The sequence below is a fragment of the Pseudophryne corroboree genome, chromosome 2 (assembly GCF_028390025.1).
Source record: "Pseudophryne corroboree isolate aPseCor3 chromosome 2, aPseCor3.hap2, whole genome shotgun sequence".
Lineage (NCBI taxonomy): Eukaryota > Metazoa > Chordata > Amphibia > Anura > Myobatrachidae > Pseudophryne > Pseudophryne corroboree.
Genome location: NC_086445.1, coordinates 926,194,959 through 926,267,047, shown reverse-complemented (window position 1 = coordinate 926,267,047; position 72,089 = coordinate 926,194,959). Strand labels below are relative to the sequence as shown.

General features: G+C 47.5%; 1 protein-coding gene across 1 annotated transcript; it reads right to left on the bottom strand.

The window, feature by feature from the left end:
* Positions 1-64,667: 64,667 nt before the first annotated feature.
* On the bottom strand, positions 64,668-68,867 carry LOC135050067 (claudin-3-like). Its single transcript, XM_063956188.1, has one exon. The coding sequence runs from the start codon at positions 68,303-68,305 to the stop codon at positions 67,661-67,663; it is 645 nt and encodes a 214-aa protein (XP_063812258.1). The 5' UTR covers positions 68,306-68,867; the 3' UTR covers positions 64,668-67,660.
* Positions 68,868-72,089: the final 3,222 nt, after the last annotated feature.

The following is a 72,089-nucleotide window of genomic DNA, read 5'->3' as shown; positions in this document are numbered from 1 at the left end:
CCTGTTAACTATGGCCCTCATTCCGAGTTGATCGCTCGCTAGCTGCTTTTAGCAGCAGTGCAAACGCTAGGCCGCCGCCCTCTGGGAGTGTATCTTAGCTTAGCAGAAGTGCAAACGAAAGGTTAGCAGAACTGCTACTAAAAAGTTTCATGCAGTTTCAGAGTGGCTCGATACTTACTCCTAGCTTGCGATGACTGCAGTCTGTTTAGTTCCTGGTTTGATGTCACAAACACGCCCTGAGTTCGGCCAGCCACTCCTCCGTTTCCCCAGCCACTCCTGCGTTTTTACTTGGCACGCCTGCGTTTTTTTAGCACACTCCCTGAAAACGCTGAGTTGCCGCCCAGAAACACCCACTTCCTGTCAATCAAACAACGAACCATCGAGCGACTGAAAAGCGTAGCTCTAGCTTGTGTAAAACTACAAAGTTTTGTGTGAAAGTACTTAGCGCATGCGCATAAATGCCGTTTTTTCACCTGATCGCTGTGCTGCGAAAATCGGCAGCGAGCGATCAACTCGGAATGAGGGCCTATGTGACCAGTGTAGGGTTAATGCGCTGGCTCAGGACGCCCCTGAAGCGCCTACATGTATATGTTGCTGAACCTTCCAGGAGCGCAGCCTGTCAGATCTGCGCTCCAACCCTTGTGCCGCCATACCCGCCGGCGACCCGCTAACCGGGACGCCGGCTCTGTACTCACCACTCTTCTATCTTCTGGCTCTGTTAGGGGGTGGCGGCCGTGGTGCGGGAGTGAGCGGTTGCCTTGTGGGCTTGCGATCAGTTCCCTCAGGAGCTCAGTGTCTTGTCAGCGGAGTAGAGAACCATTAACTCTCCATTAAGTTGGTTGCTACTCCCCCCTAAGTCCCATGAAGCAGGGAGGCTGTTGCCAGCAGCCTTCTTGTAAAATAACAAACTCTAGAAAACAATAAAACTAAGAAAACTCCTAGGAGCTCCCCTAGCTGTGACCGGCTCCTCTGGGCACATTTTCTAAACTGAATCTGGTAGGATGGGCATAGAGGGAGGAGCCAGCCCACACTATTAAACTCTTAAAGTGCCAGTGGCTCCCAGAGTACCCATCTATACCCCATGGTACTAAATTGGCCCCCTGCATCCTCTAGGACGTAAGAGAAAATGGAAGTGATCAGCATAGAAATTTATTTTGAATTTCCACAAATGTATATGGCGTTTGCATAAAGTTGAGTTAGTTAATAATATTATATTTTGTTAATGATTTCACTGCAAGAGATCAGCTACAGTAAACTATTTTTCTCCACAAATTTGAATTCAGTTTCAGTATAAAACTGTTCTTTTAAAATGTTAAAAACTTGCATGTTAACGTTCCAACAACAAACTGATTTAAAATTAACAGATTCTTGTTATAAATTACACTTTGGGAATGGGCTGATACAAGGCTAACTTATGACAATTAATATGGGAATGTAAGTACTGTATCCAGGGGAGGTTAGGGTTAAGCTGCGGGGTGGGGGGGGGGGGTTGGGGAGTTAGGTTTAGGCTGCAGGGGGAGGGTTAGGTGTAAGCTGCCGAGGGGAGGGTTAGGGCTAGGCTGCGGGGAGGGTTAAGGTTAGGCTGTGGGAGGGTAGGTTAGGGTCAGGCTGCGGGAACCAAGGGATAGGGTCAGGGGCGGATTGGCCCACCAGGACACCATGACAGATTCCGATGGGCTGGCCCCATATCACCCTCAGCCAGGCCGATTCACACTCAGGCGGGGCTGGCTCGCACTGCTTCCAGTACTTGGAACGCAATCCGGAAGTTAGGCTAGCGAGCACTTCCAGGTGCCGCTAGCCGTGAAAAAAGTGGTGAGGCTGTTCTACCAACTGGGGGACCTGGAGAAAGATAACCAGCCCAGCAGCATCCTTCTCTGGCCAAAGGTCTCTTCATAGAGCCCGGCCCGGGAGCAGCAGCATAGCGATCGTCGGAGCCGTGTTCGCCACCCGCCACCACCCTAGCTCCTGCACTCTCACTGAACTGGCCAGAGTGGCGACTGAGCACTGAAGGGGACCTGGCAGAGAGGTTATTTTTAATTACATGATTTACATTATCATGATGGTGTAAGGGTTAGGGCGTCCCCGGTCACAGTGTATGGTTTGGGGACTGGACAGGAGCAGGATGTACCTTGTTCTCAGGATGCCAGTTGATCAGGCTGCACTTACAGCCAGCCCTGGGAATCTCTAATGCAAAGTCCTTCAGCCCTATAGCTGGCCAATGTCTGTTCATGATGATGGGCCTATTTATGTAATGCGGTGGCTACGTATGTAATGTGGTGGTTATGTATGTAATGTGGTGCTATTTGTGTAATGTGGTGCTATTTGTGTAATGAGGTGTTATACGTTTAATGTGGTGCTAGTTGTATAATGCGATGATATACCTGTAATGTGGTGCTAATCGTGTTATGTGGTGCTATTTGTGTAGTGTGATGCTATACATGTAATGTGGTGCTATACGTGTAATGTGGTGCTATTCATGTAATAATGTGGTGGCTATGTATGTAATCAGGGGCGGATTGGCCACTGGGACAGATTCCGCTGCACTTGTCCCCAGTGTCTGTGTTTCACTACTTGTATGTTCTCCCTCTATGTACTGTGCTGTATGTAGTGTGTGCTCCCTCCCTGTACTGTACTGTACTGTATGTAGTGTGTGCTCCCCCTCCCTGTACTGTGCTGTATGTAGTGTGTGCTCCCTCCATGTACTGTGCTGTATGTAGAGTGTGCTCCCTCCCTGTACTGTGCTGTATGTAGTGTGTGCTCCCTCCCTGTACTGTGCTGTATGTAGTGTGTGCTCCCTCCCTGTACTGTGCTGTGCTGTATGTAGTGTGTGCTCCCTCTCTGTACTGTGCTATATATAGTGTGTGCTCCCCCCTCCCTGTACTGTCCTGTATGTAGTGTGTGCTCCCTCCATCCATGTACTGTGCTATATGTAGTGTGTGCTCCCTCCCTGTACTGTGCTATATGTAGTGTGTGCTCCCCCTCCATGTACTGTGCTGTATGTAGTGTGTGCTCCCTCTCCCTGTACTGTGCTATATGTAGTGTGTGCTCCCCCTCCCTGTACTGTGCTGTATGTAGCGTGTGCTCCCTCTCCCTGTACTGTGCTGTATGTAGTGTGTGCTCCCTCCCTGTACTGTGCTGTATGTAGTGTGTGATCCCTCCCTGTACTGTGCTGTATGTAGTGTGTGCTCCCTCCCTGTACTGTGCTGTATGTAGTGTGTGCTCCCTCTCCCTGTACTGTGCTGTATGTAGTGTGTGCTCCCCCTCCCTGTACTGTGCTGTATGTAGTGTGTGCTCCCTCTCCCAGTACTGTGCTGTATGTAGTGTGTGCTCCCCCTCCCTGTACTGTGCTGTTTGTAATGTGTGCTCCCCCTCCCTGTAATGTGCTGTATGTAGTGTGTGCTCCCTCTCCCTGTACTGTGCTGTATGTAGTGTGTGCTCCCCCTCCCTGTACTGTGCTGTATGTAGTGTGTGCTCCCTCTCCCTGTACTGTGCTGTATGTAGTGTGTGCTCCCTCCCTGTACTGTGCTGTATGTAGTGTGTGCTCCCTCTCCCTGTACTGTGCTATATGTAGTGTGTGCTCCCTCTCCCTGTACTGTGCTATATGTAGTGTGTGCTCCCCCTCCCTGTACTGTGCTGTATGTAGTGTGTGCTCCCTCTCCCTGTACTGTGCTATATGTAGTGTGCGCTCCCCCTCCCTGTACTGTGCTATATGTAGTGTGTGCTCCCTCTCCCTGTACTGTGCTGTATGTAGTGTGTGCTCCTTCTCCCTGTACTGTACTGTATGTAGTGTGTGCTCCCTCCCTGTACTGTGCTGTATGTAGTGTGTGCTCCCTCCCTGTACTGTGCTGTATGTAGTGTGTGCTCCCTCCCTGTACTGTGCTGTATGTAGTGTGTGCTCCCTCCATGTACTGTTCTGTATGTAGTGTGTGCTCCCTCCCTGTACTGTGCTGTATGTAGTGTGTACTCCCTCCCTGTACTGTGCTGTATGTAGTGTGTGCTCCCTCCCTGTACTGTGCTGTATGTAGTGTGTGCTCCCTCTCCCTGTACTGTGCTGTATGTAGTGTGTGCTCCCTCCCTGTACTGTGCTGTATGTAGTGTGTGCTCTCTCCCTGTACTGTGCTGTATGTAGTGTGTGCTCCCTCCATGTACTGTGCTGTATGTAGTGTGTGCTCCCTCCCTGTACTGTGCTGTATGTAGTGTGTGCTCCCTCCCTGTACTGTGCTGTATGTAGTGTGTGCTCCCTCCATGTACTGTGCTGTATGTAGTGTGTTCTCCCCCTCCCTGTACTGTGCAGTATGTAGTGTGTGCTCCCTCCCTGTACTGTGCTGTATGTAGTGTGTGCTCTCTCCCTGTACTGTGCTGTATGTAGTGTGTGCTCCCTCCCTGTACTGTGCTGTATGTAGTGTGTGCTCTCTCCCTGTACTGTGCTGTATGTAGTGTGTGCTCCCTCCCTGTACTGTGCTGAATGTAGTGTGTGCTCTCTCCCTGTACTGTGCTGTATGTAGTGTGTGCTCCCTCCATGTACTGTGCTGTATGTAGTATGTGCTCCCTCCCTGTACTGTGCATGTGCTGTATGTAGTGTGTGCTCCCTCCCTGTACTGTGCTATATGTAGTGTATGCTCCCCCTCCCTGTACTGTGCTGTATGTAGTGTGTGCTCCCCCTCCCTGTACTGTGCTGTATGTAGTGTGTGCTCCCTCTCCCTGTACTGTGCTGTATGTAGTGTGTGCTCCCCCTCCCTGTACTGTGCTGTATGTAGTGTGTGCTCCCTCCCTGTGCTGTATGTAGTGTGTGCTCCCTCCCTGTACTGTGCTGTATGTAGTGTGTGCTCCCTCCATGTACTGTGCTGTATGTAGTGTGTGCTCCCTCCCTGTACTGTGCTGTATGTAGTGTGTGCTCCCCCTCCCTGTACTGTGCTGTATGTAGTGTGTGCTGCTCACTCCCTGTACTGTGCTGCATGTAGTGTGTGCTCACTCCCTGTACTGTGCTGTATGTAGTGTGTGCTCCCCCTCCCTGTACTGTGCTGTATGTAGTGTGTGCTCACTCCCTGTACTGTGCTGTATGTAGTGTGTGCTCACTCCCTGTACTGTGCTGTATGTAGTGTGTGCTCCCCCTCCCTGTACTGTGCTGTATGTAGTGTGTGCTCCCTCCCTGTACTGTGCTGTATGTAGTGTGTGCTCCCCCTCCCTGTACTGTGCTGTGTGTAGTGTGTGCTCCCTCCCTGTACTGTGCTATATGTAGTGTGTGCTCCCTCCCTGTACTGTGCTGTATGTAGTGTGTGCTCTCTCCCTGTACTGTGCTGTATGTAGTGTGTGCTCTCTCCCTGTACTGTGCTGTATGTAGTGTGTGCTCCCTCCCTGTGCTGTATGTAGTGTGTGCTCCCTCCCTGTGCTGTATGTAGTGTGTGCTCCCTCCCTGTGCTGTGCTGTATGTAGTGTGTGCTCCCCCTCCCTGTACTGTGCTGTATGTAGTGTGTGCTCCCCCTCCCTGTACTGTGCTGTATGTAGTGTGTGCTCCCCCTCCCTGTACTGTGCTGTATGTAGTGTGTGCTCCCTCTCCCTGTACTGTGCTGTATGTAGTGTGTGCTCCCTCCCTGTGCTGTATGTAGTGTGTGCTCTCTCCCTGTACTGTGCTGTATGTAGTGTGCGCTCCCTCCCTGTACTGTGCTGTATGTAGTGTGCGCTCCCTCCCTGTACTGTGCTGTATGTAGTGTGTGCTCCCTCCCTGTACTGTGCTGTATGTAGTGTGTGCTCTCTCCCTGTACTGTGCTATATGTAGTGTGTGCTCCCTCTCCCTGTACTGTGCTGTATGTAGTGTGTGCTCCCTCCCTGTACTGTGCTGTATGTAGTGTGTGCTCCCTCACTGTACTGTATGTAGTGTGTGCTCCCCCTCCCTGTGCTGTGCTGTATGTAGTGTGTGCTCCCTCCCTGTACTGTGCTGTATGTAGTGTGTGCTCCCTCCCTGTACTGTGCTGTATGTAGTGTGTGCTCCCCCTCCCTGTACTGTGCTGTATGTAGTGTGTGCTCTCTCCCTGTACTGTGCTGTATGTAGTATGTGCTCCCTCCCTGTACTGTGCTGTATGTAGTGTGTGCTCCCTGTACTGTGCTGTATGTAGTGTGTGCTTCCTCCCTGTACTGTGCTGTATGTAGTGTGTGCTCCCTTCCTGTACTGTGCTGTATGTAGTGTGCGCTCCCTCCCTGTACTGTGCTGTATGTAGTGTGTGCTCCCTCTCCCTGTACTGTGCTGTATGTAGCGTGTGCACTCTCCCTGTACTGTGCTGTATGTAGTGTGTGCTCCCTCCCTGTACTGTGCTATATGTAGTGTGTGCTCTCTCCCTGTACTTTGCTGTATGTAGTGTGTGCTCCCCCTCCCTGTACTGTATGTAGTGTGTGCTCCCTCTCCCTGTACTGTGCTGTATGTAGTATGTGCTCCCCCTCCCTGTACTGTGCTGTATGTAGTGTGTGCTCCCTCCCTGTACTGTGCTGTATGTAGTGTGTGCTCCCTCCCTGTACTGTATGTAGTGTATGCTCCCCCTCCCTGTACTATATGTAGTGTGTGCTCCCTCCCTGTACTGTGCTGTATGTAGTGTGTGCTCCCCCTCCCTGTACTGTATGTAGTGTGTGCTCCCCCTCCCTGTACTGTGCTGTATGTAGTGTGTGCTCCCTCCCTGTACTGTGCTGTATGTAGTGTGTGCTCCCTCCCTGTACTGTGCTGTATGTAGTGTGTGCTCCCTCCCTGTACTGTGCTGTATGTAGTGTGTGCTCCCCCTCCCTGTACTGTATGTAGTCTGTGCTCCCTCCCTGTACTGTGCTTTATGTAGTGTGTGCTCCCCCTCCCTGTACTGTATGTAGTGTGTGCTCCCCCTCCCTGTACTGTGCTGTATGTAGTGTGTGCTCCCCCTCCCTGTACTGTGCTGTATGTAGTGTGTGCTCCCTCCCTGTGCTGTGCTGTATGTAGTGTGTGCTTCCTCCCTGTACTGTATGTAGTATGTGCTCCCCCTCCCTGTACTGTGCTGTATGTAGTGTGTGCTCCCTCCCTGTACTGTGCTGTATGTAGTTTGTGCTCTCTCCCTGTACTGTGCTGTATGTAGTGTGTGCTCCCTCCATGTACTGTGCTGTATGTAGTGTGTGCTCCCCCTCCCTGTACTGTGCTGTATGTAGTATGTGCTCCCCCTCCCTGTACTGTGCTGTATGTAGTGTGTGCTCCCTCCCTGTACTGTGCTGTATGTAGTGTGTGCTCCCTCCCTGTACTGTGCTGTATGTAGTGTGTGCTCCCTCCCTGTACTGTGCTGTATATAGTGTGTGCTCCCTCCCTGTACTGTGCTGTATGTAGTGTGTGCTCCCTCCCTGTACTGTGCTGTATGTAGTGTGTGCTCCCCCTGCTTGTACTTTGAAACCTATAAGGTTAAAATAGGGGGTTTGTAGAATGAAAAATCAATTAAATCAGAATTAGATCAAAGGCATGACAGCAGTGTCAGTAGACACTGAAAGTGGGCATATCAGTCCTTGTATATTCAGATGTACAGATGTACATCAGGGAAGGGTATTGTAGCAGCATATGCATAAAGTTGCAGGTAAACATTAGCATAACGTAAAGCAAAGGAGGCCCCAACTGTGTCCATCTCAGAATCAGGACCTCTGAGGAGTGACCAAACCCTCTTGACAGACCCCCCCCCCCCCCTCAACAGACTCCGTCCCCATTAGGGCTGCTTCCATAAATTTCCCAGGCTGGTGTTCGATCCCAATCCGCCCCTGGATCGGGTTAGAATGCTGGTAGGGTTAGGGTTAGGCTGTGGGAGGGGTGGTTTGGAGTTAGGCTGCGGGAACCAAGGAATAGGTTTAGGCTGCAGTAAGGGAGAGGATTAGACTTAGCTCCTTCCTGCACCCCTGTCACCATTTCACACAGTCGGGATGCCAGGCCCAGGATCGGTATTATGACCGCCAATACCGCAAAATACCAACATTCAGGAGCCTATAAAAAATGAGCATGGTGCATGGGGGCGTGTCCATGTGAAGGAGCATGACTGGGGCTGCCCCCATGCTCTTTAAGCACTGAGCAGCGATGAAAGAGTGTCCCGCAAACAGTGCCTGAAGAGCTGGACTGTCCCGACAAAATCTGTACGGTTGTGGGGTATGCGTAACATATGCAAAACCTTCTACACATACCTAGAAAAGAGGACACACAAGCAGTAGTGCATTTGCACCTCTGCATAAATCTGACACATGCGCCTACTGAAGCTGGAGAGACGGAGAAAGAATTGACTGCATAGGAGAGGAATGGGTTAAACATCCTGTGAGGGGGTGTACCCAGAAGTGAGGTAGTACAGCCTTAGGAAAAAGGGGAGGGTGAGGTATATATAGACTGCAGCGGCCATTTTAGGCCTCTTTGCTGCTTGAATCTTTTTGGGGTAAGTCTGCCTAGCAGATCGTTTCCCCTTTGAAACTTTAACCATTTGTTATGGCCTCCAGCCGCCCTCGTCGTTCTGCGGGCGCCCCGGCCCGTTATCAGGCCAGCGAAGCCGAACCCGGGGCCGGGATCTCCGGTGCGGGGGAGGCTGTGTCTGGGCTTGGGGCTGCTGCAGGACCGTCGGGTGCAGGGCGCCGGACGCGCTCATCCGGCGGCACTGCGGTCGTGAGTGAGGCTACTGGCGGCCGCGGTGGGCGGCAAGGGACGGCCCGGAGGTCTGGTACCCTGGAGGGGGGGGACCAACGGTCCTCACCTCCGGGCTCAGCTGCGGGCGTCGGGGCGGTGGTGGCCCGCGGGCGCGCGCTGGCGCGCCTCGCTGGACGCCGCCCGGCTCCTGTCGCGATGTCCATCAACCAGTCTCCTCTGCCAGGGCCGCTTGCAAGGTCCACGCGGCGGGGGAGAACTGGGAGAGCAGCAGAGACTACGGCGATCCGGCCTGGGCCCGTTGAGGCGCCCAGCGCGGGATCGTCGGGTGCAGATGATACACAACAGGCCGCTTCGGCGGCGGAGGACGCCAGGATGGGAGGCGCTGGGGCGCGCGCACGGCTGGCGCGCGCACCAACGCGCGCCTCCGGCGGCGTCACGCGCACACGTGTGCGCGCAGCGCCGCCGCATGGTTCAATGTCCCCTCATCCCTCCTCGCAACGGAGTAATTCCGGCGGGGCGAGGGGGGCAAATAGGCCTGGCGGTGATCAACCAGGTTTGCGGCACTTGTCCGCCAGCAGGGTGGACGGGAGGGACAGCATAGCACCGCGGCCTTCACATGAGGCACGGAGCAGGGCCCTCATCGCCGCAGGGGTTCCTGGGCGGGCGGGCTCGGCAAGCGGGGGGGGGTTTAGGTCCGGGGTGAGGCACCCAGTCAATACGGACCTTTCCCCGCAAGGCCGTCCGGTTTGTGGTCCTGATGGGTCATGGCTTCCCGTGCCCATCAGCGGGTCCACACGGCGCGTTCCACCTGCTCGACACCCAGCGGGGGACGCTCCGTCGCCAGGGGGTGCGGATGTTGATCAGGACGCGTTCACTACGGCCCTCGCCACGGTGGTCGCAGCTTTGGGCCCGCTCTCAGCGGCCCCCGACCGCGAGGTCGGGTCAGGGGGGTTTCCTAGCGGAACGGGCGCGGGCTCAGCCGCGCAGAGGGTCGCGCGGGCGTGCCGTGAGCTTGGTGCGGCCGCGGCTCAGCTGCAGCAGCAGCCACGGCGGGGTGGGAATGTGCGTTCACGTAGCACGCCATCGCATGGTAGGGCTAGGCCCTCGCCACTCTCTGTCTCTGGGTCCTTTTCCCCCTTTTTGCCCGCAGTTGATCGGAATGATACGGAAGAAGCGGAATCGGAAGTTGAGGACGTTTCATACATCGCCCCGGATGAATCTGGATCCGATCATTCTACGGCTTCAGGTGAGGCGGAGCAGTCAGTGTCGGTCGCGAGTACTTCCTCAAGTTCTCGCAGCTCGTCCTCTTCTTCCTCGTCTTCCTCCTCCTCCCTTTCCTCGGCAGTGTCCGACATAAGTAGCACGGCCAGGGCGAGGAAACGGGCGATTAAATACGCCAAAAAGGCAGCCGGGAGACAGGAGCGGCATAAGAGACGAAGGCGGGTTAGCAAAGAATCTCGCAAGGCTAGGAAGCGACGCGACTTGCCGGGCGTGGTCCGCTGCGAATATACAGCTGTCATGCGAGGGCTCAGGGATAGCTGCAGCAAAAGCATTCGCAAAGGAGACTTCGTGGATATCTTCGTCTTGACGAAGGGCGCGAAGAAGGAATTCAAGGCAGCTACCGCTAAGGAGGGCATAGGGGCCGAGGCATTTCGCACGTTCGATAATTGGCTTGCAGGGTTCTGGGTTTTCGCAGCTTGTTACCTCGAGGACAGGCCAGACGAGCACATGAACATCATCCGGTACCTGCACCTCGTACATGACATGCAGCGCACGTCGGCGGATGATGAATGGCGTAGGTATGACGAGGAGTTTAGAGAAAAACAAGATGGGTTGTACATTATGGACTTTGGGTTCAAAGACGTGGAGGTCTGGCTTAGGGTCACCAGGGCCTCACAACAGACCACGGAGCCCCGGGGCGCTGGGGCGGACGGACCCCGGGTTGGTCCGTCCGCCCAAGCGCTCGGCGGGGTCGGGGGGCCGGCCAAGCAAGTTAGGTCGGCCGTCCGGACTGGTAAACAGGCAGGAAATAAGGGGTTATGCTTCGCGTTTAACAACGCGGCATGTACATACGGCAAGCAGTGTCGGTTCCGCCACGCTTGCCTGCATTGCGGGGGTTTCCACCCGGCCTCCTCCTGTTTCAAGAATGCTCGGCAGGGTCCCCGCGCTAAACAACCCTATTCGAAGGGAGCTCCCGGCGGGAGTGCTCCGCAGGGCACCAACGCCAGTTAGGATAGAAGCTATGCGCAAATGGCTCAATTGGTATCCGAATAAGGACGATGCCAGGTTTTTGTTAGAAGGTTTTAGTTTTGGTTTCCGCTTGCCTGTTGCAAGCGAGGTTACAGTTAGGGCGCAGAGGAACCTTCAGTCGGCTAGGTCCTTGCCTTTAGTGTTGCGGGAAAAAGTCGATAAGGAGGTCAGGCTGGGCAGGATGGGGGGGCCTTTTGCTGCACCCCCCGTGGCTGACCTCGTCATCTCCCCGGTGGGGGTGGTGCCCAAGAAGACACCTGGGGCCTTCCGTCTGATACAGCACCTTTCCTACCCACCGGGGGCCTCGGTAAACGACGCTATACCTCAGGGCCATTGCTCGGTAGTATATCAATCGTTTGACGAGGCGCTCAATTTGGTCCGCAGCTACGGAAACGGGGCCCTCATGGCAAAGATTGACGTCGAATCCGCTTTCAGGTTGCTACCCCTCCATCCGGACTCATTTCGTTTTATGGGATTCCGGATTGGATCGGAATATTTCATCGACAAATGTTTGCCGATGGGATGTTCCGTTTCATGCTCGTATTTTGAACGTTTTAGCACCTTCCTGCATTGGTGCGTGGAGTCTTCGTCGGGTGGACACGGAGTTGCCCATTACCTCGATGATTTCCTTTGTACGGGTCCGGCAGGTTCGCCGCGGTGCGGCAACCTGCTTTTCAGTATACGAGCTTTGTTTTGTCACTTCGGAGTGCCAGTTGCCGAAGACAAAACGGAGGGGCCGATCTCTTGCCTGTCATTTCTGGGTATCGAGATCGACACAGTGGCGGGCGAGTGTCGCCTGCCTTTGGACAAAGTAGCTAAGCTTCGCGAGGTCATTGGACAGTTCCTGGGCTCGCGTAAGGTTAAGCTGCGGCAGGCGCAATCCTTGCTGGGCATGTTTAACTTTGCTTGTCGGGTCATCCCGATGGGCAGGGTTTTCTGCCGGAAGCTGGAAAGAGCAACCGCGGGATGTTCCCGGCCGCACCACTTTGTAAGGTTGCCAGCCGAGATAAAAAGAGATCTGGCAGTCTGGGCCTCGTTCCTGGAAGATTTTAACGGGGTTCGGATATGGCTAACACCAACGACAGATAGCGCCAGATTGCAGCTTTTCACAGACGCGGCGGGAGCATCCGGTTTTGGGTGCTATCTTGAAGGAGCTTGGTGCGCAGCAGCATGGCCAGCGGAGTGGCATCAGGCTGGTCTCACTAGGGACCTTCTGCTCCTGGAGCTTTTTCCCATCATGGTTGCGCTGGAGATTTGGGGCGAGCGGCTAGCGCATCGCAGCATCCTGTTCAGATGCGACAATCTGGGCGTGGTACACGCGATTAACAACCAGAGGGCTAAATCGCTCGTGGTGCTGAGGGTCCTAGGGCAGTTGCTGCTTACTTGTTTGCGCAGGAACGTTTGGTTCCGTGCGCAGCATGTGCCGGGTCTGGAGAACGGGGTCGCTGATGCGCTATCGCGAGGGCACTGGGATAGGTTTTACTTGCTGGCTCCCGAGGCCGATCAACAGGGTTTTCATTGTCCCGGTTATGTCTGGCAGGTCATCGAGCCGGAATGGAAGGGCTAGCGCTGCGGTCGGTCGCGCCATCCACGCTTAAGGCTTACGAACAGGCCTGGAGCGAGTGGGAAGACTTTACCAGAGGACGGAAGCAACGAGGTAAGAGCGGGCATCGGATGATGCTTTCTTTTATTTGGCAGCTTTATGTTTCGGGTAGGTCCAGAGCAGTGGTGTCCCGGTACCTGGCTGGCATTGCGTTTTTCTGCAGAATTAAAGGTGTTCCAGATCTGACAAAAAGCGGGATTCTGCTTAAAGCTATGAAAGGATGGGCGCGCGTTGCACCTACGCCACCTGACAGAAGGAGGCCCATTGATGCAGCACTGTTGCCGGACATCATTGGGTCGGTGGGAGCCATAGCATCGTCTTTGTTTGAATCGCTGCTTTTCAGATTGGCTTTTTCTATGGCCTACCATGGTGCCTTTAGGATTTCGGAGTTGGTAGCGCCTTCTAAGCGTACGGATTCGCGCATGCTGGTGGGTGACGTGGTGGTGAGTGAGGGGTCCCTGCTGTGCAGACTGCGACGCTCTAAGACGGACCAGATGGGAAAGGGCCGATGGGTCACCCTGGTTCCGGCATTGGATGAGAGCATATGCCCAGTACGGTTGGCGGTACAATATGAAGCAGTAAGGCCCGACTGTCAGGGGTCGTGGTTGATGCACTATAATGGGCTGCCAGTAACTAAGTTCCAATTTCGGTGGATGATGGGTCGCTGTCTGACGAGCTTGGGCCTTTCCCCCTCCCACTTCGGTACACACTCCTTCCGCATTGGGGCTGCTACGGCGGCAGCGGCAGCGGGTTTTTCGGGAGCCCAGATCCAGGCGGTGGGACGATGGAAGTCGTCCTGTTATAAGCGATACATTCGCCCCGTCGCCTGAGATTTGTTGCAGAAGCGTAGCTGGCATCGATAAGTTAGAGTAAGTTAAGGTTTGCTGTTTTTATGATCATGTCATGTTCACTATATGTTGGTTCGTTTACCAGTTTGTGATCCTACTCAGGGATTAGCCACTTGCCGCTGCGGGCGTGAGCCGGCAGCGGGGGTCTGGAGTTATTTTGCTATTTTTGCCTGACTTGACGGACTGAATTCTAATCATTTAATTCGGCTAATCTGTGCTATCAAAGTCCCTCAGCAGGTTTTTATGCTTTCACCTCCAGCTGAGTTATTTCATGTTTTACCCTCTTTTTTCATACCCCCTCCCGCCCCCCCCCCCCCCCCCCCGTTTTTATTTTCGTTTATTTTACCTTTCCCCTAAAGTCTTAATTGCTTTGCTCTAAATTTAATAGTATATCGGGAGATCGGCTAGGCCGTGACTGCTGCGGCTTAGGAACTATGGACAAAGAAATTTTTCTTTTTTGGCAGATCCTTCAGGTTAATGCAATTTCTATCTTCTGGTATAGATTTTAGTAACACATTTTACCCCTTTTCCCTTCCATTCAGGTTGTTGCGCTGATGGCTTGCGCGTTTGGGTGGTTGGCCACTCTTATGTCTTTTGGGCAGCTAGGTCCTTGGCCTCGGATACGGCTCAAAGGTTCCCTGGAGGTCAGGGAATCAGATGGCTTGGTTGGCGAGGAATGATGTGGACAGATCTATTGAATAGATTAGTCAGTCAAGCTAGGAAGCATGGAATTCCCAAGGTATTGGTTGTCCATTTAGGTGGCAACGACTTGGGGAAGAGGACTTCTTTGGAGCTAAGGTGGGCCATGATACAGGATCTGGCGAAGGTGGCCGCAGCATGGACCAATTGTGTATTGGTTTTTTCCCTGATGGTGCCAAGGTTGAGTTGGCGCGGTGTGGAGGACGGACGCGTAATAGATGAGGCCAGGATAAAGGTGAATGGGGCGGTGGCGAAGTGGGTCTTGGCTCACGGAGGCAAAGTGGTTCGCCACCCCAGGATTCGGTTCCGAGACAAACACCTTTTTCGGCCTGATGGTGTGCATCTATCCGATGAGGGGATGATGTTTTTCCTGGAGGATCTGTTCCTAGTGTTGCAGGAGTTAGGGTAGTTTATGGTGGCGGTGCGAGGACTCTGGGTGGGAGTCCTTCGCTGTTGGCGGAAAAGAACGGCAGTTTGTAGTTGTATCGCTTATATATAGGTAGTAAGCTTCAGTTTATTTGGTTTAGGTGCACTCACCTCCATCGACTTAATGGCCGCTCGACCACCCATCCGGGAGGCAGCGGCAGGGCACCCAGGAGCGGTGGGAAGTCACTGTGGGGGTTGTGTTGACACCTATTACCGGTTTTTGATAAGGTGTTGGACGGTTTCGGTCAGTTTAATAATTTAACCTTACCAATAGTTAATTGAGCCGTTCTTTTTTCTGCCACCATTTTGCCGGCTGATTCGGCAGCTTAACAAATTTTTCCATTCACAGGTTTGCTATGGTTAGGGTCAAATAAATAGCTAGCAATTTTTCTGCCAAAATCATGTCTCCGTGTCTTTATTTACTGAGTTTTAGAAGGTAACTAAGGTTTACTTTAAGAAGGGGGTACACCAATTACTACTAGGATGTTTAGGAGAAAGAATTGACTGCATAGGAGAGGAATGGGTTAAACATCCTGTGAGGGGGTGTACCCAGAAGTGAGGTAGTACAGCCTTAGGAAAAAGGGGAGGGTGAGGTATATATAGACTGCAGCGGCCATTTTAGGCCTCTTTGCTGCTTGAATCTTTTTCCCGCCCTCCCGCCCTATGGGGATGAAGGTTGTCTTAAATCATGCGGAGTGCATTGGCGTTTTGATTGCTGGCTGGTTTTTTCATTCGTTGGCTATTTATTGGCGGAAAAGAACGGCAGTTTGTAGTTGTATCGCTTATATATAGGTAGTAAGCTTCAGTTTATTTGGTTTAGGTGCACTCACCTCCATCGACTTAATGGCCGCTCGACCACCCATCCGGGAGGCAGCGGCAGGGCACCCAGGAGCGGTGGGAAGTCACTGTGGGGGTTGTGTTGACACCTATTACCGGTTTTTGATAAGGTGTTGGACGGTTTCGGTCAGTTTAATAATTTAACCTTACCAATAGTTAATTGAGCCGTTCTTTTTTCTGCCACCATTTTGCCGGCTGATTCGGCAGCTTAACAAATTTTTCCATTCACAGGTTTGCTATGGTTAGGGTCAAATAAATAGCTAGCAATTTTTCTGCCAAAATCATGTCTCCGTGTCTTTATTTACTGAGTTTTAGAAGGTAACTAAGGTTTACTTTAAGAAGGGGGTACACCAATTACTACTAGGATGTTTAAGGACCAGGGAGGGAAAGAACAGACTAATGTAGGCTGAGACAGTAAGAGCATGCTGCTTGTGTAATTGCAAACAGACACAGACTGGTACAGAGACACATATATTGCCTGTCCAAGCCATGCCAATTGTGGGCAGGTGCAATTACACTGTAATGATGATAACTTGTTGATACTACTACCTTCTGATTAGCTAATTGAGAATTAATCTCTAAACCTGATAGGAGCTTTCTTTGCTGTGCATGCGTAATGTTTTCATGAAAAGAGGATTCCTGTATAGCTGGAGGCAGCACCGTAACTATGTGGCACACAGCGCAGTTGCCCTGGGGTCGCAACGGCCAGTGGCTTGTAATGAGTCAAATTGACTCATTACAAGCAGCCTCTGCTGTGTGCGCCGCGCTGAAGCCGGAGGCAGGGGAGGAGAGCAGCAGCACCGGAGGCAGGAGAGGAGGAGGAGGGAGGGGGACTGGAGCCGCCGCAGCGCTATGTAATTGGTAGTGGCGCCGCTGCAGCAGTCCCCTCTCCTTCCGCATTGGCAGCCCGGCGCTGCTGTGAATGCTGAGATGCGCTTCCCTCATCACAGCATTCACAGCGGCAGCCAGCTAATGCGGAAGGAGAGGGGACTGCTGCTGCGGCGCCTCTACCAATTACATAGCGCTGCGGCGGCTCCAGTCCCCCTCCCTCCTCCTCCTTCTCCCCTGCGGCTGCCGGGATCTGCCAGCACGAGGAGCCTGACTGCCAGCGGGGAGAGATGGTAAGTATCTCTCTCTCTCTCTCTCTCTATCTATTCTGTCTGCCGTAATGTGTAAAAAGGGGAACGCTGTCTGCCGTAATGTGTAAAAAGGGGGACTGTCTGCCGTAATGTGTAAAAAGGGGAACGCTGTCTGCCGTAATGTGTAAAAAGGGGAACGCTGTCTGCTGTAATGTGTAAAAAGGGGACTGTCTGCCGTAATGTGTAAAAAGGGGGACTGTCTGCCGTAACGTGTAAAAAGGGGACGCTGTCTGCCGTAATGTGTAATAAGGGGATGCTGTCTGCCGTAATGTGTAAAAAGGGGGACTGGCTGCCGTAATGTGTAAAAAGGGGGACTCTGTCTGCTGTAATGTGTAAAAAGGGGGACGCTGTCTGCCGTAATGTGTAAAAAGGGGGACGCTGTCTGCCGTAATGTGTAAAAAGGGGACGCTGTCTGCCGTAATGTGTAAAAATGGGGACTGTCTGCCGTAATGTGTAAAAGGGGCTCTACCTGGTGTAGTGACGCTACTGTGCAGCATAATTTGAATAATGGAGACTACTGTGCACAGTAGTATGAATTGGTATTATTTTGTGGCCACGCCCCTTCCCCATGAAGCCACACCCCTATATATTTTACGCGCACTACCCCTGTCTTACATAGTGAGGGCGCCAATGCCGTTTCTTGCACACAGCACTAAAATGCCTAGTTACAGCACTGGCTGGAGGACCACAGTGAGTGACTACAGAGGATAAGACCCAGCCTTTCAGTGTTTGAACGGAGGGGTTGGATCCTTTCCATTTTGAACATCAATGATTTACACCACATGAGATTTAATTACATATTAGACTGCCAGAGCCCCGTATTCAAATACACTATCCATTTATATGTAGTAGTTTACTTGTTATGCCTATATGATACGTTGATCTTTCCTCTTCAAACCCTCCTTTTCGTGAGCATGACAAGACAACTCCCCCAAGCATGCAACTAACTCTGGGAATTCCTTTTCAGCTCTCAGTTGGGCCTCATGACCCACTCTGGAATAAACATGTTGGTGTCTTTGAGAGGACTCATTGGCTCATTTGCGTTTTGACTTCCATTGTCTTGTGTCTGCCACTAACAGTATAATGGAACGAATGGACCAGAGTACTTCCAAGCAGGGTATAATTACTGAAAAGACAAGAATATCCTCATTTGTATGCACAAACAAGTCATTAATGCATGCAAAGGTTAAGTGCCACTGTATTACACAGTTACATATTTACTAAAGGCAGGGGAGAAATCCCTCCTACCTGTCACCTTTGCCCAGCAATAAATAATACACACAACAATCATTGCTCTACAAAAACGTTTTACTGTTCTGCTCAGGGACCACTCCCCATCTTGAAACTTACAACACTTTCGACAAACAATATAAACAGCACTAGGCCTTGCAGTTACTTACACAGAGGAAAGATCAAGGTTATTTCACATACTGTGACAGAGTGAGAGTAAAATGTGGACAAACAATAATAAAAGAATATACAGTATCAAAGATAGTATGGAAAATGCACAGCAAACAATACTGGCTTGCGGCGATAGGAGTCAGGGGCATTTTATATGTGGATGGGGCTCCAATGCAGTCTCTGTATCCCTGTCCTCATGCATATCTCTGGGAACAAGGCACTGGCACCATTTTCCTGGCGATTTCTCTAATATGCATGGGCATGTCTCCAGGAAAATGGTGGCAACTTTATTTTTCCGTTGATTTTTGCAGCGATGGCCGCCTGGTTAGTATAATCAATGGGTGCTGGGTGAACAGTGTGGGCCCCCTTTGGCTCAGTGGTCTGTGTGCACTGCACACCCTGCACCCATTGTAGATACGCCATTGGGTGACCACTTTGCCAGCCAGTCTTGGGTCTAGTCAATAAATAAAGAATATTTTCAATCATTACTCCCTGTAAAGCAGTGATTTTCAAACTTTTTTAACTTGCGGTACACCAAACAATATTTTTAAATTGCCAAGGCACACCATCAGTCCCCCACGGGGCAAAAAAACACACACACACACACACACACACACACACACACACACACACACACACACACACACACACACACACACACACACCGTAAAAAAAAAGCCCCCAACACACATTATTCCCCATAGAAAAAACAAACAATCACATCGCACCCCATATAAATCATTTTGCTCCCCACATAACTTAGTTACATAGTTCCCTACACACAATATAATCCTCCCCACATAAGTTACATTGTCCCCCCAACATAAATCACTCCACGCATAAGTTACATTGCTCCCCACATACTGTAAGTTACATTGCTTTCCACAGGAATAACATGAAATATTAGCCCCTACCATCATCTGTCCTCCTCTCTGTCTGTCCCTCAGTAGCGGGGGTTGCTTACAGTGCTACAAGCATTAAGCAGCGGACGGGCAGATACCATGCAGGTGGTTAGGGAGGGCAGGTGTGTGGATGCGGGAGGGTGGTTGGCGGGCTGTCTGGCTTGTGGGATGCGGCGTGCATGACCTATCATGTCACCACCGCGTCTCCATGGCATAGGTCACGACCCATGCACAATTGAGTCTGAGCCTACCAGAAGATCCCAGTGCTGCCTGGGCTCACAGTTTATCTTGAAGGTGCAGCAGCGGCTCTGGCTCCGCGGCACACCTTATAACCGGTCACGGCACACTGGTTCAAAATGCCTGCTGTAAAGGATTGCGGCCATACATGGACCCAGCTATATAAGATGATGATCCTGTTGTTATTATTATTGTCGAATATGTGTGTACTATTGGTTGTGGTATGGCAGAGTAATGCCAACAGATGTCCTCAGTCAGTGAACAGCCCAGTACTTAACTAGTGGGATGGTTTATTCAGCCGTAATGTGATTTGTACAGCCATACACAGACTCTCACCATGGATTGGAGCTTGAGCGGACCATACAGGTCACCAGCCGGTGACTGTATGTGGGTAGTGGTGCAAGATTCAAGCTTGGTACCAGCAGTTGTAGCCGGATGGAACAAGCAGTAATAGCAGGGTCTCTATGGTTCTAAGAGGAACGCGTCTGTGTCCCACTGTGGCGCAGTAACACAGTGACAAGATGGCGCAATGCATGCGCAGTAGTGCCGACGGTGGCCATCTTGGTTAGGGACTGAATTCTCCCTAAAAGAGTCAGTATGGAGTATGTGCAGTAGCACTCCCCGGCTTTAACATCCTTCTTGCTACAATCTTCTCCATGTTGTACATTCACTTTCAGCTTTCTTGTAGCAACCTGTAAAAAATTGAAGGTTAGTCAAGTGAGAAAACATCCACATTTTAAATGGTTCTTCTAATCCACATTGGTAGAGAGTCCTCTCATTGATTGTACAGACCATATCAACAGTCTCTTTCTTCATGTACTCATGACTGCTGTTACTCTCAGTGTTGTCGATGTCTTCCACACTTGGAAATTCGATTTATGCAGAGTCTTTGGTTATTTTGGACTTCCACTGAATTTCTTGACTTGGTTTCTGGATATTTTGAGATTCATGAAACAAAATATTAGCAAATTCCTCCTCGTATCTCAGATGTTTTTTCTGTGGTTGGATGTCCACGCTAGTAGCAACTGGTCCAGATGTGTCTCCAGCTGCTGCCAAGATTTTTGCTCTACTTTAATTTGTGCTGTTTTTACTTTAAATTCGGCATCTCTTAACTTGACAAGCTACTAGTACTTGGGTCTGCACCCTTTACTCTCATGGCAATAACCAAGCATGATATACTTCATGGACTTTAAATTCAGTTTGCATCTTCTCTCTTTTGGTATGTGTACTTAAGCGGTACTACCAAAAGTTCTGAGATGCTTTATATTTGGGATTCTTCCTCAGGACTGCCATCAGCGGGGTGCTGGAGGCACAACTGTCCTGGGCCTGGCCGCTCTGACACAGAGTGGAGGGCCTGGGCCGCATGTCACCCTCGGCATGCTGGCCACTGCTGCCTGCCTTTAGCTGCTACTGAGAGGGCACCAGCTAAGTATTGAAAATGTCCCTCCTAAAATGGCCACCGCCTCAGAGGAGACAGTTATTTTTAATGCTAGAGAAGGTGGCAGCCATTTTGGGAGGAACATTTTCAAAGGTTGAAGGGAGCTGGTTCCCCTGACCACAAGCAAAACCCCTAACAACGAGCAGAACCCCTGAGAGCAGGTACTGTGGCAATGAGCATTTTTGCTATGTGGACATAATATGGTGACAGGGGAATAACTGTGGGGGAATAGTATCATGAAAGGGGCTTTACTTCTGAATAAGGCCCAATATGATCATAATGATCAATAATGCTAGTTCCAGATTGATCAGAGTAGGAGCTATAAGATCCACAATCTTAAGGTGTGTACACACGGTAAGATCTTTTCTTCCGATTCTGACTATATAGTCAGAATCGGAAGAAAAGATAGTGCAGATCGCAAGGTGACAGTCACCTTGCGATCCCGATCCGATGCCGATGCGCGGCCCCGCGCGGTCGGCATCGGCCGAAAAAATAGGCTGTGCAGGCAAGTCAATCCTGACTATCTCTATAGAAGAGATAGTCAGGATTGACACTTAGCCAAAATCGCACAGAACCAGGATCGCAAGCACACTCATTATGTGCTTGCGATACTGGCTAAGTGCCGACCCGGCCCCCCGTCGCACACTGAGAATCGGATAAGTCCGAATCTCACCGTGTGTACACACCTTTAGTTTGTAATAGCAGTTCCAATATTATCCAAGGTCAATAAAAGTGGGGAATCAAGTACTCATCAGAATAGTAATACTACCACTTTCACTTCAGACTGCGGAGACTCTCAGTAAAATCCAGCCAGTCTCCCCGCAGTTACACTGGGGATGGTTAGTCCAAGAGCAAACATGTGGATTATGCTGCCTCCAATAGAAAGCATATATAAGCTTGGTGTAATGAAGGGTAAATCGCTTCTCACCATAATAGCACAGGATGAATTCAGTTCTATATATATATTGTGACTTGGTCAGCTTGTAATCAGCCCAGCAGAAAGAGTGGCACAGCAAGGGTCTGAAAATGATGGGCAGACAGGAGAGTAGATCCACTAACTGGCAGCTGGCATAGGAGTGATAGGGTCCCGTGCAGCGTGGCTCAATAAACCTATATTCAGTCCAATGTAACAATGCAACGCGTTTCTCCACACACAAAGTGGTTTTGTCAAGAACCTTCTTGACAAAGCTGCCCTGTCTGCTGAGAAACTCATTGAAGATACTGATTCATTTATTAGAGTCAGCTGCTTTTGTATGTAGAGGACCCTGTCAGCAATTCTAGTGCCTGCTCACCCACTGCCCTCAGACCTCTGGTTTATTGCTGGTTACATTGGACTAAATACGGGCTTATTGAGCCACGCTGAACGACTGGGTCTTTAGACTTAGTCGCTGACATCGATACACCTGCAACTGCCTAACCATCACCCTGTTACCTCACAGGAACTCCCCCCGAAATTGCATGGATCTGTGTGCCTCTCATAGCGGTAACCACCAGGACATATGCACAGTGCGGCTCGGATACCTGTGCAGACTGAAAACATTGGCTGCTTGTGTTCAATGTCGTCCCTGAATCCTCCTAGGAATCAGGTCCTTATTGTGTAGATCTGCTGTGATTTCATGAAGCATACACAGGTAAGTAGGGTAACATGACTAAACATTAAAGGAAAGATAGAATACAGTGGTGAATAGGTGGGTAGATTTCATAAGAAAAGTATCAATTGTCCAGGTCTATTTTTAAGCAGAACTAGTATTTTAAGAGTTTGTTTTTAAGAAAAGGCGTAACCTTTATAAAGCACGAGAGAGTCATATCGCATTACCCTTTGGCGATGAAGATCTGAGTGCACTCCAGGTGTCTGTTATATCTGTTAGAAAGTTCTTAATTTTTATTATTCTGACCACATTATAATTTTTCTTTCACATCCTGTTTAATGGATAAAAGGAAAAAAAGGGAGAACTTATTGGTTACAAGTATTGCAGTTACAAAGAACAATTGTAATAAATTTGGAAGTAATTCAGATGCTTGTGGATGTAACATTATATATATATATATATATATATATATATATACATACATACATGGTTTAACCATAATCAGGGCCGGCGCTCCCATTAGGCAGCTTTAGGCAGCTGCCTATGGGCGGGGGATCTGAAGGGGCGGCCCGCTGAGGCTGCCCAGGAGAAAACAGTGGATAAGTGACAGTAGAAGGTGAATGCAGTGGACCCGCGGCCAGGGGATAGAATGGCGTCATAACAAGGCTGTGACAGCATGGGGGGTGCAGGGGGCACAGCTTGGTGTACACTGTGTCTGTGCATACTGATCGGCCACCACTCACCTGATGCAGCATAAAGAACCTGCTGTCAGGCAAGCCCGATCTCCGTTCAGCCAAGCTCCTGTGGCTGGTCCCGCCCTTAAGACCAATGAGGTGAATCTCTTTCTAAACAGACCCGCCCCCTAAACCCTTTCTAAACGTTCTCCTATCTGACTGACATGCCAAGCCGCGGATCCCTTGTGCGTTGTGACGACGGTGAGTTACAGTATATATCAGCACTGCATGGCAGCTCTTCTGGCCAGTCTCATTCTCCTGCTCCCACTGTCTCCTTATCTGTACTCACCCCCCAGGAGCCTTTCATCTAAGAACAGATTAGCTTTTTTGCATGGTTAGCTGCTGTTCTGTGAACGGAGGATAGGAGGTCAGAGGTGGTGGGGAGGGCAGCAGTATCTGTAAAGTTAATCTGCTGCAGCTCCGATCCTAGAACTGCTGGGCTAATAACACAGATCCTGTATAAAGCAGGCATCCAGGACTGGGGGCTTTTCAGGCATCCTGGGGGAGGAAGCTGCTAAAAGTTCAGCTCTAGGAGATGCACTTTGCAGAGTTAGATAAGTAATAGCAACATCACGTGATCCTGTCACCTCTCCCTGGTCACACTACACCTGGGCTAATCTGCACACACCACCAGGCAGAATGTACTCCCTGCCCTGTCTCACCCAGGTAAGTGGCTGGAGGTTTGGACACTAGGTCGTGGCTGCCACATGGCTATTGGTGCCTTCCAGTGCCAACTTTCTGCAGGGTCTGGTGCTGTTTGACCAGGGCCGGCAACAGAAATCTTGGGGCCCGGTACACTGATATCTCTGCGCCCCCCCCCCCACCACTAACACCAGGATCCCCACGAGTGGGAATATGCCTGGGCCCCCTGCCGGCATTCTGGAGGCCAGGATCCCGGCGTCGGCATGCTGACCGCCAGGGGATCCTAATAACTACATCCATCAGTCAACACCACAGCACAGACATTCTGCTGTCATCCGACATGCACATGCATCCATATGTGCAGAATGCAGATGTATGCATAATGTGCAGAATGTGCCTTGCTGCATTCCACCCCAAACCAATCCTAAAGCCCTAAACTAAACCCAAATCCCTATACATGCATGAAGTGATAAAAGCCTTACCAGCAGGTTGCAGCAGCAACACACTGACACAGCCGCCGGCACTGCTAATTGACCAGGCTCGCCTCCCCAAGTCCCGCCACAGTATTGTCTGTCCCGGGCCACTCCTGCTTGGCGCTCCGTCCGGCTCCTCACTCACACAGCAGAGACAGGGAGGCCGCGTGCGGTGAGGACTCTGGAGGGGCGGTCCGAACGAGCTTCCTGCTGTGTGACTGGTGCTGCAGTGCAACGTCAGTGCACTGCACAGCACACGGCATGGTCGGGGATTGGCTGACAGGATGACAGGTGACCTGGCGGCACTGAGGGGTGAACACAGGACTCAACCACACAGCGGGCGGCCAGCGGCTACCGTGATGCCGGGAGCAATATATAATTATTTACACTTATGATGAAATGCAGCCGCTGCTGCCCACTGCCTGGACCTTGGGGCCCCTCACAATGACGGGGCCCGGGATGGGTGTCCCCTTTGACCCCCCCTGTCGCCGGGCCTGTGTTTGACCCATACAGACAGGCATGTTTCTTGAAGGTAGATGACTAGGAATGGCTGCCTTGCAATCTCCCAGGCAGCTCTAGTTTCATCAGTGCTTTTACTGTAATCTGTGAGTGAGTTTGTAGACATGCATTTAACACATTTTGCATTGTACATGTGCACACACAGGTGGGATGTATCAACACTAAGCTGCACTAAAAAGAAAAATGCAGTTTTCAGAGTTTTTACCTTTTTTTTTTTTCCTTTTTTTTATTGCACAAAGCTCTATAAATGGTGTTGCCAAAGAAGCCTTTGGACTTCTTTCAGTAGAAATCCCTGGACAGGGATCTTTCAAATCCCTCCTTTTCCTCTAAATGCGCTGGCCGACTGTCATAAACCTAGATGTCATACAGATGGAGCCACGCAGACGGGGGCGAGAGGCATGCCTAGGTGCGCCTCGGCCCACCGCCAAGCGTACACAGATGCTCCCATTCAAAGTGAACGGGGCACATCTACAACGCACATGCTTCCCATTCATTCCCGGCGGAGCGCACCTAGTCGCAGATGGAGCCACGATTAGCGTGGCTCCATCTGTACATCCGCCCATAGATATATATAGAAATTGGAATAATTCATGTGACTATCAAAAAATAAAAATAACCCCCCCCCCCCCCAAAAGAACTGGCTCTGCATCCACTAAACCCACCAGTATTGATCGTTCCAGGGCCTCAGTAGCGGCAAAACACTGACGGGCCTGGTTCTGCTTCTATGGCAGCACACCTGGAGACTGCTCAGGGCACACTAGTGTACCACGGCAGTGGTTGAAAAACACTGGTATAGTAGGTGTGTGATTATAATCCCCCCATCACTGTTTACATTAAGGATCTTCCTCTCTATGGGGGTAATTCAAAGTTGATCGCAGCAGCAGTTTGTTAGCAGTTGGGCAAAACTGTGTGCAGTGCAGGGGAGGCAGATATAACATGTGCAGAGAGAGTTAGATTTGGGGGTGGTTTATTTTGTTTCTGTGCAGGGTAAATAGTGGCTGCTTTATTTCTACACTGCAATTTAGATTTCAGTTTGAACACACCACACCCAAATCTAACTCTGCACATGTTATATCTGCCCCCTCCCCTGCAGTGCACATGGTTTTGCCCAACTGCTAACAAATTTGCTGCTGCGATCAACTCTAGATCTGGCAATCCTACTGCTTGCTCTCATCATGCTAGATTGAAAGCTATTCTGTTTACAACCTTATTTTTCAGTTCACTGGAGGAAAGAGGGGGTTGGGGGGGTTGCGGGCATAATGTGTAAGGGGCACTACTGTGTGGTATAATGTGTACAAGGGGCTCTAGTGTGCATCTTAATGTGAGCAATGGACATAACTGTGAGGCGTAATGTGAATAACATCTACTGTAGCAGTGACAGGGAAGCCGTCCTCTCTCCCGGGTACAAGTCATACTTCCCCACTGAGCTCACCCTGTGCCACAGCATGGTCTGGCAGTCATGCCTCTGCAGCAGGGACAAGATCCACTACCGATATTTATCGGTGCGACTTCATTTGTCTCTGATGTAGTAATGCCAGACCAGAGCTGCTCGGCCATCCACATCCTAATCCGAGAGCCCCTCAGCCGCCACTCCCAGGGAGCGGGTCTGATACACATTATCCACCATGGTCCCCGCTACGCATCTGGAAGCTACTATACACACTGCACCCTGCAGACACACTACCACTCTTGCACACGCCCCCACATTCATTGACCAATGACAGTGGCAGCAGCTGCGTGAGGTCCCGCACTGTGCACAGGAACAAGTTCACCAGCCAGCCAAGAACAGGTCACCGCGCAGTGCCAGCATGGTGCGGTGAAGCTGAACCCTGACACAGATCTATCTCCTCCACGCTTTTTCACCTAAGGGTGTGTGTGAAGGGAGGATGGGGGGGGGGAGGAGCATAAATTTTGCCTAGGGTGCCAAATTACCTTGCACCGGCCCTGACCATAATAAATGAGCAATTTATGCTGTTTCAGTGGCTTTTGTGATTTGCATGTAAACATGCAACAAATATTAATTATTATTAAAGACAATTCTGCTTCTGGACTAATTATAATGCTTGAAGGAAAAGAGTTTTTTTCATCCAACGCAAATGTTTTTCACAAATACAGTGTATAACTAGCAAAAGGACTTCAATCCGCCCCCGCTCTGCCCGGCCCCGCCCCCTCTCTATCCACTGCTCCAGCCACAGTCTGCTGCTCTTACACCCCCCCCCCCACTCCCCCACTTGGTATTGTGCCCCTATGCCCCACTTCCCTTCACCGTACCACGCCCCCCGCCCCTTTTCTCATACTTACCCCAGGTCCTTCACCTGGGTTAGGTCTTTCCCGCCTCCATAGCAATAGGAGCCCTTGCGATGTGTGTCCTGCCTTCCACATGTTGAGGACAAGACATACCTTACACAATTATTATATAGTACAAAGGAATTGGGTTAAGGGTGCCACACTGGACTGTGTAGTAAAAATAAGATGACTTGTTTGGTCACATTTATTTCCGAGAAGAACCGGCACTACAGACTAACAGTCTAAAATTGATCACTATACCACCAGTACATAATCTCTTAGGTAGACTTTATAGTGATTGCCAGTGGTGCCCCCAAAGGTTAATAAACATAATATGATATAATGGAAGAAAGAGAAGAAAACAACCTTTGTTGGGAGCATTCACTCTTGTGCAGGGCCGGATCCGTTTGGGTGTCTGAGTGGGAGATCTTGAACTAAAAGTTTAAAATTTGCAGCTTATTTTTATATGGGCCCAGCAGACATGATAACCACTATTTCATCATAAATATTCACAGACACAGGTATATCTGTGGTTCACGATTTAATTTGTTTTTATTTTCTCTAACGTCCTAGTGGATGCTGGGGACTCCGTCAGGACCATGGGGATTAGCGGCTCCGCAGGAGACAGGGCACAAAAGCAAGCTTTTAGGATCACATGGTGTGTACTGGCCCCTCCCCCTATGACCCTCCTCCAAGCCTCAGTTAGGTTTTTGTGCCCGGCCGAGAAGGGTGCAATCTAGGTGGCTCTCTTAAAGAGTTACTTAGAAAAAGTTTTTAGGTTCTTTATTTTCAGTGAGTCCTGCTGGCAACAGGCTCACTGCATCGAGGGACTTAGGGGAGAGATTTTCAACTCACCTGCGTGCAGGATGGATTGGATTCTTAGGCTACTGGACATAGCTCCAGAGGGAGTCGGAACACAGGGCTCGCCCTGGGGTTCGTCCCGGAGCCGCGCCGCCGACCCCCCTTGCAGACGCTGAAGATGAAGAGGTCCGGAACCAGGCGGCAGAAGACTCTCAGTCTTCATCAGGTAGCGCACAGCACTGCAGCTGTGCGCCATTGTTGTCAGCACACTTCACACAGCGGTCACGGAGGGTGCAGGGCGCTGGAGGGGGGCGCCCTGGGCAGCAATGTATAATACCTGTATGGCGAAAAATACATCACATATAGCCCTTGAGGCTATATGGATGTATTTAACCCCTGCCAGATATCTAAAACTCCGGAGAAGAAGCCCGCCGAAAAGGGGGCGGGGCCTATTCTCCTCAGCACACAGCGCCATTTTCCCTCACAGAAAGGCTGGTGGGAAGGCTCCCATGCTCTCCCCTGCACTGCACTACAGAAACAGGGTTAAAACAGAGAGGGGGGGCACTGATTTGGCGATATGTATATATATTAAAATGCTATAAGGGAGGAACACTTATATAAAGGTTGTCCCTGGATAATTATAGCGTTTTGGTGTGTGCTGGCAAACTCTCCCTCTGTCTCCCCAAAGGGCTAGTGGGTCCTGTCCTCTATCAGAGCATTCCCTATGTGTGTGCTGTATGTCGGTACGTGTGTGTCGACATGTATGAGGAAAATATTGGTGAGGAGGCGGAGCAAATTGCCTGTAATGGTGATGTCACTCTCTAGGGAGTCGACACAGGAATGGATGGCTTATTTATGGAAATTACGTGACAATGTCAACACGCTGCAAGCCGGTTGACGACATGAGAGGGCCGGCGAACAAATTAGTATCTGTCCAGGCGTCTCAAACACCGTCAGGGGCTGTAAAATGCCCATTTACCTCAGTCGGTCGACACAGACCCAGACACGGACACTGATTTCAGTGTCGACGGTGAAGAAACAAACGTATTTTCTTTTAGGGCCACACGTTAAGGGCAATGAAGGAGGTGTTACATATTTCTGATACTCCAAGTACCACAAAAAAGGGTATTATGTGTGAGGTGAAAAAACTACCTGTAGTTTTTCCTGAATCAGATAAATTAAATGAAGTGTGTGATGATGCGTGGGTTTCCCCCGATAGAAAATTATTGGCGGTATACCTTTTCCCGCCAGAAGTTAAGGCGCGGTGGGAAACACCCCTCAGGGTGGATAAGGCGCTCACACGCTTATCAGAACAAGTAGCGGTACCATCTACGGATAGGGCCGTACTTAAGGAGCCAGCTGATAGGAGGCTGAAAAATATCCTAAAAAGTATACACACACATGCTGGTGTTATACTGCGACCAGCGATCGCCTCAGCCTGGATGTGCAGAGCTGAGGTGGCTTGGTCGGATTCCCTGACTAAAAATATTGATACCTTTGACAGGGACAGTATTTTATTGACTATAGAGCATTTAAAGGATGCATTTCTATATATGCGAGATGCGCAGAGGGATATTTGCACTCTGGCATCAAGAGTAAATGCGATGTCCATATCTACAAGAAGATGTTTATGGACACGACAGTGGTCAGGTGATGCAGATTCCAAACGGCACAAAGATGTATTGCCGTATAAAGGGGAGGAGTTATTTGGGGTCGGTCCATGGGACCTGGTGGCCAGGGCAACTGCTGGAAAATCCACCGTTTTTTACCCTAAGTCACATCTCTGCAGAAAAAGACACCGTCTTTTCAGCCTCAGTCCTTTCGTCCCTATAAGAGTCATATCTGCCCAGGGATAGAGGAAAGGGAAGAAGACTGCAGCAGGCAGCCCATTCCCAGGAACAGAAGCCCTCCACCGCTTCTACCAAGTTCTCAGCATGACGCTGGGACCGTACAGGACCCCTGGATCCTATAAGTAGTATCCAAGGGGTACAGATTGGAATGTCGAGAGGTTTCCCCCCTCGCAGGTTCCTGTAGTCTGCTGTACCAATGTCTCCCTCCGACAGGGAGGCAGTATTGAAAACAATTCACAAGCTGTATTCCCAGCAGGTGATAATAAAATTACCCCTCCGACAACAAGGAAAGGGGTATTACTCCACACTATATGGTGGTACTGAAGGCTAGGTGAGACCTATTCTAAATCTGAAAAATTTGAACACTTACAAGGGTTCAAATCCAGATGGAGTCACTCAGAGCAGTGATAGCAAAGAACAAGGGGACTATATGGTGTCCCGGGACATCAGGGATGCTTACCTCCATGTCCCAAAATTTGCCTTTTCTCACCAAGGGTACCTCAGGTTCGTGGTACAGAACTGTCACTATCAGTTTCAAGACGATGCCGTTGGATTGTCCAAGGCACCCCGGGTCCTTACCAAGGTAATGACCGAAAGGAGGATTCGTCTTCAAAGAAAATGGACGACCTCCTGATAAGAACAAGGTCCAGAGAACAGTTGGAGGTCGGAGTAGCACTATCTCAAGTAGTTCTACGACAGCACGGGTGGATTCTAAATATTCCAAAACCGCAGTTGTTCCGACGACACGTCTGCTGGTCCTAGGGATGATTCTGGACACAGTCCAGGAAAAGGTGTTTCTCCCAGAGGAGAAAGCCAGGGAGTTATCCGAGCTAATCGGGATCCTCCTAAAACCAGGAAAAGTGTCAGTGCATCATTGCACAAGAGTCCTGGTAAAAATGGTGGCTTATTACGAAGCGCTTCCATTCGGCAGATTTCACGCAAGAACTCTTCAGTGGGATCTGCTGGACAAATGGTCCGGATCGCATCTTCAGATGCATCAGCGGATAACCCTATATCCAAGGACAAGGGTGTCTCTCCTGTGGTGATTACAGAGTGCTCATCTTCTAGAGGGCTGCAGATTCGGCATTCAGGATTGGATGCTCGTGACCACGGAGGCCAGCCTGAGAGGCTGGGGAGCAGTCACACAAGGAGTGTGATCAAGTCTGGAGAATTCTCTCCACATAAATATACTGGAGCTAAGAGCAAATTTATAATGCTCTAAGCTTAGCAAGACCTCTGCTTCAAGGTCAGCCGGTATTGATCCAGTGGGATAACATCACGGCAGTCGCCCACGTAAACAGAAAGGGCGGCACAAGAAGCAGGAGGGCAGTGGCAAAACTGCAAGGATTTTTCGCTAGGCGGAAAATCATGTGATAGCACTGTCAGCAGTGTTCATTCCGGGAGTGGACGACTGGGAAGCAGACTTCCTCAGCAGGCACGACCTCCACCCGGGAGAGTGGGAACTTCATCGGGAAGTTTTCCGCATGATTGTGAACCGTTGGGAAAGACCAAAGGTGGACATGATGGCGTCCCGCCCGAACAAAAAATGGGACAGGTATTGCGCCAGGTCACGAGACCTTCAGGCGATAGCTGTGGACGTCCTGGTAACACCGTGGGTGTAACAGTCGGTGTATGTGTTCCCTCCTCTGCTTCTCATAACCAAGGTATTGAGAATTATAAGACATAGAGGAGTAAGAACTGTACTCGTGGCTCCGGATTGGCCAGGAGGGACTTGGTAACCGGAACTTCAAGAGATGCTCACAGAGGACTAATGGCCTCGGGAGCTAAGAAGGGATTTGCTTTCAGCAAGTACCATGTCTGTTCCAAGAGGAACCGTGTCATCGGCCTTTAAGAAAGGACCTGCTCCAGCAGGGACCTTGTCTGTTCCAAGACTTACCGCGACTGCGTTTGACGGCATGGCGGTTTGAACGCCGGATCCTAAGGGAAAAGGCATTCCGGAAGAGGTCATACCTACCCTGGTCAAAGCCAGGAAGGAGGTGACCGCACAACGTTATCACCACATGTGGTAAAAATATGTTGCGTGGGTGAGGCCAGGAAGGCCCACGAAAAAATTTCAACTAGGTCGATTTCTGCACTTCCTGCAAACAGGAGTGTCTATGAGCCTCAAATTGGGGTCCATTAAGGTTCAAGTTTCGGCCCTATAGATTTTCTTCCAGAAAGAATTGGCTTCAGTTCCTGAAGTCCAGACGTTTGTCAAGGGAGTATTGCATATACAGCCCTTGTGTGCCTCGAGTGGCACCGTGGGATCTCAACGTAGTGTTGGGATTCCTCAAATCATATTGGTTTGAACCACTCAAATCTGTGGATTTGAAATATCTCACATGGAAAGTGACCATGCTGTTGGCCCTGGCCTTGGCCAGGCGATTGTCAAAATTGGCGGCTTTGTCTTACAAAAGCCCATATTTGATTTTCCATTCGGACAGGGCAGAACTGCGGACTCGTCCCCAGTTTCTTCCTAAGGTGGTGTCAGCGTTTCACCTGAAACAACCTATTGTGGTGCCTGCGGCTACTAGGGACTTGGAGGACTCCAAGTTGCTAGACGTTGTCAGGGCCCTGAAAATATATATATATATATATATATTGTGACAAGAACACTGGGATAGTGTTTGAGGGCAGGTATATTTGTCCCAGGTTCTTGTCTTACATGTTTTAGAAAATGTTAACTTCTAGGAAAAATGCTTTTTGTTTTGTCTGAACCTTTTCAGTTTGCTGTAAAAGCTGGGTAAAGGCTCTGAGAGAGAGATAAGGCGAGTTCTAGACATTGGGCCCAGTTCGGGTCTTTGGCCTCACAGAGGGCTAATCAGGGTTTCAGCTGTGTAAGAGTGATATAGTGCTTCTAACCTGATTAGTATGGGCAGACTGCCTGGGAAGGCTGCAGGATCTGTGTGTGAGAGACACGCTTTCTGATGCAAGTAAGCTATACAGTATGTACTGAAGAACTCTGTGTTTTGTTTAGTGACAGTTAGGAACATCTTATGTTTAGTTAGTGCCGGACAGGCAAGGTATTTTTATTTTGGGGTTTGTTTTATTTTCTGTTTCAATAAAACTGGCCGGGGTCAGTTGTACCAGAAACTGGACTTGTGTTGTTCCTCAGCTGCTGCATGCTGCCATATTCCCCAGGAAAAGGCACCTTGCACCCCTACAGTGTTACAACTTGGTGGAGAATGCGAGCAGGCCGTTCTGCGCATAAGTGAAAGCAGCAGCTTTGTGAGATCTGCAGAAAACGGTGGTTTATGCAGATACAGCCCAGTGTGAAGTTACTGAGACTCACCCCTGAGGGTTTGATATATGTCCTGGGTGAAAGCAGCTGCAAAGCCGCCTGAAAAATCTGTTGACATGGAGGATCTGCTTAAAGCCTTGCTGCAAGCTACAGCGGCTCAGCAGGAGGCCAACCGACAGCAGCAGGTGGCAATGGAGGAAAATAGGAGACAACAGCAGGTGGCAATGGAGGAAAATTGGAGACTACAGCAGGAGGCCAACAGACAGCAGCAGGTGGCAATGGAGGAAAATAAGAGACAACAGCAGGCAGTTGTTGATGAACTTTACAGGCAACAGCGTCAGGATAGAGAGGCCTTAGCAGAAGTGGTGCAGAGACTTGCAGCTCGGGTTGGAGATGTGGCCGTCAGTGCTCCAACTAGCTCTAGTTCTATACGAGCCAGTCACTTCCTGCAGAAAATGACAGAGGCTGATGATGTGGAGGCCTATCTGACCACGTTTGAAAGGACTGCCGAGCGTGAGAACTGGCCGAAAGCACAGTGGGCCAGTCTGCTGGCACCTTTCCTGTCAGGTGAGCCCCAAAAAGCTTACTTTGATTTAAGCCCTGCTGAGGCTCGGGACTATGATAAACTAAAGACTGAGATCCTGACCCGCCTGGGAGTCACGCTGTCAGTATGAGCACAACGGGTGCACCGTTGGCTGTACGCCATGGAGAAGCCTCCGCGCTCCCAGATGCACGACCTTATTCAGCTAACAAAAAAATGGCTGCAGCCAGAGACATTAACTGGTCCCCAGATGGTGGAAAGAGTCGTCATGGACCGCTACTTGAGATCTTTGCCCATGGTCCTGCGCAAGTGGGTGAGCCATGGAAACCCGGGTACTGCTGACCAATTAGTGGACATGGTAGAGAGGTATTTGGCAGCAGAGGAACTACTGATGACCACCCAGCAACCCATAGATCCTCGACAGCGCCCTTCAGTAAAGACTGGTAAGACTGTTCCGTGGGAAAACGTTGCTGGGCGGTTAAGAGAACGCAAGGCTGGAGAGACTGTAAACACTGGCCCTGGAAACAGGCCAATGGGACTAGAACGGTCTATGCTGCCCAAATGGGTTGATAATCGTGTGGTTAAATGTTTTAGGTGTGGTATGCTAGGTCATGTTATTGCCAATTGCCCAGTCACGCAAGAACCCATGCAATGTGATGCTGCCTTTGAATGTCGCAGAATGTCTTTCTTTGCTAGGTTAGCCTGTACTGTGGTACCTTCACCTGAGCTGGAAAAACAAATGTGTGATGTGTTCTTAGAAGGTAACCGGGTAGAGGCCTTGCTAGATTCAGGAAGTTTAGTTACCCTCGTGAAAGCTGGGTTAGTGAACCCCTTAAAGGTCCAGCAAATACCTATTGGGGTAACTTGCATACATGGGGATACCCAATATTATGCCACTGCTGAGGTGAATATAGAAACTTGTTGTGGGTCAGCAATGGTTAAAGTGGGACTGGTCCCTACCTTGGTGCATGAGGCCATAATAGGGAGGGATTTTCCTCATTTTTGGAAACTGTGGGAATCACGGTTATCAACAGATGTGAGAAGTAAAAAGCCAGTTGATAATACCGGTGATTTTATGGATGTACGTGGGTCTTCGGAACTTTCTGGCCCTTTGCCTTTTGCTAGTTTGGCTGGGGAAGTGACAGATGGGGAGTCCAGTGAGGACCCTCTTGCCGGGAACAGAGACATAGTAGTTAGAACTGAAAGCGTGCCTGACCTGGAGGTAAAGAAGGATCTGTTTGCGTCTGAACAGTTAAAGGATCCTACCTTAATAAAGGCTAGAGAGAATGTTAAGATTGTTAATGGGGAACCTGTGGTACCAGGTGACAGGGTTACGTATCCCCACATGGCCATCTGTAATGAGCTCTTGTACCACATTGTCAAAAGGGGTGAGGATGTGGTGGAACAGCTGGTAGTTCCCCAGCCTTATCGGAGAACGGTACTAGATTTAGCTCATAGTCACGTTACCGCAGGACATTTAGGGGCAGAAAAAACCACTGAAAGAGTTTTACAAAGGTTCTTTTGGCCAGGGGTTTATAAAGAAGTGTCTGAATATTGTTCTTCCTGTCCTGAATGCCAGTATCATGCCCCTAGACCCCATTTCAGGAGCCCACTAGTTCCCATGCCTATTATAGAGGTCCCGTTTGACAGAATAGCCATGGATCTCGTGGGGCCCTTGTTAAAGTCTGCTCGGGGCCATCAGTATATCCTGGTAATTATGGACTATGCCACTCGATATCCTGAGGCTGTCCCTTTACGCACTATCACAACCAAGGCGATAGCTAGGGAGCTGGTGCAGGTATTTAGTAGAGTGGGAATACCAAAAGAAATTTTGACTGACCAAGGTACTCCATTTATGTCAAGGATCATGAAAGAATTGTGCAAGTTATTTAAGGTCACTCACCTCAGGACGTCCATCTACCATCCCCAAACTGACGGGTTGGTGGAAAGGTTTAATAAAACATTAAAAAGTATGTTAAAAAAGGTTGTTGAGAGAGATGGGAAAAACTGGGATTGTTTGTTGCCCTACTTGTTAATGGCCATCAGAGAAGTTCCTCAGTCCTCTACGGGGTTTTCTCCATTTGATTTGTTGTATGGTAGACACCCCAGAGGGCTGTTGGATGTTGCCAAAGAGACGTGGGAAGGACAGCCCACTCCTTATAGAAGCGTTATTGAGCATGTAACACAAATGCAGGATAGGATTGCAGCCGTGGTACCTGTTGTCAGAGAGCACATGGAACAGGCCCAAAGTGCTCAACAGAGGGTCTATAACCGGAGTGCCAAGATACGGGAATTTGCTCCTGGAGATAGAGTTCTTGTTTTGGTACCCACTGTGGAAAGCAAATTCCTAGCTAAATGGCAGGGTCCATTTGAGATTAGGGAAAAAGTGAATGAGGTTAATTACAAAGTATACCAGCCGGGAAAGAGAAAACCCGAACAGATCTACCATGTTAACTTAATCAAACCCTGGAAAGATAGGTTGTCTCTGTCAGCGGAGCCTTGCCCTTCGGTGTCTTCACCCCGGTTGCTTCCCGCAGTGAAGGTGTCAGAGACATTATCAGCTGATCAGAACAATCAGGTTAAAGAATTTCTCATCCAAAATAGGGAGGTATTTTCAGAGCTGCCTGGCCGAACGACCATAATAAAACATGACATTGTCACAGAACCAGGGGTCAGGGTTCATTTAAAGCCATATAGGATTCCTGAAGCTCAGCGAGAAGCTATTTCTAAGGAAGTTAAAACCATGTTAGAACTTGGAGTCATAGAGGAGTCTAACAGTGAGTGGTCCAGTCCCATAGTGCTCATCCCGAAGCCCGACGGTAGCATACGCTTCTGTAATGACTTTCGTAAGTTAAATGAGGTGTCCAAGTTTGACGCATACCCCATGCCCCGTGTGGATGAGCTTGTAGAAAGGCTGGGAACAGCCAGGTTTCTCACCACATTGGACCTGACCAAAGGTTACTGGCAAATACCTTTATCTGATAGCGCCAAAGAAAAAACAGCCTTTTCGGTTCCGGAGGGGCTGTACCAGTATAAGATGTTACCCTTTGGGTTGCATGGGGCTCCAGCAACCTTTCAACGGGCGATGGATAAAATTTTGAGGCCCCATAGAAAATATGCAGCTGCCTATTTGGATGATGTGGTAATTCACAGTACAGACTGGGGGTCACATTTGGTTAAAGTACAAGCAGTACTGGACTCAATCAGAGAGGCAGGGTTAACTGCTAACCCAAAGAAGTGCTGCCTCGCAATGGAGGAGGTCAAATACTTGGGCTTCACCATAGGCAGAGGTCTGATTAGGCCCCAATTGAATAAAGTTGATGCTATTCAAAACTGGCCTCGTCCAGTGAATAAAAAACAGGTAAGGGCTTTTTTGGGAATTACTGGGTACTATAGACGGTTTATTCCTAATTTTGCGACAACAGCGGTGCCGTTGTCAGACCTTACCAAAGGGAAGCAGTCAAATGTGGTGAAATGGAACCCTGATGCAGAAAAGGCGTTCCAAGCGTTAAAAGTGGCTTTGTGTTCACAACCGGTGTTGATAACACCAGATTTTTCAAAAGAATTTGTGGTACAGACAGATGCCTCAGAGGTTGGGATAGGTGCTGTGCTGTCCCAAACCAGAGATGGGGACGAACACCCTATCATTTATTTGAGTAGGAAACTCAATGAGCATGAAAAAAGGTATGCCATTGTGGAAAAGTAGGCTTTGGCCATTAAGTGGGCACTAGATACCTTGAGATATTACCTCTTGGGTAGACAATTCAGACTAGTGACAGACCATGCCCCTTTAAAATGGATGTATGTAAATAGAGGCAAGAATGCTCGTGTAACTAGATGGTTTCTAGCGTTGCAGGACTTTAAGTTTACGGTCGAACATAGACCGGGAACACAATTGGCCAACGCAGATGCATTGTCTCGCATCTTCTGTTTGGGGGCTACAAGTGTTCCGGCCCCTAGGTCGAAACAGGGGAGGGGGATATGTGACAAGAACACTGGGATAGTGTTTGAGGGCAGGTATATTTGTCCCAGGTTCTTGTCTTACATGTTTTAGAAAATGTTAACTTCTAGGAAAAATGCTTTTTGTTTTGTCTGAACCTTTTCAGTTTGCTGTAAAAGCTGGGTAAAGGCTCTGAGAGAGAGATAAGGCGAGTTCTAGACATTGGGCCCAGTTCGGGTCTTTGGCCTCACAGAGGGCTAATCAGGGTTTCAGCTGTGTAAGAGTGATATAGTGCTTCTAACCTGATTAGTATGGGCAGACTGCCTGGGAAGGCTGCAGGATCTGTGTGTGAGAGACACGCTTTCTGATGCAAGTAAGCTATACAGTATGTACTGAAGAACTCTGTGTTTTGTTTAGTGACAGTTAGGAACATCTTATGTTTAGTTAGTGCCGGACAGGCAAGGTATTTTTATTTTGGGGTTTGTTTTATTTTCTGTTTCAATAAAACTGGCCGGGGTCAGTTGTACCAGAAACTGGACTTGTGTTGTTCCTCAGCTGCTGCATGCTGCCATATTCCCCAGGAAAAGGCACCTTGCACCCCTACAGTGTTACAATATATATAATTCCAGGACGGCTGGAGTCAGAAAGTCTGACTTGCTGTTTATATTGTAGGCACCCAAAAAAGCTGGGTGCTCCTGCTTCTAAGCAGACTATTGCTCGTTGGATTTGTAGTACAATTCAGCTTGCACATTCTGTGGCAGGCCTGCCACAGCCAAAATCTGTAAATGCCCATTCCACAAGGAAGGTGGGCTCATCTTGGGCGGCTGCCCGAGGGGTCTCGGCTTTACAACTTTGCCGAGCAGCTACTTGGTCAGGGGCAAACACGTTTGCTAAATTCTACAAATTTGATACCCTGGCTGAGGAGGACCTGGAGTTCTCTCATTCGGTGCTGCAGAGTCATCCGCACTCTCCCGCCCGTTTGGGAGCTTTGGTATAATCCCCATGGTCCTGACGGAGTCCCCAGCATCCACTAGGACGTTAGAGAAAATAAGATTTTACTTACCGATAAATCTATTTCTCATAGTCCGTAGTGGATGCTGGGCGCCCATCCCAAGTGCGGATTGTCTGCATTACTTGTACATAGTTATTGTTACAAAAAAAAAATCGGGTTATTATTGTTGTGAGCCATCTTTTTTAGAGGCTACTTCATTGTTATCATACTGTTAACTGGGTTCAAATCACAAGTTGTACGGTGTGATTGGTGTGGCTGGTATGAGTCTTACCCGGGATTCAAGATCCTTCCTTATTGTGTACGCTCGTCCGGGCACAGTACCTAACTGAGGCTTGGAGGAGGGTCATAGGAGGAGGGGCCAGTACACACCATGTGATCCTAAAAGCTTGCTTTTGTGCCCTGTCTCCTGCGGAGCCGCTAATCCCCATGGTCCTGACGGAGTCCCCAGCATCCACTACGGACTATGAGAAATAGATTTATCGGTAAGTAAAATCTTATTATTTCTTTCAAAATTAAAATTGATCCTGTCCGTGTGTTCATATATTTTAAATAATCTTCCTAATAAAAGTTATGTTTTAATAAGCTACATTATTACATCTCTGTTTATACATACAAATATTACATATATTGACATTTTCCGAGAGTGAGTGCTCCCAACAAAGGTTGTTTTCTTCTCTTTCTTCCTTTATAACAATTATTATATAGATCAGTGATGGCTAACCTTGACACTACAGCTGTTGTTGAACTACACATCTCAGCATGCCCTGCATCAGTTTAAGCATGGCCAAATAACAAAACTGTAGCAGGGCATGCTGGGATATGTAGTTCAACAACAGCTGGAGTGTCAAGGTTAGCCATCACTAATATAGATTATTGCTGAATCTGAGCTATAGACAATTATGTGGAAAATATTAGAATCAAATTGGTAAATTTCTGTCTGCCATCGTCCAAGAGCGGCCATAAATGCATAACCGGCCTTAGGTATAGGCAAACTAGGCAATTGCCTAGGGCATCTGGTATACCTAGGGGCACAAGCAGCTTCTGCTGATTAAAATGATATGCGGCATGCCTATATTCTGTGTGCAGCATTTCGTATGCAGATACAGCCACAGTCGCACACAATATATAGGCATGCTGCATATCATTTTAATCAGCAGAAGCTGCTTGTGCATCCTTGCCACATAGCAATGCAAATAAGATGCATTTTCATAAAAAAATAGGCACTCGACGGCAGAGCTGCCAGTTGACTCACGCCAGGAACTATATGTGTCATTATTTGTATAAGGGCATTAATAATGTGTAACATACTGTATGTGTAAGGGGCACTATGTGTGTCATTATGGGTATAAGGGCATTAACAATGTGCGGCATATGTATAAGGAAAATTATGTGTATAAGGGTATTAATAAGGGTTGGCATAATGTGTAAGGCGCACTATGTTTATAAGGACATTAATAATGTGTGTCATATGTGTAAGGGGCATTACTGTGTGGTATTATGTGTATAAATGCATTACCAATGTGTGGCATTATGTGTATAAGGTGCTCTACTGTGTGGCATAACGTATAGAAAGGGCACTACTGTGTGGTCTAATGTGAATAAAGAGGAATATGGTGTGGTGTAATGTGAAAAAGGAGCAATATGGTGTGGTGTAATGAGAATAAAAAGCAATATGGTGTGGTGTAATGTGAATAAGGAGCAATTCAGTATGATGTTATGTGAATGAGGGGCACTACTGTGAGAAGTAATGTATATAAGGTAAATTGGTACTACTGTGTGATGTAATGTGAATAAGGGACACTATCGTATGATAAATTGTGAATAAAGTTGCAATACTGTGAGGCATAATTTGAATTGTGGGTACTATTGTGTGGCCATGCCCCTTGCCAGCAAAAACACATACCTTTTTGGACTGTGTGCCGAATGTGCACACTGTTCTTATTTAAATTACAGGGGGTAGGAAAACAAAAAAGGGACTGCTATGGGTGGGGGGTGATGGTGCTGGGAAAGGGGTGCAGGGTCAGAGGCGGAACTAGCGGTGGTGCTAGGGGGCACCAGCCAAAATCTTGCCTAGGGCATCATATTGGCTAGGGCCGGCTCTGCATAAATGTGTCAGTATACCTAATATTTGGTTAATAATAATAACAAGAACAACAACCAGTCAGCTCTCACAGGGCCATCTTAACATGATTGTGGGCAAAGCAATGCACTGGGGCCGCTGCTCACATACTCACTGAAACAAATGAAAAATAAATAAATAAATAAATAAATAATAATAATAATAATAACTGACTTCCCACATGCTTCCATACAGTGAATGGCTGTCAGCACTCTGATTGGTGGATAGCTTCAGCCATCCACCTGCCAGCATGTTGACAGCTATTTGCTGCCTGGCTGCAGGCTGGGAGGCTGGTAGAGAGGCCCAGCCCATCCCTGCTCGAAGGCCCCTGAGCAGCTGCCCTGTGTGCCCATACATTAAGATGGCCATGAGCTGTCACACTTTAAAAAACAGGCAGGAAGTAAAAAGACACAGGACACTAATGGCCTGATTCAGAGACACACAATGCCGATGTTCATGCAGTTTAGCGATTGTTTGCTACTGAGCATGAGCGAAAAATTGAGAAAACCTTTCCAGCGCATGCGTTACCCTCAAACTATGCACAAACGCCCTATTGCATATGGGAGAGCTAGTATTAGATCTGGAGAGGCAAAGCAATGGGTGTTCCTGAGCGGCGTCTGGGAGGTGGCGTTAGAAGATAATGCAAAGAAAATCCATCTTGTGGGTGCAGGGGTGTATTAAGAGAGGAGAGGGCCCGTGTGTAGTTCCCGTCTGGGCCCCTCCTCTCTAGCTGACAGCACTGAGACTGTGAGAACTGGGGTCACTAGTAGGGATGTGCACTTGAAATTTTTCGGGTTTTGTGTTTTGGTTTTGGGTTCGGTTCCGCGGCCGTGTTTTGGGTTCGACCGCGTTTTGGCAAAACCTCACCGAATTTTTTTTGTCGGATTCGGGTGTGTTTTGGATTCGGGTGTTTTTTTCAAAAAACCCTAAAAAACAGCTTAAATCATAGAATTTGGGGGTCATTTTGATCCCAAAGTATTATTAACCTCAAAAACCATAATTTCCACTCATTTTCAGTCTATTCTGAATACCTCACACCTCACAATATTATTTTTAGTCCTAAAATTTGCACCGAGGTCGCTGGATGACTAAGCTAAGCGACCCTAGTGGCCGACACAAACACCTGGCCCATCTAGGAGTGGCACTGCAGTGTCACGCAGGATGGCCCTTCCAAAAAACACTCCCCAAACAGCACATGACGCAAAGAAGAAAAAAAGAGGCGCAATGAGGTAGCTGTGTGAGTAAGCTAAGCGACCCTAGTGGCCGACACAAACACCTGGCCCATCTAGGAGTGGCACTGCAGTGTCACGCAGGATGGCCCTTCCAAAAAACACTCCCCAAACAGCACATGACGCAAAGAAGAAAAAAAGAGGCGCAATGAGGTAGCTGTGTGAGTAAGCTAAGCGACCCTAGTGGCCGACACAAACACCTGGCCCATCTAGGAGTGGCACTGCAGTGTCACGCAGGATGGCCCTTCCAAAAAACACTCCCCAAACAGCACATGACGCAAAGAAGAAAAAAAGAGGCGCAATGATGTAGCTGTGTGAGTAAGATAAGCGACCCTAGTGGCCGACACAAACACCTGGCCCATCTAGGAGTGGCACTGCAGTGTCACGCAGGATGGCCCTTCCAAAAAACACTCCCCAAACAGCACATGACGCAAAGAAGAAAAAAAGAGGCGCAATGAGGTAGCTGTGTGAGTAAGATAAGCGACCCTAGTGGCCGACACAAACACCTGGCCCATCTAGGAGTGGCACTGCAGTGTCACGCAGGATGGCCCTTCCAAAAAACATTCCCCAAACAGCACATGACGCAAAGAAGAAAAAAAGAGGCGCAATGAGGTAGCTGTGTGAGTAAGCTAAGCGACCCTAGTGGCCGACACAAACACCTGGCCCATCTAGGAGTGGCACTGCAGTGTCACGCAGGATGGCCCTTCCAAAAAACACTCCCCAAACAGCACATGACGCAAAGAAGAAAAAAAGAGGCACAATGAGGTAGCTGTGTGAGTAAGCTAAGCGACCCTAGTGGCCGACACAAACACCTGGCCCATCTAGGAGTGGCACTGCAGTGTCACGCAGGATGGCCCTTCCAAAAAACACTCCCCAAACAGCACATGACGCAAAGAAGAAAAAAAGAGGCGCAATGAGGTAGCTGTGTGAGTAAGATAAGCGACCCTAGTGGCCGACACAAACACCTGGCCCATCTAGGAGTGGCACTGCAGTGTCACGCAGGATGGCCCTTCCAAAAAACACTCCCCAAACAGCACATGACGCAAAGAAAAATGAAAGAAAAAAGAGGTGCAAGATGGAATTGTCCTTGGGCCCTCCCACCCACCCTTATGTTGTATAAACAGGACATGCACACTTTAACCAACCCATCATTTCAGTGACAGGGTCTGCCACACGACTGTGACTGAAATGACGGGTTGGTTTGGACCCCCACCGAAAAAGAAGCAATTAATCTCTCCTTGCACAAACTGGCTCTACAGAGGCAAGATGTCCACCTCATCATCATCCTCCGATATATCACCGTGTACATCCCGCTCCTCACAGATTATCAATTCGTCCCCACTGGAATCCACCATCTCAGCTCCCTGTGTACTTTGTGGAGGCAATTGCTGCTGGTCAATGTCTCCACGGAGGAATTGATTATAATTCATTTTAATGAACATCATCTTCTCCACATTTTCTGGAAGTAACCTCGTACGCAGATTGCTGACAAGGTGAGCGGCGGCACTAAACACTCTTTCGGAGTACACACTTGTGGGAGGGCAACTAAGGTAGAATAAAGCCAGTTTGTGCAAGGGCCTCCAAATTGCCTCTTTTTCCTGCCAGTATAAGTACGGACTGTCTGACGTGCCTACTTGGATGCGGTCACTCATATAATCCTCCACCATTCTTTCAATGGTGAGAGAATCATATGCAGTGACAGTAGACGACATGTCCGTAATCGTTGTCAGGTCCTTCAGTCCGGACCAGATGTCAGCATCAGCAGTCGCTCCAGACTGACCTGCATCACCGCCAGCGGGTGGGCTCGGAATTCTGAGCCTTTTCCTCGCACCCCCAGTTGCGGGAGAATGTGAAGGAGGAGATGTTGACAGGTCGCGTTCCGCTTGACTTGACAATTTTGTCACCAGCAGGTCTTTGAACCCCAGCAGACTTGTGTCTGCCGGAAAGAGAGATCCAAGGTAGGTTTTAAATCTAGGATCGAGCACGGTGGCCAAAATGTAGTGCTCTGATTTCAACAGATTGACCACCCGTGAATCCTTGTTAAGCGAATTAAGGGCTCCATCCACAAGTCCCACATGCCTAGCGGAATCGCTCCCTTTTAGCTCCTCCTTCAATGCCTCCAGCTTCTTCTGCAAAAGCCTGATGAGGGGAATGACCTGACTCAGGCTGGCAGTGTCTGAACTGACTTCACGTGTGGCAAGTTCAAAAGGTTGCAGAACCTTGCACAACGTTGAAATCATTCTCCACTGCGCTTGAGACAGGTACATTCCACCTCCTATATCGTGCTCAATTGTATAGGCTTGAATGGCCTTTTGCTGCTCTTCCAACCTCTGAAGCATATAGAGCAGGCATTCCCAACCGCGGTCCTCAAGGCACACCAACAGTGCAGGTTTTAGTGATTTCCAGGCTTCATCACAGATGGTTGAATCAAAATAACTGAGGTACTATTAAGTCACCTGTGCTCAAGCCTGGATATCACTAAAACCAGGACTGTTAGTGTGCCTTGAGGACCGTGGTTGGGAAACACTGATATAGAGGGTTGAATTCCACCTCGTTACCACTTCTTGCTTCAGATGATGGCAGGGCAGGTTCAGGCGTTTTTGGTGTTGCTCCAGTCTTCTGTACGTGGTGCCTGTACGCCGAAAGTGTCCCGCAATTCTTCTGGCCACCGACAGCATCTCTTGCACGCCCCTGTCGTTTTTTAAAAAATTCTGCACCACCAAATTCAAGGTATGTGCAAAACATGGGACGTGCTGGAATTTGCCCATATTTAATGCACACACAATATTGCTGGCGTTGTCCGATGCCACAAATCCACAGGAGAGTCCAATTGAGGTAAGCCATTCCGCGATGATCTTCCTCAGTTGCCGTAAGAGGTTTTCAGCTGTGTGCGTATTCTGGAAACCGGTGATACAAAGCGTAGCCTGCCTAGGAAAGAGTTGGCGTTTGCGAGATGCTGCTACTGGTGCCGCCGCTGCTGTTCTTGCGGCGGGAGTCCATACATCTACCCAGTGGGCTGTCACAGTCATATAGTCCTGACCCTGCCCTGCTCCACTTGTCCACATGTCCGTGGTTAAGTGGACATTGGGTACAACTGCATTTTTTAGGACACTGGTGAGTCTTTTTCTGACGTCCGTGTACATTCTCGGTATCGCCTGCCTAGAGAAGTGGAACCTAGATGGTATTTGGTAACGGGGGCACACTACCTCAAGAAATTGTCTAGTTCCCTGTGAACTAATGGCGGATACCGGACGCACGTCTAACACCAACATAGTTGTCAAGGCCTCAGTTATCCGCTTTGCAACAGGATGACTGCTGTGATATTTCATCTTCCTCGCAAAGGACTGTTGGACAGTCAGTTGCTTGGTGGAAGTAGTAAAAGTGGGCTTACGACTTCCCCTCTGGGATGACCATCGACCATCGACTTTGCAACAACAGCAGCAGCGCCAGCAGCAGTAGGCGTTACACGCAAGGATGCATCGGAGGAATCCCAGGCAGGAGAGGACTCGTCAGAATTGCCAGTGACATGGCCTGCAGGACTATTGGCATTCCTGGGGAAGGAGGAAATTGACACTGAGGGAGTTGGTGGGGTGGTTTGCGTGAGCTTGGTTACAAGAGGAAGGGATTTACTGGTCAGTGGACTGCTTCCGCTGTCGCCCAAAGTTTTTGAACTTGTCACTGACTTATTATGAATGCGCTGCAGGTGACGTATAAGGGAGGATGTTCCGAGGTGGTTAACGTCCTTACCCCTACTTATTACAGCTTGACAAAGGCAACACACGGCTTGACAAATGTTGTCCGCATTTCTGGTGAAATACTTCCACACCGAAGAGCTGATTTTTTTTGGTATTTTCACCAGGCATGTCAATGGCCCTATTCCTCCCACGGACAACAGGTGTCTCCCCGGGTGCCTGACTTAAACAAACCACCTCACCATCAGAATCCTCCTTGTCAATTTCCTCCCCAGCGCCAGAAACACCCATATCCTCCTCATCCTGGTGTACTTCAACACTGACATCTTCAATCTGACTATCAGGAACTGGACTGCGGGTGCTCCTTCCAGCACTTGCAGGGGGCGTGCAAATGGTGGAAGGCGCATGCTCTTCACGTCCAGTGTTGGGAAGGTCAGGCATCGCAACCGACACAATTGGACTCTCCTTGTGGATTTGGGATTTCGAAGAACGCACAGTTCTTTGCGGTGCTTTTGCCAGCTTGAGTCTTTTCAGTTTTCTAGCGAGAGGCTGAGTGCTTCCATCCTCATGTGAAGCTGAACCACTAGCCATGAACATAGGCCAGGGCCTCAGCCGTTCCTTGCCACTCCGTGTGGTAAATGGCATATTGGCAAGTTTACGCTTCTCCTCCGACAATTTTATTTTAGATTTTGGAGTCCTTTTTTTACTGATATTTGGTGTTTTGGATTTTACATGCTCTGTACTATGACATTGGGCATCGGCCTTGGCAGACGACGTTGCTGGCATTTCATCGTCTCGGCCATGACTAGTGGCAGCAGCTTCAGCACGAGGTGGAAGTGGATCTTGATCTTTCCCTAATTTTGGAACCTCAACATTTTTGTTCTCCATATTTTAATAGGCACAACTAAAAGACACAGAGGTAGCTACAGCCGTGGACTACCGTACTGTGTCTGCTGCTAATATAGACTGGATGATAATGAGATGAAATCAATATATATTATATCACACTAGTACTGCAGCCGGACAGGTAGATATATTTATTATGTAATGACTGATGACGGACCTGCTGGACACTGTCAGCTCAGCAGCACCGCAGACTGCTACAGTAAGCTACTATAGTAGTATGTATAAAGAAGAAAGAAAAAAAAAAAAACCACGGGTAGGTGGTATACAATTATGGATGGACGAGCGACTGCCGACACAGAGGTAGCTACAGCCGTGGACTACCGTACTGTGTCTGCTGCTAATATAGACTGGATGATAATGAGATGAAATCAATATATATATATATATAATATCACTAGTACTGCAGCCGGACAGGTAGATATATTTATTATGTAATGACTGATGACGGACCTGCTGGACACTGTCAGCTCAGCAGCACCGCAGACTGCTACAGTAAGCTACTATAGTAGTATGTATAAAGAAGAAAGAAAAAAAAAAACCACGGGTAGGTGGTATACAATTATGGATGGACGAGCGACTGCCGACACAGAGGTAGCTACAGCCGTGGACTACCGTACTGTGTCTGCTGCTAATATAGACTGGATCATAATGAGATAAAATTAAAATATATATATATATATATATATATCACACTAGTACTGCAGCCGGACAGGTATATATTATGTAATGACGGACCTGCTGGACACTGTCTGTCAGCACTGCAGACTCCTAAAGTAAGCTACTAGTATCAAGAAGATAGAAGAAAAAAAAAACACGGGTAGGTGGTATACAATTATGGATGGACGAGCGACTGCCGACACAGAGGTAGCTACAGCCGTGGACTACCGTACTGTGTCTGCTGCTAATATAGACTGGATGATAATGAGATGAAATCAATATATATATATATATATAATATCACTAGTACTGCAGCCGGACAGGTAGATATATTTATTATGTAATGACTGATGACGGACCTGCTGGACACTGTCAGCTCAGCAGCACCGCAGACTGCTACAGTAAGCTACTATAGTAGTATGTATAAAGAAGAAAGAAAAAAAAAAACCACGGGTAGGTGGTATACAATTATGGATGGACGAGCGACTGCCGACACAGAGGTAGCTACAGCCGTGGACTACCGTACTGTGTCTGCTGCTAATATAGACTGGATGATAATGAGATGAAATCAATATATATATATATATAATATCACTAGTACTGCAGCCGGACAGGTATATATATTTATTATGTAATGACTGATGACGGACCTGCTGGACACTGTCAGCTCAGCAGCACCGCAGACTGCTACAGTAAGCTACTATAGTAGTATGTATAAAGAAGAAAGAAAAAAAAAAAAAACACGGGTAGGTGGTATACAATATTATATATATATTATATACAATTATATATATATATATATATATATATATATATATATATATATATATTAAACTCACTGGTGGTGATTATTAAACTGGTGGTCAGGTCACTGGTCACACTATCAGCAACTTGCAAGTAGTACTCCTAAGCAGACAATCACAATATATATTATACTGGTGGTCAGTGTGGTCACAATGGCAGTGTGGCACTCTGGCAGCAAAAGTATGCACTGTACGTTATATGTACTCCTGAGTCCTGCTCTCAGACTCTAACTGCTCCCCACTGTCAGTGTCTCCCCCACAAGTCAGATAATACAGTCACACTATCTATCACTTCAGCAAGTAACTACTAGTACTCCTCCTAATGCTCCCCAAAATTACTACGGTGTCTCTCTCTACTGTCTCACTCTCTTCTCTATAAACGGAGAGGACGCCAGCCACGTCCTCTCCCTATGAATCTCAATGCACGTGTGAAAATGGCGGCGACGCGCGGCTCCTTATATAGAATCCGAGTCTCGCGATAGAATCCGAGCCTCGCGAGAATCCGACAGCGGGATGATGACGTTCGGGCGCGCTCGGGTTAACCGAGCAAGGCGGGAAGATCCGAGTCGCTCGGCCCCGTGTAAAAAAAACTGAAGTTCGGGCGGGTTCGGATTCCGAGGAACCGAACCCGCTCATCCCTAGTCACTAGGAGACCCTAGCGCTGTCCCAGAGTCTAGTGTGCATGCGCAAGTCTCTGGGGAAATGACGCAGCAGCCATTTTCCCTGTTATATTCCTACTGCACATGCACGAAACGCTGGGAAAATGGTCATTGTGCGATTTACCAAGTGATTTGTGCAGTGCTGCTGCCACCAGCAGGGGACTCTGAAGAGGTAAGGATTGAAAAAATAGGTGCAGGGTATGCGATGTTGGTCCCCTGGACTCAGTGGCCTGTGTGCACTGCACATACTGCACCCATTATAGATATGTCACTGCATGGGCGTGTAATGAAAGTGTCCCAGGAGCATCACCGCTAGTGGGCACAGTTCTCAGATACATAGCCGCTTACAAAGAGGCCATCTATAGAGACACTGCACCTGCTGTAGGCAAATGTCGATGGGGGATGCAATGGTGCTAGTGCATACAGGGGTGCAGAAAATGGGTGTCTCAGTACTTGCACACTGAGGTGAATGCTAGAGCACAAGAGAAGGCTTATACTAGCATTTACATATTATTACACCCGCAACTCCACCAGCAGGCGCTAGAGCGGCTGTAGCAGCACCCATCTCTTAATCAGGCCCTAGAACTTTAGATGGCCTGTCACACTCCAGCAAAACTGTGTGAAGCTGTAAGGCAATGTCACATGATTTGGATGGAATATATACGTATTACTGGGCAGTACGGATGGTGTAATGGTTAGCATTACTGCCTCACAGCACTGAGGTCATGGGTTCGATTCCCACCATGGCCCTAACTGTGTGGAGTTTGTATATTCTCCCCGTACTTGCGTGGGTTTCCTCCGGGTACTCCGGTTTCCTCCCACAATCCAAAAATATACTGGTAGGTTAATTGGCTCCCAACAAAATTAACACTAGTATGAATGTGTCTGTGTACATGTGGTAGGGAATATAGAATGTAAGCTCCACTGGGGCAGGGACTGATGTGAATGGGCAAATATTCTCTGTACAGCGCTGCGGAATATGTGTGCGCTATATAAATAACTGGTAATAAATAATAAATAAAATAATAATAAATTACTGGTGGCCAGGATCTAGGCTGTCATGATCCCGACAGTGGGATCCCGTCCACCAGTATGTGCTAGAAAGCCCCTTGCGGGCTCGCTACGCTTGCCACAGGATCTATTCTTCCTCTATGAGTGTCGTGGACACCCATAGAGGGAGAACAGCTTGTGGCGCCGGGATTCCGGCGGCAGTATTTCACCACCTGTCTGGATTCCAGCATCGGCAATGTGACTGCCGAGATCCCGACAGGCGGTATAATGGCTGCCTCCCTTTTTGATAGGTACAGTATTCTGCACAGACTAACAAGCCACAATTCTTTCATTCATGAGGCGATGGCTGGGCAGAAATATGAGCAGAGGGGTGTGCAACCGCAGTGTAACACGTTACCACTACATGAAACTCATACTGACTGGTACAAACCAGCACTGTCAACAAGAAATCTGAAACTCTCTTCTATATAGGTGTCTGAGGCTAATGTGTTTGTCATCTGTATTTGATAATCGTGGGATCATCTCTAATGTTTTTTTGAAGAATGTCTGAACAGTACAGTATCTTGTTCCTTTTTTATTTTATTTTATATAGTACAAGATCCTTGTACTGTGTTCTGGGAATTTCCCAAACTCTCCATTGATCTCCTGCAGAAGTAATTACTATTGAAACAGAAGCAGCACCTTGCTTGTATAAATGTTAATGTTCTTATGTGACTCATGATGGGGGGCGGGGGTGATTTGTATAAACTGTTCCACAGGTAATTGTGTTGTAAGGTGGTGTGTCCGACAGCAATCATCTGATTGACTAATCTGCAGCACCGCCCTCTCATCCAATTACCTATAGGACAATTTACATAACTTGTTTATACACAGGTAAGTGCTTTGCATGATTTGTGTCTGGACTAAGCACCTGGCAGTCACATATTATTAAAATATGTCCAAAAATAACATTATGGGTCTGATTCATGTTTGTAACTAAAGCAAAAAAGCAAGCAACTGGGCAAAACCATGTTGCACTGCAGGTGGGGCAGGTGGAACATGTGCAGAGAATTAGATTTGGGTGCAGTGTGTTTAAACTGAAATCTAAACTGCAGTGTAAAAATAAAGCTGTCTAACATTGGTGGAGTACTTGCAAAAGCAGCCAGTATTTACCCTGCACAGAAACAATATAAATGTGTCTGATCCCCTTGCATGGGATTCAATGAAAGATGCCAGTATAGTGTACCCCTGAGTCCCACCACAAATAAAGCACTGGATCACTGACCTGCAGCTTCTTACAGCGGGATAGACAAGATGGAGGCAGATACGCCTTTTAGGATATGTGTGTGTGTGTGTGTGTGTGTGTGTGTGGAGGGAGGACAATAATGATGATCAGTAGCAGCAACGAAACTTGTGAGTGGTGGGCCCAGGTGCAAAAATATACTTTGGGCCGTCTTCCTCTGACCCATCCCAAGTTCATAATATGCCACATGCCAGTGGGTGACAGGGAGAGGCAGAGGATAACAGGGAGAAGCAGCGGGTGGCAGAGAGAGGCACAGGGTGACAGGAGTACAATTACCTAGGCCTGTGCTGTGTGGAGACCCGAGGGGATATACCTTGGAGATGGGAGGGTATTATACAGATTCTAGTCTTCCTGTCCTCCAGGGAGCATCATTCTCAAAATGGCTGACAAGATCACTATTGACAATGTGCAGGGGCCATCTTATTTACTGTATAAGACTATGTGTAGTGGCATGGTGGGAGAAAGAAGTCTCCAAATGAGCTCCTATTAGAGACCTGGTTAACACCTGCCATAAAGCATTCCTCCCAACTGTCCCGATTCCAGTGGGACAGTCCCGCTATTCGGACACTGTCCCAATGTCCCTCCGGCAGGCAGCAGTGTCCCGCGGGCGGTGGGTGAGGGGGGCAGTTGGGAGAGCCTTTGATCACCCGCTGCTCTGCTCTGCAAAGCAGCCGGTGATCACTGAATACATGCTGTGCGCACGTGAATGGCATGTATTCAGTGCTAGGAGGGAAGCAGGGGGTTGCCTAGCTGCTTGGGGAGCCCCAAAAGGCTGGAAAATGCTCCATTTGGCGAGGCCACACCCACTCATATGAGGTCACGCCCCATGACTGAGGCCATGCCTCCTTTTTGGATTGCTGTGCGATAGTCCATCTTCCGTGGAAACTAAAGTTGTGAGGTATGATAAAGCTGTTCCAGCATCGATGCACAGCTACCCGTTTGCAGTATACTGTATACTCACCTCTCCAGCTCGACTGCTTTAGCTCCACTCCATCACCAGTGTATGGCAGTAGAATAACAGTGGGTATGGTGCTGTACCAGCTATCTATTAATAAGCCAACACCACTGGTATAGTAACTGGGCTGTTAATAGTTTGAGACATCCACTGGTGTGTGTCTATATAACTGCAATAGCAACACCTGCACACACATATCATTTCCAACAGTGGGAACACAGCGGCCACTGCCCTGTCTGAGAGGAGGCCCCACCCCCTGTACTTAACTCAGTTCGGCACCCAGCCAAGTAGGCTCTGACAGCAAAAATTACACCGGCCATGAGCTGCCTTCAATCCACAGAAATCTGTGATTCAAGAAGAATTCACAGCTCTGTGAATTAGAGGCAGCACGTGTTTGCGTTCATCAGCGCTGACAGGCAGCAGGTCTCCCCTATGAGTCTGGCTCAGATGGCAAAGTGATGCGGCTGCACACATAAAAAAGGTCAACCCCGCCTCCCTGAGGTAAGGGACAGGTTCCTCAGGCAGTGGAGCCCACCCTGCTCTCTTCGCTGACCCAGTTGTCTGATTTTGCTCAAAACGGTCGTGCGGTGGCCTAGGGGAAACTCATTGCTGGTCTGAGCTGCACCTATGGTAGTTCCACTTCTGATCAGTAGCATTATCAAGCTGCTGATTTAATATTTCATTCCATACTTAAATATTAGCATTGCAGCCATATATTTGCACTTCTGTAGGAAAGAAAATTTCCATTCAGTTTTTAATAGAGATGAGCGGGTTCGGTTCCTCGGAATCCGAACCCGCCCGAACTTCAGTTTTTTTTACACGGGGCCGAGCGACTCGGATCTTCCCGCCTTGCTCGGTTAACCCGAGCGCGCCCGAACGTCATCATCCCGCTGTCGGATTCTCGCGAGGCTCGTATTCTATCGCGAGACTCGAATTCTATATAAGGAGCCGCGCGTCGCCGCCATTTTCACACGTGCATTGAGATTGATAGGGAGAGGACGTGGCTGGCGTCCTCTCCGTTTAGAGTGACTAGTACTAGAGAGAGACACAAATTTTGGGGAGCATATTATTAGGAGGAGTACTACTTGCTGCTGATAGTGTGACCAGTGACCACCAGTTTAATTAATCCGTTCTCTGCCTGAAAAAAAACGATACACAGTGTGACACAGTCACATACCATATCTGTGCTCAGCCCAGTGTGCTGCATCATATGTAATACTGTATATCATTATCTGACTGTGCTGAGTGCTCACTGCTCACACAGCTTAATTGTGGGGGAGACTGGGGAGCAGTTATAGCAGGAGTACATATTTTAAGTACAGTGCACACTTTTGCTGCCAGAGTGCCACTGCCAGTGTGACTGACCAGTGACCACTGACCACCAGTATTGTGATTGTCTGCTGACCACCAGTATATTGTGATTGTCTGCCTGAAAAAGTTAAACACTCGTCGTGTGGTGTTTTTTTTTTATAAACGCATTCTGCAGACAGTGTCCAGCAGGTCCGTCATTACATAATATATACCTGTCCGGCTGAGTACTAGTGTGATATATATATATATATTTTAATTTTATCTCATTATCATCCAGTCTATATTAGCAGCAGACACAGTACGGTAGTCCACGGCTGTAGCTACCTCTGTGTCGGCAGTCGCTCGTCCATCCATAATTGTATACCACCTACCCGTGTTTTTTTTTTCTTCTATCTTCTTGATACTAGTAGCTTACTTTAGGAGTCTGCAGTGCTGACAGACAGTGTCCAGCAGGTCCGTCATTACATAATATATACCTGTCCGGCTGCAGTACTAGTGTGATATATATATATATATATATATATATATATATTTTAATTTTATCTCATTATGATCCAGTCTATATTAGCAGCAGACACAGTACGGTAGTCCACGGCTGTAGCTACCTCTGTGTCGGCAGTCGCTTGTCCATCCATAATTGTATACCACCTACCCGTGGTTTTTTTTTTCTATCTTCTTGATACTAGTAGCTTACTTTAGGAGTCTGCAGTGCTGAGTCTGACAGACAGTGTCCAGCAGGTCCGTCATTACATAATATATACCTGTCCGGCTGCAGTACTAGTGTGATTATATATATATATATATATTTTAATTTTATCTCATTATCATCCAGTCTATATTAGCAGCAGACACAGTACGGTAGTCCACGGCTGTAGCTACCTCTGTGTCGGCAGTCGCTCGTCCATCCATAATTGTATACCACCTACCCGTGGTTTTTTTTTTCTATCTTCTTGATACTAGTAGCTTACTTTAGGAGTCTGCAGTGCTGACAGACAGTGTCCAGCAGGTCCATCATTACATAATATATACCTGTCCGGCTGCAGTACTAGTGTGATATATATATATATTTTAATTTTATCTCATTATCATCCAGTCTATATTAGCAGCAGACACAGTACGGTAGTCCACGGCTGTAGCTACCTCTGTGTCGGCAGTCGCTCGTCATCCATAAGTATACTAGTATCCATCCATCTCCATTGTTTACCTGAGGTGCCTTTTAGTTGTGCCTATTAAAATATGGAGAACAAAAATGTTGAGGTTCCAAAAATAGGGAAAGATCAAGATCGACTTCCACCTCGTGCTGAAGCTGCTGCCACTAGTCATGGCCGAGACGATGAAATGCCAGCAATGTCGTCTGCCAAGGCCGATGCCCAATGTCATAGTACAGAGCATGTAAAATCCAAAACACCAAATATCAGTAAAAAAAGGACTCAAAAATCTAAAATAAAATTGTCGGAGGAGAAGCGTAAACTTGCCAATATGCCATTTACCACACGGAGTGGCAAGGAACGGCTGAGGCCCTGGCCTATGTTCATGGCTAGTGGTTCAGCTTCACATGAGGATGGAAGCACTCAGCCTCTCGCTAGAAAAATGAAAAGACTCAAGCTGGCAAAAGCACAGCAAAGAACTGTGCGTTCTTCGAAATCCCAAATCCACAAGGAGAGTCCAATTGTGTCGGTTGCGATGCCTGACCTTCCCAACACTGGACGTGAAGAGCATGCGCCTTCCACCATTTGCACGCCCCCTGCAAGTGCTGGAAGGAGCACCCGCAGTCCAGTTCCTGATAGTCAGATTGAAGATGTCAGTGTTGAAGTACACCAGGATGAGGAGGATATGGGTGTTGCTGGCGCTGGGGAGGAAATTGACAAGGAGGATTCTGATGGTGAGGTGGTTTGTTTAAGTCAGGCACCCGGGGAGACACCTGTTGTCCGTGGGAGGAATATGGCCATTGACATGCCTGGTGAAAATACCAAAAAAATCAGCTCTTCGGTGTGGAAGTATTTCACCAGAAATGCGGACAACATTTGTCAAGCCGTGTGTTGCCTTTGTCAAGCTGTAATAAGTGGGGGTAAGGACGTTAACCACCTCGGAACATCCTCCCTTATACGTCACCTGCAGCGCATTCATAATAAGTCAGTGACAAGTTCAAAAACTTTGGGCGACAGCGGAAGCAGTCCACTGACCAGTAAATCCCTTCCTCTTGTAACCAAGCTCACGCAAACCACCCCACCAACTCCCTCAGTGTCAATTTTCTCCTTCCCCAGGAATGCCAATAGTCCTGCAGGCCATGTCACTGGCAATTCTGATGAGTCCTCTCCTGCCTGGGATTCCTCCGATGCATCCTTGCGTGTAACGCCTACTGCTGCTGGCGCTGCTGTTGTTGCTGCTGGGAGTCGATGGTCATCCCAGAGGGGAAGTCGTAAGCCCACTTTTACTACTTCCACCAAGCAATTGACTGTCCAACAGTCCTTTGCGAGGAAGATGAAATATCACAGCAGTCATCCTGTTGCAAAGCGGATAACTGAGGCCTTGACAACTTTGTTGGTGTTAGACGTGCGTCCGGTATCCGCCGTTAGTTCACAGGAAACTAGACAATTTCTTGAGGTAGTGTGCCCCCGTTACCAAATACCATCTAGGTTCCACTTCTCTAGGCAGGCGATACCGAGAATGTACACGGACGTCAGAAAAAGACTCACCAGTGTCCTAAAAAATGCAGTTGTACCCAATGTCCACTTAACCACAGACATGTGGACAAGTGGAGCAGGGCAGGGTCAGGACTATATGACTGTGACAGCCCACTGGGTAGATGTATGGACTCCCGCCGCAAGAACAGCAGCGGCGGCACCAGTAGCAGCATCTCGCAAACGCCAACTCTTTCCTAGGCAGGCTACGCTTTGTATCACCGGTTTCCAGAATACGCACACAGCTGAAAACCTCTTACGGCAACTGAGGAAGATCATCGCGGAATGGCTTACCCCAATTGGACTCTCCTGTGGATTTGTGGCATCGGACAACGCCAGCAATATTGTGTGTGCATTAAATATGGGCAAATTCCAGCACGTCCCATGTTTTGCACATACCTTGAATTTGGTGGTGCAGAATTTTTTTTAAAACGAGAGGGGCGTGCAAGAGATGCTGTCGGTGGCCAGAAGAATTGCGGGACACTTTCGACGTACAGGCACCACGTACAGAAGACTGGAGCACCACCAAAAACGCCTGAACCTGCCCTGCCATCATCTGAAGCAAGAAGTGGTAACGAGGTGGAATTCAACCCTATATATGCTTCAGAGGTTGGAGGAGCAGCAAAAGGCCATTCAAGCCTATACAATTGAGCACAATATAGGAGGTGGAATGCACCTGTCTCAAGCGCAGTGGAGAATTATTTCAACGTTGTGCAAGGTTCTGCAACCTTTTGAACTTGCCACACGTGAAGTCAGTTCAGACACTGCCAGCCTGAGTCAGGTCATTCCCCTCATCAGGCTTTTGCAGAAGAAGCTGGAGACATTGAAGGAGGAGCTAACACAGAGCGATTCCGCTAGGCATGTGGGACTTGTGGATGGAGCCCTTAATTCGCTTAACAAGGATTCACGGGTGGTCAATCTGTTGAAATCAGAGCACTACATTTTGGCCACCGTGCTCGATCCTAGATTTAAAACCTACCTTGGATCTCTCTTTCCGGCACACACAAGTCTGCTGGGGTTCAAAGACCTGCTGGTGAGAAAATTGTCAAGTCAAGCGGAACGCGACCTGTCAACATCTCCTCCTTCACATTCTCCCGCAACTGGGGGTGCGAGGAAAAGGCTCAGAATTCCGAGCCCACCCGCTGGCGGTGATGCAGGGCAGTCTGGAGCGACTGCTGATGCTGACATCTGGTCCGGACTGAAGGACCTGACATCGATTACGGACATGTCGTCTACTGTCACTGCATATGATTCTCTCCCCATTGAAAGAATGGTGGAGGATTATATGAGTGACCGCATCCAAGTAGGCACGTCAGACAGTCCGTACTTATACTGGCAGGAAAAAGAGGCAATTTGGAGGCCCTTGCACAAACTGGCTTTATTCTACCTAAGTTGCCCTCCCACAAGTGTGTACTCCGAAAGAGTGTTTAGTGCCGCCGCTCACCTTGTCAGCAATCGGCGTACGAGGTTACTTCCAGAAAATGTGGAGAAGATGATGTTCATTAAAATGAATTATAATCAATTCCTCCGTGGAGACATTGACCAGCAGCAATTGCCTCCCAAAGTACACAGGGAGCTGATATGGTGGATTCCAGTGGGGACGAATTGATAATCTGTGAGGTGGGGGATGTACACGGTGATATATCGGAGGATGATGATGAGGTGGACATCTTGCCTCTGTAGAGCCAGTTTGTGCAAGGAGAGATTAATTGCTTCTTTTTTGGTGGGGGTCCAAACCAACCCGTCATTTCAGTCACAGTCGTGTGGCAGACCCTGTCACTGAAATGATGGGTTGGTTAAAGTGTGCATGTCCTGTTTATACAACATAAGGGTGGGTGGGAGGGCCCAAGGACAATTCCATCTTGCACCTCTTTTTTCTTTCATTTTTCTTTGCGTCATGTGCTGTTTGGGGAGTATTTTTTTGAAGGGCCATCCTGCGTGACACTGCAGTGCCACTCCTAGATGGGCCAGGTGTTTGTGTCGGCCACTAGGGTCGCTTATCTTACTCATACAGCTACCTCATTGCGCCTCTTTTTTTCTTTGCGTCATGTGCTGTTTGGGGAGTGTTTTTTGGAAGAGCCATCCTGCGTGACACTGCAGTGCCACTCCTAGATGGGCCAGGTGTTTGTGTCGGCCACTAGGGTCGCTTAGCTTACTCACACAGCTACCTCATTGCGCCTCTTTTTTTCTTTGCGTCATGTGCTGTTTGGGGAGTGTTTTTTGGAAGGGCCATCCTGCGTGACACTGCAGTGCCACTCCTAGATGGGCCAGGTGTTTGTGTCGGCCACTAGGGTCGCTTATCTTACTCACACAGCTACCTCATTGCGCCTCTTTTTTTCTTTGCGTCATGTGCTGTTTGGGGAGTGTTTTTTGGAAGGGCCATCCTGCGTGACACTGCAGTGCCACTCCTAGATGGGCCAGGTGTTTGTGTCGGCCACTAGGGTCGCTTATCTTACTCACACAGCTACCTCATTGCGCCTCTTTTTTTCTTTGCGTCATGTGCTGTTTGGGGAGTGTTTTTTGGAAGGGCCATCCTGCGTGACACTGCAGTGCCACTCCTAGATGGGTCAGGTGTTTGTGTCGGCCACTAGGGTCGCTTATCTTACTCACACAGCTACCTCATTGCGCCTCTTTTTTTCTTTGCGTCATGTGCTGTTTGGGGAGTGTTTTTTGGAAGGGCCATCCTGCGTGACACTGCAGTGCAACTCCTAGATGGGCCAGGTGTTTGTGTCGGCCACTAGGGTCGCTTAGCTTACTCACACAGCTACCTCATTGCGCCTCTTTTTTTCTTTGCGTCATGTGCTGTTTGGGGACTGTTTTTTGGAAGGGCCATCCTGCGTGACACTGCAGTGACACTCTTAGATGGGCCAGGTGTTTGTGTCGACCTCGGTGCAAATTTTAGGACTAAAAATAATATTGTGAGGTGTGAGGTGTTCAGAATAGACTGAAAATGAGTGGAAATTATGTTTTTTGAGGTTAATAATACTTTGGGATCAAAATGACCCCCAAATTCTATGATTTAAGCTGTTTTTTAGTGTTTTTTGAAAAAAACACCCGAATCCAAAACACACCCGAATCCGACAAAAAAAATTCGGTGAGGTTTTGCCAAAACGCGGTCGAACCCAAAACACGGCCGCGGAACCGAACCCAAAACCAAAACACAAAACCCGAAAAATTTCAAGTGCACATCTCTAGTTTTTAAGTGTAATCAAGAGATGTGTAGGTGTTTTTTATTTGAAAAATTCAACTTTCACAATTATTAAGATAATATTTTCGCTTGTGTATGTAACACTTTATTACATTACTATGTTGTGTATAAATAGGGTAAAATGACTATTGTGGGGTGTAAGTACGCAAATATATTACACCTGATTGCTATGGTTTTGAGGTGGACGTATCTTCAGATCCGACACAATATACAATATACACGGAATTATTTTTCTTGCATCTTTTTCTACACAGGTTTCATCTAACGCTAAGGAGCATGTTTATCAACAATCAATCACATTCTCAATGCGATTTTGGGCGTGATATTAGTGGTATTAGTATGTGATCATATTGCCTGGATGTATTAAATAGCACACTCAGGAGCTCATCCCTGCGATGTGTTCGGAGTGAAGAGACTGCGCTCCGCAGGCTCTTCGCTCCTGATTTGGGGGGTAATTCCAAGTTGATCGTAGCAGGAAATTTTTTAGCAGTTGGGTAAAACCATGTGCATTGCAGGGGAGGCAGATATAACATGTGCAGAACGAGTTAGATTTGGGTGGGTTATTTTATTTCTGTGCAGGGTAAATACTGGCTGCTTTATTTTTACACTGCAAATTAGATTGCAGATTGAACACACCACACCCAAATCTAACTCTCTCTGCACATGTTAAATCTGCCTCCCTTGCAGTGCACATGGTTTTGCCCAACTGCTAAAAAGTATCCTGCTGTGATCAACTTGGAATTACCCCCTTGGTACAATACAATATTCTTTATTAATTTTTCTTATACAGTACAAGTGTGCCCCAGGCAGACACATAGTCGCTTCTGCTTTTTTTGCGTCTTTGCAAAAATCAGTCCTTTCTTGAAGGAATATAGGGGGTCATTCCAGGTTGTTCGCTCGCTAGCTGCTTTTAGCAGCATTGCAAACGCTAGGCCGCCCCCCTCTGGGAGTGTATCTTAGCTTAGCAGAATTGCGAACGAAAGATTAGCAGAACTGCTACTAAATAATTCTTTGCAGTTTCTGAGTAGCTCCAGACCTACTCACGGATTGCGATCAGCTCAGTCCGTTTAGTTCCTGGTTTGACGTCACAAACACGCCCTGCGTTTGGCCAGCCACTCCCCCGTTTCTCCAGACACTCCCGCGTTTTTCCCTGACACGCCTGCGTTTTTTAGCACACTCCCGGAAAACGCTCAGTTACCACCCAGAAGCGCCCCTTTCCTGTCAATCACTCACCGGTCAGCAGTGCGACTGAAAAGCGCTGCACGAACACCAGCAAATCTACTAAGTTTTGTGTAAAATAACTTAGCGCATGCGCTCTGCGTACCATGCGCATGCGCAGCTAGCAACAAATCGCAGCATAGCGAAAATCGGCAACGAGCAAACAACTCGGAATGACCCCCATAGATTGTAAGCTCCACTGGGGCAGGGACTGATGTGAATGGGCAAAATATTCTCCGTAAAGCGCTGCAGAATATGTGTGCGCTATATAAATAACTGTTAATAAATAAATAATAAATAAATAATAATACTCTGTGTTTTCTTCTCTCACATAATAGAATGTAGAACCTGTGGCAAAGATTCTGTACTGCTCTATCACAATAATCACCTATAGTGGGCAGGATGTAATATAGTCGGAGTACAGCGGCTGTGCAGAATGCCGACCGAACTTTGACTTTTTAAACAGGGGCAATCATGTACAAATGCATGGTTTATCCTTGTACATGATTGCCCCTTTAAAAAAAAGTCACAGTTTGGTCGGCATCCCGCGCGGCCGCCGAACTCGGACTTCAATAGTCAGTATCTGAGTTCTCCAAGTTTCCTTTGAAGTCTGAAGTTTCCTTCCACACAGCAGTTTGTGCTTTAGTTATTCCCCAGGCACAGCTCAACAATTTGATTGTCATATGAACTATTGTAGCTTTATGTCTTCTTCCTGCGTATCAAACTTAAAAAAAAAAAAAAAAAAGAGAACATTTTTAAAATAAATATTTTAAAAGCGCACACTTCCCGATTGTCAGAGCTATTTCTGAAGCTCCTGCAACCAGAAGTTAAGGGTCTGTTTACTAAACCTTGGATGGAGATAAAGTGGACGAGCCAACCAGCTCCTACTGTAACTGTCATTTTTCAAACCCAGCCTGTAACATGGGAGTTAGGAGCGGATTGGCTGGTACTTTATCTCCGTCCAAGGTTTAGTAAATAGACCCCTTAATCTCAAGTCTGAAAGCTTTGAATGAAATGTAATGTAAAGTAAAGAAGGTGGCTCAGAGAAATACAAAGTCCCAACACCCAGAAACTGTCCCAATCAGCTGCAAGCTAGCATTTATCAAGTACATTCTATAAATGAGCCAGACGGTGACTGGTTGCAATGGGCAATTTATGCACCTGCCCTCTTTATGTTTGATACATCTCCCATACAGTACGTATACTGACAGCATGCTTAGTGATAAAATTCATATCCATCTTTTGGACATTTTTATTTATAAATATATTAATTATTTAGATCTTTTTTCTATTTGTAGTATTAAAACATGGATTTATTTTTGTGTTTGTGCAATGCAGCGTGGTTTCCCATCTTACAATGAATACTTATTGTTTGTTGACCTGCAAAGAACGCAATTGCAAGAGTGTGGCAAAAAACGTTGACCTTCAGAATACTGACACCAGATTGCCGACATAGGGCCTGATTCAGACCTGATTGCTGCTGTGCATTGTCGCACAGCCGGCGAATATCGTTTGACTGTGTATGCCCCAAAATGCGCATGCGCATCCAGTAGCAGATCTTGCCACAAGCAAGCAGGACTTTTGCCCGGGGCGCCTCCTTCCGAAGTGCGCCGGCGCCATCCGGAGGGCGCCGCACCATGGCAAGATCCACTACTGTGCCCCCCGCTGTGTCCTGCTGTGTCCCCCGCTGGTCCCCCGCTGTGAAGGGAACTAGACGCTATGCGTCTAGTTTCCCTTCGTGGGGAGGACCTTTGCTGTGCGGTGCGCGATGACGTCATCGCGCACCGCACAGCATTGTGGGACTGACACAGACGCTAGGGGTCATATTTGACCTCTAGTGTCTGTCTATGCTGTGCTATGGGAGAGACGTCATGACGTCTCTCCCATAGATCCGAGGAGAGGAGCGGCGCCGGCGGAGGTCTGCAGCGGTCAGGAATCAGGAGCGGGGATTGTAAGTATCATTTTTTTTTGTGTAAGCGGCGCTACTCTACAGGGGGCACTAATGGGGGCACAACTCTACAGGGGGCGTAACTGACCACGCCCCCTGTATGAAGCCACACCCCTCTTTTCCACCCGGGGCGCCAAATGGGCTAGAACCGGCCCTGTGCGCATCACCAAACAGCGACAAGCTGGTGAGAAAATTTCGATTGCACAGCCATTTGCAAGCTGATTGACAGGAAGAGGCCATTTGTGGGCGGTAACTGTCCGTTTTCTGGGAGTGTCAGGGAAAACGCAGACGTTCCCAAGTGTTTTCAGGGAGGTTATGTGACGTCAGCTCCAGACCTGATCAGCCTGTTCTCATCGCACTGTAGGAGTAAGTCCTGGGCTGCGCACAGACTGCACACACTGGTAAAAACATTAGTTGGTGAGTGAGTTGCGAACGGATTTGCAGTCTGAGGGACATTTTTGCATGGCGTGCACATGCAAACGCACACTTGCACGGACAAATTTACACTCCCTCTTGGGCGGCGACTATCTGATCGCAGGAAAACAAAATTAGCAGCCCAGCGATCAGGTCTGAATCGGGCCCATAGTCTGAATGCGAATGTTGACAAGTCAACATGTTGAAATAGCATTTTCAGGTGATTATAGCAATAACCTTAACCCTATCCTAGCCCAAACTGCTGCCTAACCCTAGCCCTAACTCTATAACATACAGACACTATGTCCGTGACAATATAGTGTATGTTGACATTCACACCATGTTGACATTCTTCTGTCAACATTCTGAATGTTGGCATAATGACTGCATACCAATTACAAAACTTGGTCATGTATAAATAGAACAAAACGTGGCCATGCAATGCAGATGCTCCTGTTTGTCCAGCTAGTACATACAGTATATAAGTGCATGTTCTGTTTTTGGGGCAGTCTAAACTCTTACCATTGTGGAACTGTGGATTCAGAGGGAAAATGAGCATTGTGGAAGTGTAAATCCATTACTTTATTTTTCTGCCTACTGACATTTAGGTTAGTACATACCAGGAGGTACTGCGGCCCTCATTCCGAGTTGTTCGCTCGCAAGCTGCTTTTAGCAGCTTTGCACACGCTAAGCCGCCGCCTACTGGGAGTGAATCTTAGCTTATCAAAATTGCGAACGAAAGATTCGCAATATTGCGAAAAGACTTCTCTGTGCAGTTTCTGAGTAGCTCAAGACTTACTCTTCCAGTGCGATCAGTTCAGTGCTTGTCGTTCCTGGTTTGACGTCACAAATACACCCAGCGTTCGCCCAGACACTCCTCCGTTTCTCCAGCCACTCCCGCGTTTTTCCCAGAAACGGTAGCGTTTTTTCAAACACTCCCATAAAACGAACAGTTTCCGCCCAGAAACACCCACTTCCTGTCAATCACATTACGAACACCAGAACGATGAAAAAACCTCGTAATGCCATGAGTAAAATACCTAACTGCATAGCAAATTTACTTGTCGCAGTGCGAACATTGCGCATGCGCAATTAGCGGAAAATCGCTGCGATGCGAAGAAAATTACCGAGCGAACAACTCGGAATGACCACCTGTATCCAGAAAATCAACTTGTTTATTTTCTGTTTGTCCTACAGTACTGCTTGTTCCTGTCTCATTTATGTTTAACATAAGTCATAATAGTGAGGGGATAGCAGAAGTGTCTCTATTATGTGTCACTATTGTAAATTTGAATGTTTAATTACAATGGTAGAAGTGCACTAGTAGATGTGCTGTCTGATAGGGTGGTGTCAAGGTTACATAAAAATCAACGGGGTCATTCGGATCTGATCACTGGGCAGCAATTTTTGCTGTCCTGCAATCAGATAGTCGCTGCCTACACGGGAGGTGTATTTTCGCTGTGCAAGTGTGTGTTCCTATGTGTTAGCAGAGCTGCACAAACTGATTTGTGCAGTCTCTGCACAGCCCAGGACTTACGCAGCCGCTACGAGCACATCAGACTGTTCGGGACCAGATGTGACGTCAGACACCCTCCCTGAAAATGCTTGATCCTGCCTGCGTTTTTCCGGACACTCCCTGTAAACGGTCAGTTGCCACCCACAAACGCCCTCTTCCTGTCAATCTTCTAGCGATCGCCCATGCAAATGGATTCTTCGCACCATCCCATCGCAGGGTACCGATGCCCGTTGTAGCCGTGCAACATGCCGCCGCGGTGCGTACGCATGCGCAGTTTGAATCTGATCACCCGCTGTGCGAAAACGTACAGCAGCGATCAGATCTGAATGACCCCCCAAGTCCTTTTTTTGGAGGAATAGGCTTTGTGGAACATTGTTAACTTAACAAGCCCCAGAAAATTTGCTCTTTTTGTACCCCATTTAATATTCTGTTTTACAAAACAAAATCTTGTTTGTGATTGCAGTTACAGTATGATGTGCATGACACATCCTGCAAGGAAAGTCCCTAATACATCCTTTTCCTCTCAACACATGGAGCTAAATTTAGCAATTTTTGTACAAATTAGCTTATACACAATAATAGCCAATATGATGTCATAAAATGCAACTTGCAATGCAGACCAGCATTGTTTTACCTTCATAAGTCATCTTTATATTCCCCACAAAAACATATTGTGGCACCATGGGTGGTACAACGGTTAGCTTGCTGCCGCAGAGCACTGAGGTCTTGGGTTCAATTACCATTAAGTCCCATCTGTGCGGAGTTTGTGTGCCTTCTTCATGTTTGCAGTCCTTTTCCTCCAGGTACTCCAGATTTTGCCCACATTCTAAAAACACGGTGATAGGTTAATTGAGTTCTGATTTAAAAAAAAATGTGTGTGTACACATGGTAGGGAATAAAGACTGCAAGGTCAACTGGGGCAGAGATTGATGACTACATTTTCTCTGTGACTACATTCTGGTTGTGATATGTGTGTGCTATAAAATAATTGTTAATAAATAATGGGGTAGATATAATAAAAAGAGAGGTAAACACAACATACAGGAATGTATTTTATTGAAAATTTTAAGTTATAACAAACAGCAATAACACATTAAAGTATACAAAGTGACAGTTAGTCCTCCTAACTGTTAACAAGGTACAAAGCTCATTGAATACAGTGTGTTGTTAAATTCTCATTCTTCCTGGTACCAACTGCAATTCTCTCACCCCCTATATATAATGGCATACGTGCCAGTCTCAGTGGGGAAGTGTCACATGACATCCTGAGCTTTAGGTGAGCCATGTTGTGCTTGTTAGTTGACTGCTTTGTGTTCATTAATCCCTTCAGTGCCAAATGTTAGTGCAAACAGTCAGACTTCTGTACAGAACCTTACATTTATAGTGACCAGTAAAAAGTCCTCCATTTTCATTAGTTGGGGTACATTTGCTAAAGATTCTAAAACAGAGAATTGGTGATGTCGCCCATAGCAACCGATCAAATACTGTCTATAATGTTCTAAAAAGAAATGATAGACAGAAACCGATTGGTTGCTATGGGCAACATCACCAATTCTCTATTTAAGAAGCTTTAGTAAATTGACCCCGTTGATTCAAAGTAGTATCTCAATACAACTCAGCACCTTAAATGTCTGCAGCATAATTGTCTAGTGCTATTTTCGAAGACCATCCCATAACATTTCTCCTATTAAAGTTGCACAACACTGAAACAATATTTGATTAACAAATAAAATAAAATAAAATAAAATAAAATAATAAATTATACTAACAAATGGGTTAATGGTAACCACGACTTGCCCTAAATAGGGCAGATCTCGCCTTTATTACATGATATATATAGTAACATAGGTAAAAGAGGGTATTATCAAACATCAACCAATAAGCTGCTAGCGTTTAGCAGACTTTTAAACATCGGAGAACAGGAAGCAAATGGCTGGTTACGATGAGTATTTGAACTTTTGTAGCTATGTTAGTAAACAACCATCAATGTATCAAAAATAACTGAATCTTATTACTCAATATTAATGCTTTGGGTCCCATACCAACAATACACAAGTTTATATTAGAGATGAGCGGATTCGGTTTTACTCGGAGAACCGAGTAAAACCGAGTAAAACCGAATCCGCTCATCTCTAGTTTATATAGGGCAATTATTTGTACGGTACTCAAACTGGACATATACACATATAGCTACGAACTTCTATATCAACAGCACGCAAACAATGAATATGCAAATACATACCTCCCAACATGACCCTCTCCAGGAGGAACACAATGATTTACTTCTGGAATTTTCTCTTAATTTATGATTGCCGGTACCTGTTGTTTTCTTTTAACAGGTTAATGGCTAAGAAAGGTGTTTCAGCACAGGTGATGGAAATCATATATTAAGAGTGAAGTCCAGGAGCAGAGCATTCTGTCCCTCCTGGAAAGGGTCATGTTGGGAGGTATGCAAATATGAAATCTATTTTGTTAGCTAAATCGCTCATTCAAATTAACATTGCAGGCTGGCCAATGATCCCACAGACTAGCCTCTAATTTAGACAGGATGATCCACCTTGCGTAGGGCAATTATTGGAAGCACTGAAGCAGTTAATTAATGGTGGGTCTTTAAACCAGGATTAGATTACTACATTCTTTTGAGCTAGCAAATGACTCTGACTGGTCTACCTGTAATAGGTAACCCTGGCAGTGAAACAGTTAAATGTAGTTAACCATATTGCTTAACAGGTGACTTTTTTTTAAATTCTCAGGTTGATATTAATGTGTCACTGGCTCCTTTTAGAGGAAACTGTGCTGCAAGTGTTATTTATTAACAAGAATTCCGTTAATGTGCTACATTTACTCTCCCTAAAACTCTCCAGCCCATGCTGCTGTAAAACAGGTGGGGGTAGAAAATACAACAAACACAATACAATGAAAGGAAAAAAAAGTAACCAGAGGGGAATTAAAAACAAGATGAAAAGGGTCAAATTCCAGCCTAGCCTTAATGCTCATGGAAAACAAGGAGGAGGAAGGAGAGAGGACAAAGGACAACTGGAGCCAAGATTTTTTTTTTTTTTTGATCTTCAAGTATTTCATTGGGTTGAGTAATTACTCTTTAGACGCTTCTGTCTATACCTTAAACTATTCTAAAATATACATTTAATCCAAAGTGTTTGTGTTAATACAAGCTAGAGGCAGTATCCCTATAGCATGCATTTCCCAAAATGGACTATAGTTTATTCCTTTTTTTTGCTATTACCTGGAAAGCTTAGAATCATTTCTACACATATACAAAGGGAAATATAAACCTCTGTCTGTTGATGATCTACATCGCCCTGTCTCTTCTTTCAATGGATTTGCAGCTCTGTCTGCAAAAAAAGCCCTAGGGTTCCTACTTATATAGTTACGAGTTGTAAGAAATTGAAATAAATGATTTTAGCTTTTTTTTTGTTGTGTGCTAAATAGTACAATTTTTATGGCAGAGATCTTAAAACAGTTTAATAGCAGAAATATATTCATATACAACACGGAAGAAAAAAAAACTGTATACATTTTCTCCATTGATTATTAGACAAATACTTTCTCCATCTAAAGTTATCTAAGTAGCTGGGACTCTGTAAGCAGGTATGTCCAGCTGATCCTGCTGCTGACCATGTGAAACACAATGCATCCTATTATTGGGTGACGGAGCGTGCTATATGCAGCCTGGCATGGAAAGAGTTACGTTACTTAAGCCACCTCATCTTTGTTGGTAAGTTTTGCCCCTCCCAATATTCATTGCCACGACAATGGAAAGCATCCATTCATGGACCCTCTATGTTCACGTACACACACTTATTCAGAGGCAATTCCATCTATTTATATTATATATATATTATATATAAAACACCTATTATCAGTTACAGCATCATGAGGAGGACTTGTAAATGTTAGTCGGTGCCAGGGATGTCTAATGCTTCTTTTCTCCTCTCCATAATATAGTCAGAAGCCTCCTCTTGCCTGTCTGAAGCAAGGTTTGAGTTTTAGGTTCTGTTTTTTTCTTCTTCTTTAAACATAGTCTTTTCGGTCATATCCAGGATTTGTAGACCTGGCTGCTGAATAAGCCACTCTTGATGCCGGGTACTTCTCCTGTTTTGGTGGGCAGGAGCAACAGAGCATGGCTCCTCCGAGCATCAGAAGAGCAGATGCCGCCCATCCTATGTACATGGAGGCTCCCAACTCCCTCTTTTGAGCATCCACAACAAGAGGGTTGTAGAAATCACGAATAATTGTATTTGCTGACCAGGATACAGGGATGAGGGTCATGAGCCCCGAGAGAATAAAGATAACCCCAGAGACGATCATGATCTTAGCCTTCGCAGATTCATCCTGGACGCAGTTGGTGCACTTGGCTCCAATGATGGAAATGAGGACTCCTAGCACAGCTATGACAATGGAGATGACTATTAGGGCACGAGCCGCCTGCAGATCTTGAGGGAGAGCCAGTAGGGAATCATAGACCTTGCACTGCATCTGACCCGTGCTCTGGACCACACAATTCATCCATAGTCCTTCCCAAATAATCTGGGCCACCACGATATTGTTACCAATGAAGGCGGTCACCCTCCACATGGGTAGAGCACATGAAACAACGGCACCAAGCCAGCCGATAATAGCCAGGGCCACACCCAGGATCTCAAGTCCCATAGACATGGTGGCAGCCAACAGGTGTCAATTAGGAGATAAAGAGAGCGCTTAATTCTTCTGCGTAACTGTGCAGGTGGTTTTAAACTCCTCTGGACACTATTTCTGTGAGATCTTGTGTTACTAAGCACTCACCATGGAAAAGTTCTCTCTAGGGATGAACTCCCTCTTGTTGAATGAGTTTCCTTTGTTTATTTCTTTCCAATACTGAGCTCCTTTTAAAGTTGCTTCCAAATCCTTGGTATTGTCCGGTACCACTTGGTGCTCTCCCTTAATCAGCTCTGTCTCTTGATTGCCTTGAAATAACAGATGGTAATTCGTCTTGTGCCTGTTCACTTGCTGTGTGAGAGTAGCCGGTGTGTAACAGATACTTGCTTGCTCCTGTCCTTTATATCTGCATCAGGTGCAGGTGATGTCACAGCATTCAAGAGGAGGAGGGAGTCTTAAAGCAGTACTGACCACTAAAAGAAGCCTGAACAGGTGTCAGTAACGTATTTCCTTCTACATAGAAATGTGCACAGAATGCAGGAACCTTATAAATAAAACACAAAAAGAACTGAGCTTGCAAATGATTAACTGTTTCCACAAAAGAGGAAAGATCCAACTCATCCATCAGACAGCTTAAGACTTTATCAATCAACACGTATGCAGAATTTATACGCTAGGGAGAGTATGTTGGCAAACGATTAAAGCCTGTGAATTGTTTTGGAATGTTACAAATGCATCTTTCCCAAGAAGCTGCACAAGGACATTTCTTCCTCAATAACACACAAGACTGTAAGACGTATTTTGTATTTTATATCGCATTACATAAAAAACTTATTGTTTAGCTGAATAAAACAGACAATATAGAGATTCAGCTCAGGAAAGGAAAAACAATGTGTTGCTCCCGCCACCCACATCTATATAAAATAAACATATTCTACCAGATATTATGTAATAAACACAGATGTGTTATATGCTGGCAGTCACAAGTGTACAAAGTGTCACAGCACACCCACTTTCCAACCTCCAGAAGAACAAATACAATAAAATGAGTAGGAAAGAAAATGTAATACAAAGTTATTGATTTACAAACTGATTAAACTAATTACTTAATTTAAAATTTTATATTGCATTGATTAAATGTGTGTAACTTTTTATTTACTAATATAAGTGATCTTTATAGAACATATAAAGCATTTTTATAATAGTATAACAGAATAAATATATATTTTTCTAATCATCATCATCATCATCATCATCATCATCATCATCATCATAAAATCATCGTCATCATCATCATCATGGTATGCTACTTCTACATATGGGCATAACATAAATTCTTAGGGATAAATTTACTAAGTGACGATTTTGCTGTCAATTTGAAGTCGATGGGCATTGCTGGCAGTTTAGCATCTAAAAATAAAATACCCCCCCCCCCCCTCTTCCCCTCGGTATTGCCCCTCCCCCCTAAAAATGGGGTTGCTCATCCCTAAGGATAATAAGGGCTCTTTTTGTACCTCCAGGGCTTTGGCTAAGGAGGTAATTAATATAAATATTAATATTATTATTGTTATTTAAAAGAGGACTACTGGTCCCAACAAGACTGTAAGGCATAATGGCACTTGGAGAACTACAAGTGCCAGAAGGCCTGGGCATCAAGAGCATGCTGGCACCTGTAAAAAATATTAAACATAGGACACATACCAAATGTGGTATTTTATTTTATTAAAAAAGTCACCTACACATCCCTCTTTCACCAGTTTATTATCAACAATTGAAGTTTCTCCCACCATCTCTTGGATTGCAGAAGTAAAGATGAGCAACTGGTAACACTTACATGAGAGTCAGAGAACCATATGGGCTGATTATACCAGACAACCATATCAGGACTCATGCTGCTCTTAAAGAGGGAGGACAACGCTGAAACACCAGGTGAGGTGACCATCAATCAGTAACTATAAAGGTCTGGAAACTTGGGATCACGGATAACTCCATTGTACGTCAGTTCTCATGGGTCCTCATAGAAGTCTCAGACTTGGTGGCTAGTCTAGCATTTTTTTACATCTCTGTGTAAATATTTGAAGTAACAATTCAATACTATACCAAGACTGCTGGCTCATTAACTCTTTCCATAAGGTGTCCATCACTTTATTGCAATTAATCCATATGTACAACTTATTTAACTATCTTATCACTAGAAATAACCACACGGACACAGACTGCTTTGGTTGAAAGTTCATAACTTGATTTATTAAAGGTGTGACCCTCAGCTTTTACTTAATTTTTGGGGAGCAAAGAAGGACGCTACAAACATTCAGCTCCATCCAAATGATTCTAAACTAATATAGAGGCACCTGATAAACCCCACCGTGACTAGTGTAAGCTGATCTGTTAAGTCCCTCAACCCCTTCTAACAGACATTACAAGCTTGTCCACAGGGAAAGACTGCAGAGGTAGGCCATACTAGTCGCCCCTCACAGAATATGTCCTCCACAACGGCTTCTTACACCTTACGTGGCCGCTGGATTGTAGCACCTCCCCATCCAAGAGCACCATATAAACAAAGAGTTAGTAAGAACAGTACAAGTAAGTGAAAAATGAGGAGGGACAAAGACCATCCTGCAAGATGGATGCCAAGCTCACACCAGCCTTGTGAGCACACACATGCCACTCCTTACAGTCCCCTGATAGGCCTATCCTGACCAATCACAAAAATTCCCCAAACCTAATCTACATAGCAAAAGTTTACAAATTCCAAACCAATTACAAAAAAACTCCTCTTATATAGTCTTGTGCCTAGACGGCTCTCGTTTTATGTAAGCTGAATGAGCTGATCATCTTCCCACCCTCCCGCACAACCTCACCTCCCACAATCTCATTATTCATTGATGGCACGACTATCTCCTCTAGCCCCCAAGTACGCTGTATTTGCGTAATCCTGGACTCTTCCCTCTCCTTCAAACCACACATTTAGCACCTCACACAAACCTGTAATTTTCATCTCAAATATATTTCCAGGATCAGACTCTTTCTCATTCAGGATGCCACTAATACCCTTATCCACTCACTGATCATTTCCAGACTGGATTACTGTAATCTCCTCCTAACTGGCCTGCCTGACAATTACCTCTCTCCACTCCAATCTATCCTCAATGCTGCAGCCTGGCTCATCTTCCTCACAAAATGCAGTACGTCCACCTCCCCTCTCCTACAAGCCCTTCACTGGCTTCCCTTCCAATTCAAATTTCTCACACTCACATACAAAGCACTGACCCACTCCTCTCCCATTTACATCTCTGACCTTATCTCCCTTAACTCTCCTACCCGTCCTCTTCACTCTGCTAATGCACGCCGCCTCTCCTGTCTTCTGATTACTGCCTCCCACTCCTATCTCCAAGATTTCTCTTACGTCCTAGAGGATGCTGGGGACTCCGTAAGGACCATGGGGTATAGACGGTCTCCGCAGGAGACATGGGCACTTTAAGACCTTTAATGGGTGTAAACTGGCTCCTCCCTCTATGCCCCTCCTCCAGACTCCAGTTAGATCCTGTGCCCAGAGGAGACTGATCACACACTAGGGGAGCTCTACCGAGTTTCTCTAGAAAATAGGCTTTGTTAGGTTTTTTATGTTCAGGGAGCACTGCTGGCAACAGACTCCCTACTTCGTGGGACTGAGGGGAGAGAAGCAGACCCACTTTCCTGGACTGATGGGCTCTGCTTCTTAGGCTACTGGACACCATTAGCTTCAGAGGACCTGAACTCTGGTGTCGTGTAGCTGTTCGTTCCCGGAGCCGCGCCGCCGTCCTCC

Bases quoted from the DNA above. Each gene is read 5' to 3' on its own strand.
- LOC135050067 (XM_063956188.1), bottom strand. From the start codon at position 68,305: ATGTCTATGGGACTTGAGATCCTGGGTGTGGCCCTGGCTATTATCGGC.